General features: G+C 46.6%; 4 protein-coding genes across 4 annotated transcripts; 2 read left to right on the top strand and 2 right to left on the bottom strand.

Moving 5' to 3' along the window:
- Positions 1-27,371: 27,371 nt before the first annotated feature.
- On the bottom strand, positions 27,372-29,736 carry PtA15_11A522 (uncharacterized protein; the record flags this gene model as incomplete). Its single annotated transcript, XM_053161440.1, has 4 exons — positions 27,372-27,665; positions 27,737-28,045; positions 28,144-28,617; positions 28,720-29,736. 4 exons carry the CDS (start codon positions 29,734-29,736, stop codon positions 27,372-27,374), a joined length of 2,094 nt encoding a protein of 697 aa, XP_053025386.1.
- A 2,092-nt stretch (positions 29,737-31,828) lies between these two features.
- PtA15_11A521 (uncharacterized protein) lies at positions 31,829-34,131 on the bottom strand (the record flags this gene model as incomplete). Its single annotated transcript, XM_053161439.1, has 10 exons — positions 31,829-31,902; positions 31,984-32,051; positions 32,164-32,328; positions 32,392-32,468; positions 32,694-32,936; positions 33,025-33,185; positions 33,460-33,574; positions 33,641-33,709; positions 33,826-34,034; positions 34,116-34,131. 10 exons carry the CDS (start codon positions 34,129-34,131, stop codon positions 31,829-31,831), a joined length of 1,197 nt encoding a protein of 398 aa, XP_053025385.1.
- A 2,278-nt stretch (positions 34,132-36,409) lies between these two features.
- Positions 36,410-40,387, top strand: PtA15_11A520 (uncharacterized protein; the record flags this gene model as incomplete). The annotated part of the gene is made up of 13 exons (XM_053161438.1): positions 36,410-36,435; positions 36,519-36,631; positions 36,805-36,857; positions 36,955-37,209; positions 37,405-37,644; positions 37,746-37,860; positions 37,934-38,317; positions 38,429-38,661; positions 38,730-38,818; positions 38,976-39,293; positions 39,378-39,476; positions 40,015-40,231; positions 40,343-40,387. The coding sequence occupies 13 exons, from the start codon at positions 36,410-36,412 to the stop codon at positions 40,385-40,387; spliced, it is 2,187 nt and encodes a 728-aa protein (XP_053025384.1).
- A 4,253-nt stretch (positions 40,388-44,640) lies between these two features.
- Positions 44,641-45,693, top strand: PtA15_11A519 (uncharacterized protein; the record flags this gene model as incomplete). The annotated part of the gene is made up of 7 exons (XM_053161436.1): positions 44,641-44,777; positions 44,877-44,891; positions 44,984-45,007; positions 45,116-45,178; positions 45,251-45,322; positions 45,408-45,497; positions 45,591-45,693. The coding sequence occupies 7 exons, from the start codon at positions 44,641-44,643 to the stop codon at positions 45,691-45,693; spliced, it is 504 nt and encodes a 167-aa protein (XP_053025383.1).
- Positions 45,694-53,902: the final 8,209 nt, after the last annotated feature.

Below are 53,902 nucleotides of genomic sequence, written 5' to 3'. Positions count from 1 at the left end.
GCACCAGTCCAAGCGGGTTCACACACAGACTCAACTCTCGGCTACCATACTTGGCATAATGCATACGGCACATGAATTACCTTTCTTCCTTCCTTTTATCAGTTCTCACCTCCTATTTTCATTTGCATATGTTTGTTTTCCAGTTGCATATCTTTGATCTTGGAAAATCCCTGTATGAATATATATGATCCTGTTTGCATATCAAAGGGACGCATTGTAAATAGTCTAGCTAAATTCCCTCAGTTGTACTTTCTCACCAGCCAAATTCCCTCATAGCTGCTCCCCTGGAGCTAAATTCCCTCATCATTGTCTATATAAGGAGGGCTCTGCCTGCCAGTTGTTCCCGGCCTCATGCCATCGGGGAGTCTATATTCTCTACTCACTTATCACTCATATTATCTATCCATATCACAGTTATCAGCTCACATCACCACTCACTTTCTCATACCTTTCACACTTTATTTGAAATTCATATCGCCGCTCAGTCACACACCTTTCACCAGTAACCAGTCCCCGGTTCCACTCCTGGTTGAGCTTAGCTCCCTCTCACCCTCATCACCCCTCACTTTCTGAACTTATATACCCCCAGGCCAAGGACCTAGGTTCAAGCCCCACTCGAGACATCAAGTCACCGTCACCTACTACATACATCAGTAACCCCATCAACCTCGGACATCGACAACAATCCTCTTATACATCTCATCTTCGAACATATCCTATCACAAAATAAATTGCCAAGCTTACCTTGGTGGTCTTGTTTTCTGATATACAGAAAGGCAGAGCTTGCTCCTCATCCATACCTTTCGCCATTCAGCAAAAGGGTCTCACGACACCTTTTGAGTCTTACACCGGGAGAGATATCAGTTGGGGACCTCTCAGTAAGTACAACTCTTAGAAGGAGAACAGGGACGGGGGAAACAATCAAAAGAGAGAGGAAAATGAGGAAGGAGGAAATGGCAGGGCATAGCACATCAAATTGAATCGATTTGAGTATTCATATTCAAATTTAATTCGAGTCAAATAATGCCTGGGCAAATTTAAGCTTGAATATTTGAAAAAATTCGAATAATGGCTCAGAGGGGCGCGTAGAGGGCCAATGCAAGCTGCTCTGGGGCCCAAAGGCCCCAGATGAGCTTGCACAGGCCCTATACCAGCCCCTTTGGTGCAACACAAAAGAAATCTGCCTCTGGCACTTTGAAAAGTGCGTCCGCCACTACAAAAGGTGCGCCTGCCACTATCAAAAGTGCGTCCGCCACTATGAAGAGTGTGTCCGGCACTATCAAAAGTGCGTCCAGCACTATCAAAAGTGTGTCTGGCAGTCTGAATAGTGCGTCCGCCACTATGAAAAGTGCATCCGCCACTATGAAAAGTGCATCCGCCACTATGAAAAGTGTGTCCGCCACTATGAAAAGTGCGTCCGGCACTCTGAATAGTGCGTCCAGTACTCTGAATAGTGCGCCCGCCATTATGAGATATGCCTCTGGCAATATTATAAGCGCCTTTGGCACCATTGTATTTTTGAAGGATGACCCCCTCAAAATTATATGGCCCAGAAATGAGCCAAAATAAGTCAAAAACACAAAAAATGCAATTTTTTGGTGTTTTTAATGTATTTTGGAAGTTTTTCAGTCAAATATCTCCAATACTCAAATATTCGACGAATCAGTATTTGAGGGGCCCAAAAAACGCGTCAAATACCACCGTGCTATGCCCTGGTTGCGGGAGGAGTCTGTGTCGGAAGAAATCTTCACCAGATCTCGGGGTGCGTTGCCTGGTGCGTGTATGGATGCTGTGAGTCACCAATCAAAGCGGGGAGCTTTGGGAGATCCGGTGTAGATGGCCACTGGGGAACCGGAGGGGAGGGAGACACGGTGTCAGTGGGGTGTTGTCATTTGCGGAAACATGGGGGGGGGGGGGCGTTGGAGGAGTAGGGAGAGATTCCGGCCAGGGTATCTCGACGTAGACTGGTTTTGGAGGCGACCGAAGTTCTGCCCCATAAGGAAAGGTGAAATCCTCAAAGATCACATCACAAGACTTCACCACCAAACGTTTCTGTAGGTCCCAGAGGCAGTAGCCGTTTCCGTCCAATAGGTATGAGAGGAGTATCGAGGCCCGTCCTTTGTGGTCCAATTTCTTGCGGTCGGCCTCAGGAGTCTTGTACCACACTAAGCACCCAAAGGGGTGAATAACATTTAGATCAGTTGGGTGTTGATGTAGGATTGAAGCGGGAGATTTAAAACCCATTGGGGTGTGGCATGGGAAGGAATTGAAGGGGAAGAGAAAATGTCAAAGAGCATCCGTCCAGAACAACTTAGGAACGTTTGCCTGAAGAAGAGCAGCTCGAACCAAATTGTTGATTGTTCTGTTGGTTCGTTCCGCCACACCGTTTAGCTCCGGAGAATGAGGTGGTCCAGGTTCATGCTTTATCCCCAAGGATGCCAGGTAGGATTTAAATTCCTTTGATATATACTCTCCGCCGTTATCCGTACAGAGAGAGAGAATCTTATGGGAGCCGGTTTTCTCAAAGGAGGCTCGAAAAAGTTTGAAACACGCAAAAGAATCGCTTTTGCATTTCATAGGAAGAACATGAAGAAACTTGGAACAATCGTTGATGAAGGTTATGAAGTACTCATAACCTTGTAGGATCCAACATCCGAGTGGATCAGCTGACCTGGCGTAGATGAGCAATAGGAGGCTCGGGATTTGAAGGCGTTCTGGGGCATCTTCGACTGGATACACATCGGACAGTGTTGAAATTCGACCTCGTTCATAACTGTGGAGGTTATGTCGTTGAGTTTAAGGAGGAGTTTTAGAGGTTTCAGCCCAATATGTGAGTAGCGGAAGTGGAAACCTAGTAGAGAGTTGTTGGTTGGAACGGGGAACACAGGGGTAGAGGAAAACGAGCTCACAGGCTTGGAGGGTAGATAGTAGAGATTCCCTCTTCTGTAGCCTCGCCCTACAAGCTCCCTGGTGATTTGAGTTGATGGAGTGGCAAAGAAATTGCATGAGCTTTTTGTGAAGACAATCGTTAAGCCTTCATTGCACATGGCGGCCACCAAGAAGAGGGGTTCATGGAGTGCTGGGACCAAGAGTAATTTGACTGCCTTTCCGCCAGTTAGAGGAAGGTTTTGGATTCCTTTGTGTGAGGCCTCAACGACAGAATGATTGGCCAATTGGACAGGAGTTTGATCAGGTTTTGCAAAGCTTATTGCATCAACATCCGGTGTCATGGACATCGAACAGCCAGAGTCGATGTTGGCATCGCCTCCTCGCGGCAGATCTGAGGGAATGGAGAGCGAGACTACCGCGTTTCTGGCTACTACTTCTACTTCAGAGCCGGAGTAGTCGGAGTTGTCGTCCTCGTCGTACTTGTGCGACGATTGTCCCAGAGTAGCGGCTGAGGTCCTACCGGCCCGGGCCGCTGGCTTGGAGGACAAGGGGGATTTTTCTTGTTGAGAGGCTTCCCAACGTGCCTTCTGAGCGGCTTTGTGATCGGCGATGAGCTTCCTTGTGTTGTTACAGGAGTTTAAATCGTGCGAATCACTGTTGCAAAGGGGGCACCGGCAAGGTTTCTTGGTGGAATCGTTGCGGGCGCCTTTGCATGAGTTTGAGGAGACGGTAGACTTCGACGAGTTTGCCTTGGTGGATGAGACAGCGATTATGTCTCCTTGAGACTCGCGGCGGACGGCTTCGTTTTTCAGAGCGGAGACAATCGTTGCCGTTTTTACTCCCTCCTGGTTCATGAGTGCGGAGACACAATGCAGCCAGTCGGGTGGGATAGAACTGAGTAAGGCGGCGTTGTGTACGTCCTCCGCGGTCAGAGGTTTTTCCGGAGTGATGAGAGAATTGAGTGGTTCGTACAAATTCGCCAACAATTCAATATGTGTATGAATGTCATTGCCGTCCATCCGGGCGTTGACAAGCTTACGAATCCAGTAGACCCGCCCGCCAGTCGAAGAGTCCTGGTGAGCACGAGCTAGATCATGCCATATTTCAGCGGCGGTGTCTTCGTCGGTCAGGTGACGGAGATTGGCCTTGTCGACTATCTGAACCAAGACAGCACAGACAAGATCATTGTCCTCGGCCCAGGTCGCTGTTCGAAGATTAGCGGCAACGGAAGTCAGGACGTGATTAACCTTCGCTGACTTCAGAACTCAAAGGACGACTTTCTTCCAGTTCAGGAAGTTCAAGTCTGACCCAGGGGCTTTGAGTATGGGAAGCCTAGCCGTCGAGATCTTTGCGGTCGAGATGGATGATTGAGAGTGAAGGCTGACGCTGGTGTGAGTTGATAGATCCTCCTTCGTGTTGGTCGACATCGCTTTTGGGAAGGAGAGAGAAGGATTGATCCTTAAGTTGTTCACTGAAGAGAGCCACTGGATACGCCAATCTTTAACGTGCCTAGCAATGCTGCTGGTAGTTTTGCGCTAGATGGTGCTCATAACCTGATAGGCAAGACAGGAGCTGAAGACAGCAGACACAATGTGGGTGAGTGGATGATGGTGTGGAAGGATCAGATTGCATACATGAGAAGATGAAAAGAAAAGAAAACAACAAGAAGAGAGAGGAAAGAGAATGACTAACCTGAAGACAGCAGACACGATGCGGGTGAGTGGATGATGGTGTGGAAGGATGAGGAAAGGGAAGTCCTTCCACGTCTGCTGCCTCCAGTACACTAGATGACAATGTGAAACTGTAGTGAAATGTGAGAAGTGGATGTGACATGTATGTAGCACACAACTAGAGATGAAACAGAAATAGAAACATCTCTATAGCTCAACAGGAATCTGTCGCACTTCCTAGAGAGTGCCATACCATAATTTCATCAGACCCAGGTACTGATGTGATGCTAGAGTTTACCATAACACTTGTTTAACTTTCCACAGTATTGCAAGGATAACTGTAGCCTAATGTATGATCAACTGCTCTGTTGATCAAGTATTGAGTTAGTGATCAGTTGTTGAAGGGGACCTTGTCTTTATGCCATGAAAATGGCCATTTCTATGCAATGATGAAATCTATTCTGGGCCAACTTGTGTAAGATGTGAATCTTCTTGATTCATGATTAAACCAACAATCATGCCTTACAAACGCCTCTGGATAATATAGTAAAAAGAATTATAAGGCATATTTTTGAATGAATCCAGCTTTTGTTTACTGATGCTGTGGCCCTTCTATTGGTTCATTAGGGGTGTTCAAAGTTGACTGCATAAAATTATAACACCATAAATTCATAAAATTTTAATCTGAAAAAAATGTGTAACTCCCAATCACTCAAAAAAGAGCAACAATTCTAAAATGGTACATAAAAAATGATCACTCAAAAGTGTTATGATTTTATGATCTTATGATTTGAAAAAAATATGATTTCAACTTTGAACACCCTTATTTAAATCATCTACATTGGAGGGTACACTTAAATTTCCTTCAAGTTTTCAACTTTTCAATTTTTGGTTAAAATTTGCCAGATGCAGGTGGCCATCCTCTCATGTGTGACAAGTATTGAATCTGTTATAGAAAGATGTATGTACTCACCCATGAAAAGTCCAAAGGGAACATTATGTGCAAAAGTCATGACTTGTAATGGGGGACAATTTCTCACAATTTTGGGACTCACTACACTCCTTCCAGGGGAAACAGGCACCCTGGAAGTTGGAACACACTGTTTTGTGATCAACAACAATAAACTGGGCTTGGGATCAAGTGGGGATTACTTGGATACTTATGCAACTCAATGATTGGCAAGCAGAACATATAGAGTCTACATGCTTGGAATGTCCAGGTTTTGTAAGTGTAATCCTATCTCATGATCAAATTTTACACCTGCAAATGTGTTGCTGGCTTGGCATGCGGCTCAAGCTGCAAGAAGCAGTAATACAGTTGCTACTACTTAGCACGGGGTCAGTGGTTCCATTAATGACAATTAGTTGTATTATTTGTTTCTGTGGTTGCACACTACTTTTTCTTGAATTAGAATATGTTGTTTTGTTAGCATAAATAGAAGCTGAGATAAGTGGGGGCTGATTCTGCTATTTTTCCAGGTAATGCATGTACAGAGGGATATTGGGTTGTAAATTAAGTGTTGTGTGCAGTAACAGTATTCTCTATTTTGGGGGAAGCAGAGCGTGGCTCACTGTAAAAATGTGGTGGCGTGGCACGTGTCTCCAAGAGCACATCTAGCTGGTGGGCAGGACTAACTTCACAAAAATCTCTCTTTTTGGAGGGCCTGGTGAACCGCCACTTGCGCAAAGCACAAGCCTCCAAAGGAAGCAAGGGTTCCTGAGGAATGGTGCCCCCCCTCCACAAACAGAGGGACTTGGTTAAATTAGTGGTTTGGAGTGGAGTTGAGGATTTGTTCAACAATGTCTGATGTCTACTGTGACGTTCGCGCAAACTTTAGGGTGGACAAGCATTGGGGGAAGCCATCCCGCAGTGACCCTCCTTTGGAGGGTCCCTGCGGGAGAGCATCCCCCCTTGACAAACAGAGGGACTTGCTTTATTTTAGTGGTTAGGATGAGAGTTGAAGATTTGTTAAACACTGCCTGATGTCCACCATGACGTTCACACAAACGTGAGGGTGGACAGGCATCAGACAGCAGCACGGTGGGCTTCGGGGAAGGCTCCCCCGAGACCCCCGAGGTGCCTTTTGTTGGTTCACTAGGCGTGCTTCTTCCTGTACCCAGGCTGGACATTGCACCCAGGCAAGAGTAGGTCAAAATCTTGACGCATCCCCCCCTGCAATACACACACATGGAATCTGAGAATGCTTCTGTAAAGCAGATCTCCCTTGGCCTCTGATGCACAACTCTAAGGGAAAATTCTGGTGCAAGGGCGCAATCAGCCTGTATTTGATGACCTGTCCTCTCCCAAGCAAAATTTCAGCAAATGTCAAAGGAGAAGTTGGCAAATCACACAGGGACCAGCCAAGAAAGGCACCCACCTCCTGTCATAGATGCAAAAGAATTTTGTTTCATATGTTTCCCACACCAATAATTGCTCCCACCATTTTTAAATGGCTCATGATTCTTATTGAAAAAAGCTTAACAATCTCAAATATCTTTGATTGAGAAATTCACACCACTAGAGGTAATTGGGTGATTCCTGCTGCTCAGATGTACGGGATATCTCCATTTCCATGACCAACCTCAAAAGGATGATTATTTGAATGACCGTAAATTGGTAGGTTCAATCCCCATCTTGCTTTCAAGAAGGCTGGAGAATACACAGATCTTTACCAATGAACTACCAACGGTGGGCCAGCTACGCTAACCACTGCATTATAGTGTTGTAGCGCAGAATTAGCTTAAAATTGGGTGTAGCGCTCAGACAATTGTGGGGGATCTTAGCTAATGCTTCGCGCAAAGGGCACAAAAAATGGCAGGCTATGCTGCGCTACATTGTTTTTTAATGGCTTTTTGGTTTTTTTTTGGCACTAAACGTGCTGTAGCATGGCATAACACAGTGAAGCAGGGGTAGTGGCACACTAAAACTACAGAAAAAAGGGCCTCTGTTAGCGCTGCTACACTAACACAAGGTGGCTCTGTAGAGTAGTGTAGCATAGAAGCCCACTGTTGGAACTACCAAATGATCACTTTGACATCATTGGGGGAAAATTTTGCTTCTGTGATCTTCAAATCTTTCTTGAATTAAGCAAAAAGCGTGAGCTCTTTGTCTTCGGCTCTCATGATGATACCATAAAACACTGCTTGGATGCCCTCGTAATACCACACATAACTGACTTATATTTTCCCACTGAATGAGGAATTTGATGGTGGGTGCTGTAACTGCTTATGTCAAGGAGGAATGTGATCCTCACAAAGTTATTTGTGGCTTAAAAAAGTAGATTGAGAGTGTTCTGGAGAATGATACATTAGTTTTTGTTGTTTATATACATTGAATTTCTATTACCTTTCCTCTCCTATCTTCTAGTAGTTTTGACATTGTTGGTTCAATTGAAGTCAAATATTCCCCATACTTTCCTGGTAGCTTATTTATTTGTTAGAGCATCCTTACCGGTGACTAGTTTAGCTTGAAATTAGCTAGTTTAGCCACCAATCTCAACCACACCGGGTGTAGCTAAGCCCAAGCTAAATTAGTGGGAAGCTTGAATTTCAGCTAACCGTCACTACATTTAGTGACGGTTAGCTCGAAGCTAACTGCCATTTCCCGCGCCCACCACTCAGCTCCACCCCGCGCAAGCCGAACTGATACGGCTGAATCGCTGTTGCTAAGTTAGTTTGCAACAGCTGCGAGTCAAAACTCGCGCCAACATAGCTCGACCGGTAAGGATGCTCTTAGAGGAGACTTAATTATGAGTTCAACAGCAGATGAAAATTATTTAGGCTTGACTTACACATGCACAAGCAGTTGACTTCTGGAAAGGTTACAGAAAGAAATCACAGTATGGCACTCTGTAGAAAGTGTGACAGATTCCCCCCTGGTGAATACTCCTCCTTTCCAGGATTTGGGGTTCAAAGCCTCTCTCTGGTCCTCCTTCCTTCCTCCTCCCTTGTCCTTGTATCCACATTGTGTATTCTTCTGTCCAATCCGCTGTGGCTACCAAAGAGTGTATATATGTAAATGTTGTAACTTTTGTGTAAGATTATCTCCTCCTCTTGTAATGGGTTCCACCTGTATGTAACTGTGCTATCATAATACCTTTCCATATGTCGTTTTGGCATTGCAACAGGCACAGAACACCACATCCCCCCCCCAACTTAATGCTGTACGCAGCATTCCTGTTGAAATGCCAAAAGACCTGCGCCACCAATCAAACCCTGAGGCTGAATCCAATAATAACATCCATCTTCTTTGCGATCCAATCCTTACTGAGTCTGTATGCACATGCCAAAGGGTTAATTGCTGTTCTATATTGTAACTCCAATCCAGAATCCACTCCATAAGATACCAACCACGTCCAAGTCCAAGGTTCCGCAATGCCCTCTGCATATCCACGCCGTATTCCGCTTCCTCTATATCCGCATTCGTCCAAAGAAAAAGCTAGTTGATATACTTCCGCCAGGATTGTTAAAAATCTCTATTGTAAATAAAGTTCTGGAAATCCTTTTATCCTTTACTCATCAACAAATTACCCTTAATATTCTTCAAAAAGAAAAACCAATCCATTCACTTCTTGTTTATGGGTCCTGCCGGTCCTGGGAGATTCATCCTTCTTGCTGGTTGAATATAGTCCATTGATTACTGTTCCGTTGTAGGGACTACAAAGGGATGGATGAGTGGTAATCAAAGTTACTTTGAGGGGGAGATAAGTTGTGAATAAGTTGAAAGCCTATTACAATTTACGGGTGGTTTGAAAGACCTACCCCTCTGATGGTACTATGCAAACAACCAAGAGTCTTGTAATCAATATTTAAATGGTGTGGCTGATTCCAAAGATAGCTCTTACTTTTGTATAGTAATCTCTATCTGACCTAGATCACTTGCATCAATAGTTGTGGTGAATCTTTTGTAACTTGGTTTAACGTGGTGGTTGCGATAAAGTTGGATATATGTTGTAAAATTTGTGATGTTAAATTGCTGACACTATGTTGTTATAATAATCTGTTACAAAGTAAATATATATATATATGGGTTGGATGTTGGATGTTGGTTGGTTGGTTGGTTGTTGGTTCTACTACTGTTTTTAACACACACTAAAGTTCTCTACACTACTCCACTACTAATGACCACAATAAAAAGACCTTCCTAGGCTGCTACAAACTAAAAACTAACCACAGTGACCAAACCTCTATAGGCTGATGGTGAAAAAGGAAAATTATAGTAGGGAGAGGCCCTCCTTTTATGTTGGAGGACAAGGGGAAGCCCCCAAATTTGGGGTTCCAGGGGGTGTTAAAGTCATAGGGGTTTGTAAATCACAGCAAGGGCCTAGCCCCCAATTTTGGGGTTACAGGGGGTGTGAAAGTCACAGGATGTGAAAGGACCAAAAGGGAATGGGACAGAGCAAAGGAAATGACATAAAATTTTCAAACCTTTGATGATGCAATTTCAGGGTGACTATGCATTCAGTCAAAGGAGAAACCAAATTTCAACTGAAAAATAGGTCAAAAAACAACATTTCAAGTGAAAACTGGGTGAAATAAGGGCATATTATTTTGGGAAAAGACACAAAATTTGTTACTGAAAAAGTGAATATTTGGAAAAATGGTGATGAGAGATACTCAAAAACTCTGAAAATGTGAGAGAAATTACTTTTAAACAATTTTTGAAGTTTATTATGAAGGCTGGCCACTTTCAGGCTGTGGAATCACTACCTTAGTAGTTTGGCTTGACTTGCTTCTTGACAATGCAAAACACAGGTTCATGAAGTACAATACCAAAATTACCAATTTTTTGACCTTGAGATTTATTGATTGTGAGGGAGGATGCCAGATTGACCGGAAATTTCTTGTGTATGAGCTTGAAAGGCGGTCCAGACAGCTCCAGACTTATCTGGGTCAGATTGAAAGGAATATGACTCTGAGGGATGGGCACAGAATCATTAACTCTGTTACCTGATACAACTCTTATGTAAATCACATTTGGGCCTAACCTGGTTCCATTACAAAGTCCCATTTTCCAATCAAGGTTCCTGAGCATTATTATTAAGCAATTTGGTCACCTGTTGGGAGTTTGTAAACTCTTTGATCCACATTTGTAGCATTATCAGTAAGCCTTATTGAGTGATTTGGGTTTATTTCAGATGGAACAAATTCAAACTGTTGCATGAGAGGATATTAATGGTGAAGGATTGTTTAGATTCTTTGCATAAGTCCTGGAAGTAGATCTTGACCATGAACTCTGTGGTTTTCAAACTCATTTTCTGTGTCATATATGTCCAGCTGTAAGAATTTGGGGAATTCCTGTGAAAGTGGAAGCAAACTTCCAATGTTATGGTGAATTGTACCCTTCACCTTGAATGTATGGATACCTTCACCTTGATTGTTGAGGGCATCTCTGGTTGAGACATTGACTCCAAGAGATGTAAATGTGAAGTTGCTATTTATCAAGCGGATGGATAGAATGAGTTGATTTCCCTCAGGTATATTGGTTTGATATGTAATTTTGAAGATCTGAAGCAATTCAGGTGGTGGGGGTGGTTTTTATAAAGTGATCCTGCCTTGGCGGCAGCAAAGTTAGGTTGTTTATCCTGTGAAGATTATGGCTTGACACTTCACGCAACATCTCACTGCCCTAAGTTTCTGGCCTGAACCCAGGAGGCTCAGTCCAACACCATGCATTTGGTCTGTTTACATGATTCTTGGAATATTTCCGAAGGAAGGTTACCTTCGCCGCAAGCTTTGGGAAAGGGAAAGAAATGGGAATTGGTCCTGAGTGGAAGGTACAATGCAATCTTTGGGAGAGTGCATAGGGTTGAGAATATTATGTATAAAGTGAAGAATGATGATTATAAGAGACAATGTGTAAGGACCTCTGTTAGGTCCTTCACTACAGTTCAGTGGAGTATGATCCCCGAGGATCCAGTGATGGTTTTGGGACTAGACAAGACCTTGTGTCTTGGAGAGAATTTCTAGAACCCAGCAGTATGAATTGCACAATCTAGCTCAGTAGAAGGAATCAGCTTTTTCTCTGTATGTACAATAAATAATGAAGGGAAGAAGAGGAACAAGATTGAGAGGGGGAAGTGTGAGACATACCTAGCTCAGTAGAAGGAATCAGCTTTTTCTCTACTGAGCTAGGCAGGTGCGGAGGCGTTGAGTTTAAAAGGTCGCGGTGGTGGTTGCTGAGTAAGCGTCCGGGACTGTTCCGTGAACTCCGAGTCAGTTTGGTGGCGAGGGGCTTCACAGTCTACCCCCCTATAAAAGAGGAGGAGTCAATTCGTCGGGAGGGCGAGGTTCAGGTGGATCTTCGTCGTCCGGGAAGATGTATCGTTTGAGTTTGGATATATGAAATACCGGGTGCCGTTTGTCTGAGTCCGGCAGTTTGAGCTCCGCATTGAGGCCGTGATTGAATACCTTCTTGACCCGGTATGGGCCTTCAATTTATCCGTGCCGCTTTGATGTTTACCTCTCCAGTCGGCGGAGTTGAGTAGCGCCCAATCGTCCGGGAGTAATAGTGGTTGCTTACTTCGATGTTTGTTGTGTTGTCGGGCCTGTTTCACCCGAATGGACCACAAGGCATCTCTGGCATCGGCCCAAGCGCCCTCTCGCAGTTTTAACCAAGTAGACAATGCGGCTGGGGAATCAGTTGTGCCTTCAGTTGATGGGAAGAGGCCTGGAGGTCTGCCAAACAGTAGCTCGAATGGGCTATACCCGGTTGACACATTAACAGCTGAGTTGATCGCCAGTTCTACGGAGGGAAGGGCATCCAGCCACTTTGATTGTTTTTTCGCCGTGAACAAACGCAGTATTTGGCCCACGGTTTTGTTGGTTCTTTCGCTGCGCCCGTCCGCTTGTGGGTGGAACGAGGTTGTCATGTGGAACCCGACGTTGAGTCGCGACATGAGTGCTTTCCAGAATCGGGATGTCCAGGCTTTGTCCCTGTCGCTGATGATAGATTTGGGTGCTCCAAATGTAGCCATCCAACCAGTGAACAATCTTGATGCTGTTTTCTCCGCTGTGTCTTTCTGCAGGACCGGTATGATCCGCGTGTAGCCCGATAGGCGACACGTACACGTAAGGATCATGTCATGGTGAGCCGCGGATTTCAGCGGTCCAACGAAGTCGATGGCTAGATCTGTAAGAGGCATTCGTGGGAAGCTGGGGGTCGCCATGTTTCCGGCAGGAGCAGTGGTCTGGGCTTTGGTGTGTTGGCAGGTAGGGCATGCTTGGACAAATTTTAGTACATCGTAGGTCATGCGTGGCCAAAAAAAGTCTCGGCGCAGTTCTGTCAAGGTTTTCAGATGGCCCATGTGGCCCATTCGCTGGTGTTCTTCCTTCAGGAGCGAAAGCCAAAGCGCTCTGTCCGCAGGGATGACCAGACGCCCCCGTACAAAAAGAAATCCGTCTATTTCTGCATAGTCGTCGTGTAAGGGTAGCACTGATTGCATAGATTTGCAGAATTCATCGTTCTCGTGACCCAATAAAACCGCTTCCTTGATGCTGTCCGACAGTTCACTCGAGAATTCGGTGAGTGATGCTACACAGGTGACATCTGCGGGAGTGACTTCTTCGTCATCAGCTGGTGTGTCTTTCCGGGAAAGTGCGTCCGCTACCGTGTTATCTTCACCCTTGATGTAATTGAAGTGTAGGTCAAAGTCTGCTAACAACTCTGTCCAGCGCGCCTGCCGTTTACTGAGATTACGCTGTTTTTGGAGATGGATCAATGAGTGGTGATCCGTCATGACATTTATCTTCATTCCCAACAATAACATCTTCCATTTTTGCAGGGCGTGTATCACGGCGAGCAATTCTTGCTCGTGGACAGGGTAGTTTCGCTCCGCGGCGGTCATGAGATGTGACTCATAAGCTATGGGAGAGGCTTCTTTCCAGTCGGCCCCTTGAAAAAGCGCTGCCCCTAGCCCCGATCCACTCGCGTCCGTGAATAGCCAAAGGGGGTCGTCGGACTCGTAGTCGACATTCTTCAGGCATGGTAGCGAGGTCATCAGTTTCTTGATGTTGGCGAATGCTTGTTCTTCTTTCTCGCCCGACCGAAAGTCTTTTGGCTTCAGTTTTGTGCTCATTAGTGGGGTGAGTGTCCCGACGTACTTTTGGAGCCCCCAGATGAACTTTTTCATCCATTGGACCGTGCCCAAAAACTTTTTGACCCCTTTTGGTGATTTGGGTGAGGTCCAGCTTTGTACCGCCTCGACCTTTTCGCCATCGGGTTGTATACCGTTGGGGGAGATCTAGTGTCCAAGAAATTTCACCTCATTACGGAAGAGGAAAGTTTTCTTCGGAGAACAATAAAGGTTGGCCGCTCTAATCCGACCAAGGACCGCTCGTACATCTGATTCGTGTTGCTCCGAGTTCTGGGAGTAGACCACTATGTCGTCCAGGTAAACCACACAAATTTTGTTGATCAGGTCGCCGAGAGCCTCTTCTAGTCGGGCTTGATGAGTGGCTGGAGCATTTGTCAGCCCCATTGGCATCACGCACCACTCCATAAGCCCCCAAGGTGTCTTAACTGCTGTCAGGGGAATGTCGGCCTCTCTCATTCTCGTCTGGAAAAAAGCATTGGTCTGGTCAATGATCAAGAAAATTTTTCCAGACGCGACGATCCGAATAAGTTCGTCCACATTCGGCAACGGTGCCCTATCTTTCACCGTCAGGCTGTTGAGTCGGCGGTAGTCACACACCCAGCGCGGCAGGGCGTCTGGGTCCTTTTTCGGTATGATCAGACTGGGCGACGCATATTGGCTGTTTGATCTTCTGATCCGGCCCGCTTCAAGGTGCTGATCAATGAGTCTTCGCCACGCCGTTAAGTATTTATGCGGATATGGGTACTGGCGCTCGTTGATAACAGCTGTTGGATCCGTCAGAATTATGCGGTGTCGAACCCGCGAGCTAGCGTTCTGAATTTTCTTTGGAAAGGTCCCATCGGTAAATAGGCCGGCTTCCTCAGCTTCGTCGGAGATCGCGGGGATGTCAGCCGGGAAGAGGTCTGCGAATTCTTCCAGGATCTTCTTCTCAGGCAATAATGTCGTATGCGGGGCCAATGTGGCTATGGAGTTTGAGTTGTCCAGCCAAAAGTCGTGTAGAAGGATTCCCGTACAAAGGCATTCCACGGCATTTTTCCGGCTGAGGACTGCGAGGTCAAACCGATGGAGGAATGGCATCCCCAGGATCATGTCATAGTCGCCGTCAATATGGCCTACGCGCAAGGGGACGTCTTCAAAGGAGAGGCCCGAGTGTGCGTCGCAGAGGGTGGCATTCACAAATCGTCGGATGACTACGCGATCCGCTGAGTTGCCACGTAGTGCCATTCGGACCGCTATTGGTCTTGTCAGATTTTGTTCCTCAAGGTTGGCTGCCAGTGCTGTTTGGCCCTTGATGAGGTCCAGTTCGGAACCGGTGTCTATCATTGCTCGGACCGGAAGTTCGCCCAATAGGAGTTCAAGAATAATGCGGGCCGGTCGGCCCTGAGTGGAGGTTTCTGCCATCGCGCGAGTCGAAGGCAGCGGGAAGGGTTCGAGAAGAAAAAAAGTGTAAGGACCTCTGTTAGGTCCTTCACTACAGTTCAGTGGAGTATGATCCCCGAGGATCCAGTGATGGTTTTGGGACTAGACAAGACCTTGTGTCTTGGAGAGAATTTCTAGAACCCAGCAGTATGAATTGCACAATCTAGCTCAGTAGAAGGAATCAGCTTTTTCTCTGTATGTACAATAAATAATGAAGGGAAGAAGAGGAACAAGATTGAGAGGGGGAAGTGTGAGACATACCTAGCTCAGTAGAAGGAATCAGCTTTTTCTCTACTGAGCTAGGCAGGTGCGGAGGCGTCAAGTTTAAAAGGTCGCGGTGGTGGTTGCTGAGTAAGCGTCCGGGACTGTTCCGTGAACTCCGAGTCAGTGTGGTGGCGAGGGGCTTCACACAATGGGGAAGTTTGGTCATGGGATAGGGACATGAGATTCACCGTGTGTGCCTACCTTTGGTTGGCTAGTAAGGTTGCGTCGCCTGCCCGTCTGAGGACGTCGAGATTGATGACGTTAGTTGCAGATGGGGCATCCATAGGCCGTCAATGAAGTACACAATGTGTTGTCCTTCCAAGTGCAATGTCAACCGCTCAATCGGGGGGAATCTCTCACTCATTGGATACTGGAACAGGCGGTATGCGGCTGAGGGGAAAGGCGTCAGCAAATGAAATTGAGAGGGTACAATATAAATATAGTGGCTTCTCTTTGGACGGCCCTATGTAGCGTCCATTGATGAATTTCTTTACCTTGTCCCGCTTGTCCAATGCCATGCTTGCGCGATCGACACCCTTGGTGATGTACTTGAAAAGATGTTTTACCGCCGCAATACCATAGGGAATCTCAATATTAATGTGACAGTTGTACCGAAGTGAAAGCCACTTGTGATAAGGTACAACATGTCCATTGTGAAAGACATTGTGCCCTTTATTTATTGTCCAGCCATTTTTGCGCCAACGGTAGGTTGGGTAAGAGTCGTCCCCAACAATTGTGGTTGGCGCAAAAGGCTTGGGGAACTTCTTGCTGCAAGCCCCGTTTTTCCAGCACATTGAATTGGGTGTGCAGGGGCCATGGAGCATACACGACTTGATTATGTTGTAGAGCCTCGGCTCTTGAGTCGGGTCGGGTATTTCTGCCGTGACTAAGCAGTCTTATTGGCGGGAGTTCGAGGAACGCTTCCCGGTTCCATGATAACGATGACATGGGCATGGGGCAGCCCCCTTTCTTGGAACTCAACAGTATAAAACCACGCGGCAACGGTCCCAAGCCGCTTGTTCTTGGTTATGTACTCCATCATGTCTTCAACTTTCAGTCGGAACAGCTGGGTGACCAAATCCGCGCGATCAGGTGCAGTTTGATGTGGTTGAAGTACAGCTGTCATCTCCAGCCATTTTGGGTTGGTGTTCATGGTTATAAACAGAGACGGTTTCCCGAATTCACGTACTGTAGCCATTGCATCCTGATAGTGCTGCTTCATCGCCTGCGGCGATCCGGAGAATGACGATGGGAGAATGACCCGTCGGCCCGTTTGTTCCGCGCCTTCATAGAAAGCTTTGAGCACTCCTTGATAGCTGTCAGCCTTGATTGGAGCCTGATTGAACCTGTAGTAATCAAGCTGATTTCCCTCGACACAAATGTAGAGATCAGCCAAGAGTTCCTGCAAGAGAGTCTTGCTGGCACCAGGAGTCCGTTCAAGCGGAGTCAATTCAGAGGGAACGGACGTGGTTAATACAAAAAAGTATTGACGCCGGCGTTACTTGCATACCGACGCCGGCGTTACTCGCATGTCAGGTATTTGTACTGGTTTGTTTGGCCGCCAGAGGCCATTTCTTTAGTTACATGTCGATGAGGGATTTCTGCTGCAGAGGTTCTCACCTACACAGCCTTTCTACACAGCCACAAATACAAACAACACAGATTTGCTGTGCTAGATACACTTTAAATCCACAGCCAAACATCTATGATATACAAACTAACAAACAAATACACAGCCTTCAGATAGATACCTTCTAACTCCACCTCCAAACAATGCAGCCTCTGATAGATACCTTCTAACTCCACCTCAAAACAACACAGCCTCCTGATAGATACCTTCTAACTCCACCTCCAAACAACACAGCCTCCTGATAGAATCTTCCCTGAACAAACAAATACAAAGACTCCAGCCAAAGATGCTGTGCAGCCTGTGTTAGATACCTTCTAACTCCACCTCCCAAACAACACAGCCTCCTGATAGAATCTTCCTTGAGCAAGCAGGTGTATAGAATGCAACTATCCTTGACCATTCTTAATTCTGGGGGTCTGGGCCTCTCCTCCTCTTCCTCCTGTTCCTTCTTCCCTTCCTTCTTCCTTTGCTCTCCTTCCTTCCGTTCCCCATAGCCGGTCAAAAAACAGTTTTTCCCCCAGAAATTAATTTTTTTGCAAAAAAACTGTTTTCATCAAAAAACACGTACCACAGCGCCTGTTTTTTGACATATCCAGAAAATAGTTTTCCTCAAAAATGGGTGCTTTTCAAAAACAGGTCTGACCCTGTTTTTGACCGCTATTTTTCCACTGGAGTGCCATCTACAGATGCCAAAGTCCATCACTCTTGATCTCATTATTCCAGTTGTCCTTAAGGACACCATCCCACCACTCTCATGATCTCATCAGAACCAAGATCTCCGAACTCGCCACCAACACCGGCTTCAATGTCTGAATCCACAGTCCAGCCCAAACTACAGTTGTCTCTCTCAATCAATCAATACGGCTGTCTCTCTCTCTTGATCAATACGGCTGTCTCTCTTGATCGATTGATACGGTTGTCTTTCTCGATCATGATTTATTGCTCTTATTATTTGGATCTTGTCTTTCTTGGCCGTGATCTATTTCTTTTATCACTTGGTCTTACAATCGTCTGGTCTTCTTTCTTAGTTGCACTCTGGTCTTCTTTCTCGATCACACTTTGCCATGATGTATTGCTCAATTTGATCACATGGTCTTTTTATTGGTCACAATCTTATATAGCTCTTATAAACAAGGGAGGAAAAAATCTGATAGGTATGTTTGAGGTTACATGGTTGATTGGCCCACTCATCGACAACTCTTCAACAAGATTGTTGAAAGTGGCTCGTTCCATTCAAGTTATTTCACGGAAAAGCTCTGGTCTGACTTCATTGAGTAGGAAGCGAGTGTACCTGGCTTCTCCGCCGTCGCCATAGTATGCTTCATATGTATTCCAGATGCTTCCGAGGTACTTTCAAGCGATCCCGGCGGTAGCGACTGAAATCAAGATGTTATTCATCTCCATGAGTGAGATGTGGCAGCGGCAGCAAGTGTTTCGAACAGGTTGTTGTCCATGGTGGTATAGGGTGGTGGATGTGTTGGATGTGTTGGGTGTGCTGGATCTTGATGATGTGGATGCAATGGTGGTTTATTGTGGATATCCTGGAACCTTGGTGGGATGTTTGTGGTACACGTTTATCACATTCTGTTTTTTCAGATGTGTTTTTCAAAATAACGGAAAAGCGCAAAAGAAAAAACTATTTTCCCTGAACCAGAAAAACAGATTTCGTATGGTACAGGCCCTTACAGTACGCTCGCTCTGATCTTGGAATATGTACACTTCTGTCAGCCTCCAAGTGCGGTGCAAGTTAAGTCCAATCATGCGGACTCTTCGCCACTCAATTCCCAACAACTTGATCGTCCGACCAATCAATTGTTCCTATCAATCCACCGTCCCTGCCGATCCTGCTGAAACCTCCTAGTTGATTAGCTGCACTTCTTTTTGCATACAATAATCCACCAGGAAAAGAAAGTAGTCACTTGATGGCAAGTGACATGACACAGCTTTGTTTTCAGCTCCAACACTGCTCCAATGCTGCTCCTCTGCGCCAGCACATCTGGGGCTCACATGATAGGTGTCAGGATCAAAGCACTCAATCTGAAAAAACCAGATGATGCTCAGCTTTGGCCTTGGCCCAGCTGATGCTCAGCTTTTACCCTGGCTCAGCTGATGCTCAGTTTTTCCCCTGGCCCAGCTGATACTCAGCTTTGGAACTGGCCACCTGATGATCATCTTTGGCCCTGGCACAGCTGATGCTCAGCCTTGTCCATGGCTCAGCTGATGCTCAGCTTTGGCCCTAGCCTAGCTGATTTTCAGCTCTGGTCCTGTACAAGCTGATTCCCATCTTTTTCTCTGGCCTGGCTCAGCTGATGCTCAGCAAGCTGAGCATCAGCTGGCCAGCTGGCCCAGGACTGGGCCAAAGCTGAGCATCAACTGGGACAGGACTAGGAGAAGGCTAAGCAAAGACTGGTACAAAGCTGAGCATCAGCTGTGCCAGGACTAGTACAAAGCTGAGCATCAGCTGTCCCAGGACTAGTACAAAGCTGAGCATCACCTGGGCAAGGAATGGTCAAAAGGCTTTTTTCCAATTCTGAGAGTGAGCTGCGTGAAAAAGCTGAGTATGAGCTGGGCAGAAAAGCTGAGTATGAGCTGGGTACCAAAGCTGAGTATCAGCTGGAAAGAACTGAGGATCAGTTGGGCTCATCAAAAACTGAACAGGACCTCCTTGGTAAATTTTGGAAGTTGAGGAGATGGTTGGGAGATTGGGGTAGATAGTGGATAGATATTGGATAGATGGTGGGTAGCTGGCTGGAGCTGGTGTAATGTCACTTGTCATCAACTGACTATTTTATTTTCCTGGTGATCCCTTCTTCACTCAAGTAAGTTTTTTTTTTTCCTCCTCCGCATTAAAACTTGCACCTATCTGATGGAAAAAACTTCTTGAACCCTCCTAGTCTTTCTTGTTGCATCCACTACCAATTGTTATGACAAGACGTTATAGTATTTGTTATAATCCTTCTGTTGGTTTGTATCGCTCCTGCTTGCCCCAATACTCGTCTTGCTTTGTCTGCTGTACCTCCCTTGACTACCGGTACCTTTCATGAGCCAAGAACTACTCTGTGTCCGCGCTCTGCTACTGGATCTGAGCTGACAAATGCAACTCTACGCCTTCAAATACTACTCCCGCGAAAACTGGTCCAAAACAAAAGATCTGTCCCTATCTGCTGTTCTTCCCTGCTTCCTTCTACAACTCCTTGGTGTTCTTCAATTGTGTGATTTTGTCGATTGCCCCGGTTGTCCTCAGTCGGAACAGCTACATAGTGATGCTTCTGCTGAATTTTTGAGTCTCCTCTGAGAATGGTTTCACTACCCTTCGGAAAACCCTGTAGGTGATTTCTTCTACGATGATTGGTCTGTCTTTCTCTGTTCTAATCCAGTTCTTCTATTTGTGTATCCGTTGTTCCAAGGAGGGTAGCTAAACTTGCAGACATGTAATTCCTGATTCGCCTGGTCAATGGATTCCTCCAATTAGCGGCCGTGTAGGTTGCCATCAATACTCTGAGCTAATATCTCAAAACCTAGAAAGTTCGTCCCGAATGATTTATTCCTAGCCTTCCTTTGATCTCCTTGCACTATTTTCCATCGCCTAGGCCGCGAAAGAACCAAAGCAACGAACTGAATGACTTGGCCCAGCTCAAAAAAAACATTTGACAGCTTCTGTTATTGACTGATTCTACTGCCCATAACCGTAACACTTGCCAAAGAAGAAAAAAAACCAAAGTCTCTGCCATCATCTTCCCAAGCCGAGTTGCTATAACCTCCTCCCACCTTTACAGTCTCCGTTCCAATCCTCGCGCAACTGTCACCATATCTTTTCCGGCGCCCAATCCTCCTACTTTTTTTGCTGTTGTCTGTTGCTGTTACTACTAGCCAAACTCCACCTAAAATCTTTTTTTAACCTTTTTATTTATTTATTTTATTTTGATTTATGACTCTTTCTCCCCACCTCTTTTATCCTTGTTTCTTGACCTTCCTTAATAACTGCCTATTGTTTGAAATATCACTTGGAAATTGCTTTCCAAAAGAAAAGTTGGTGACATATCATGAGTGAGCAGAGAGAAAAACAGAAAAACTGTTAGTACAACAAGGGTTTTTTTTTCTTTCTTTTTTTTATCAATACCTACATAGCACACACACATAGTGTGCTTCCTTTCTCAAAGAAATGCTGAATACTCCCAGTCTTTACAGAATGTCCAATATTCCCAGCCTAATCAATTTTGCTTGTCTTTTAGTGGCCTTTTTTTTGATCCTTCCATATCCACCAATTGTCCGGCCAGATTGTATCATTATTCATGTATCCTAGTGTACCGCCCCAGTCCAAGAGCTTCATGAATCCTATCCGAACTGCCGTGTACCCTGGAAGTTCCGCCCATATTCCTTCAGCCAGCAAGCCATAATTCTCAGGGTATTTAATCAGAAATTCCGCAACTGGCCACCCTTGGTCAACATAATCCGCGTTCACGGCCACACTCATACACCAGCGGTACCCAATTTCTGCCTGTCCTGAATTGTCCAGCTTGGTCCATTTGTTATTCCAGCCATCTATTGGCATCTGTCTTGCAGGTGTGTTCCAGCCATCTTTGTCCAACCAAGGTGTGATTTTATCCTGAAAAGAAATGTCCGTATAAATTTTACAGTTATGTGTGTTCTGAATTTCCTTGTCAGAGGTAACTGATCTCCATGCTAAATCTTGATTTCTTCTATCTTTAGCTAGATTTTGGTTTGCCAAATAGACCTCTGCATCTGATTTGCTATTACTGTCCAAGGTCGTGCCATTGTTGTCCATCAACTCGCCACTGTCAGTTCCATCCTGGTTTATAACCTCCTTCTTTTCTGCTGGAGCGCCCAAGATATCCCTGTAGTTTTCTGTATCCAAGTTTATTAAAACCACAGTTTCACAGAAACTGACTTCATGGGTTCAAGCTGCATTATATTGAAATTGCAGGCAGAGGAAATTAAAAGTTTGAAATTTGTGTTCCTTAAGTTTCAAAAGTTTAAGTTTTTTTTTTCAGTATGGAGTTTATGGTTTGTTTGAGTTTAAATTATTGTTTTTGTGTGTTTTGATTGTGTTCAAATGTTTTTGTTTTGTGTGAGTTCCAAGTTTAAATGTTTTTGTGTTGTGTGAGTTCAAAGTTTAAATTTTCTTGTTTTTTGTGAGTTTAAAGTTTAAATTGTTAAGGTTTTGTTTGGGTTTGGAATTTTTGTTTTTTGAAATCAAGAAGGGGCCTACTCAAATGAAATAGGGGGCCTTCAGGGAGGGGGTGGACAAAACCAGATCCCCTGGGGGGACAAACAGCTTCCCCCCCAGCCCTTTAAGTATCCGACCAAACTCACACACACTGGGCCCTGACATCCTTCAAAGCAAAACTTGACAACTTGGTTGTCAGGGCCCTGCGGCCAGGACCCAGGAAACCCCCTGTAAATGACCGTAACAAAAATGTATGAATTTTTTGGCAAAAACCCAAAATGGTAGGCACAAAAATGGTATGAATGGGCTTTTTTGGCCTCAATGGTAAGCACTTCAAGTGTATGAAATTTTTCCTGGGTACAAGAGGGTAGTAACTAAGATGTATGAAATTCTTGAGAGTGCACCAGAAAAACCCGTAGCCCTCCCCCCCTCAGCAGCACAGCTTGGCTTATTTTTGGTACCCCAGTGCCCCACCTTGGCAGCGCACCCCAGGTTTTTTTTTTTTGCACCCCCCCCCCCTCGGCAGGAATGGTAGGCATGGAAAATGTATGAAAATTTGGGAAATCCTCAAAGCATACACACAAAACGTGTATGAATGAGGTCAAAAAATGTATGAATTTTGTCGAAATTCTGGATTTTAGGTTACGGTCATTTATAAGGGGTTTCCTGGGTCCTCTGCGGCCGGTACAGGCCTGTACACACTCATCCGAGTGTTTACAGGTCAGCTTGAGAGCTTTAATCCTCAAGATGACCAGTCAGGTGGCTGTGAGTATTTGTGTCCCCACTTGCCGGGGAGGCATCCTCCCCGGAGTCTCCTTCTTGTCTCGATGCCAGTCTGTAGTGGTATTGGGCTCACACCTCTCGACAACCGGTACAGACCGGCATTGAGCAGATTCACTCCTCTGCAATGACTGGTCTGTGCCGGTCATCGAGGGGAGTCATAGCTCTTGATGACCAGTATGTGCGGTCATCAAGGGAGGTAACACCTCTTGATGACCGGAACAGCCCGGCATCGAGGAGATTTGTACCTCTTGATGGCCGGTCTGTACCGGTCATCGAGGGGACTCCGCAGTATATTACCCGTCAATGGCCGGTCCGACTTGAACTTAGTCAGTCCCTCTTCAGCCTCGCGCGAAGCGCGAGCCTCCGAAGGAGGGACTTGGGACTAAGCGGCAAATTTTGGTGTGAGTCCTGAGGACCCCATTTTTGATTTTGGCTGGTGTCAAACTTTGACCCCATGTTACTCAATCATCCTGTGGACCAAATTGGCCGCCCAGGAGCCAAATTGAAGGCCTACATCTTGCCTTCAAGACTACATAGGCCACAATTTTTTTTCTCTAATGGCCTTGAACCAAGAAGGCATGTAACTTCATGACTTCAGGATTCAAGGATTGATCATACACAGGTACATGTGTGGTAAATCCATGAAAGCTGTATACACCACACCAAATTACATAAGTATCAAACTGCAGGACAATGTTGTACCAGAGCTGTATCTAGCACACTGCTGTTTTCAATTCTCCTGGAAGAGTACAGGGATGTTCATGGAAATAGTTCCTGTACACAAGTAAAAAAAAGAAAACCCACATCCGTTGAAGAGAGCTCATCGGTGTTTTTGCAAGGGTCTCCAGGAGCCCCATGGGGGATTTGTTGAAGTAAGAGTGGATGAATGCCTGCGGAAGAAGCTAGGCTCCAAGGCCATGTCACTCATGACCCAATCCGAGCAGCTGGGGTTGTGTAATAAAGGATCTAGTAAAAAATGTGGGTTTGCCGAGTCTTAGGCGCGTCAGGACTCACGCCAAAGCTTGACGCTTGGGGGCAAGCCTCTCTGTGAGACAGAGACCCTGCGGGGCTCTCCTCCAGAGAGGCTTTGTTAAGCTCGGGTCCGACTGGTCATTGAGGGGTCTCTCACCTCCCAAAGACCGGTTGGACCGGCCATTGAGGGGTCACGCACCTCTTGATGACTGGTCGGACCGGCCATCAAGGGGTCTCATACCTCCCAATGGCCGGTCGGTACCGGTCATCAAGGCCCCGAGGGGACTCCGCAGTACATTACTACACCTTGATGACCGATTGGTGCCGGCCGTCAAGGGGTCCCTCACCTCCCAATGAGCGGTCGGACCAGCCATCGAGGGGTCTCATACCTCTCGATGGCCGGTTGGTACCGGTCATCGAGGCCCCAAGGGGACTCCGCAGTACAGTACTACCCCTCAATGACCGATTGGTGCCGGCCGTCGAGGGGTCCCTCACCTCCCGATGAGCGGTCGGACCAGCCATCAAGGGGTCTCACACCTCTTGATGGCCGGTCGGTACCGGTCATCAAGGGATCTCACACCTCTCGATGGCTGGTCGGTACCGGTCATCAAGGGGCCTCACACCTCTCAATGACCGGTTGGACCGGCCATCAAGGGGTCTCATAGCTCTTGATGGCCCGTTGGTGCCGGCCTGTGCCGGCCATTGATCTCTCACCTTGCAATGACCGGTCGGACCGGCCATTAAGGGGTCTCACACCTCCCAAAGACTGATCTGTACCAGCCATTGACGGGTTGCACACCGCTCAATGACTGGTCTGTACTGCTCATTGAGAGAGTTGCACATTAGCTGGTCATCAAGTGGGGTGTGCCCTGCTTGATGACTACTCCAGTTCATATTTGCACACTGGAGTGCAAAGCCAAAATCAGGGTGGGGTGCATCCCATTTTGGTTTATTTTGGAGTGCCTAGGCATGTGCTCCAACAAACATGGAGTTAAGAGTAAAATAGGCCCTCCAGATTTTTTGGAGGACCACCTTCCTAACCCACCCCCCCAAATCCAAAAATTAGTACAAGTTTGGAGTACATTTAGGCTCATTCTATTGTTAATTCAGAGAATAATTTGACATCAATTCAAAGGTACATCTACAGTTGCGCCCGGCATTCTACTGTACAGAGCTACCCACAAAACTTGAAACCCCAACTGGGTTGGGGGTCCAGCACTCTAACAGAGTATATTTTTGGAGTCTACAGAGTGTGTAGATTCCAAATCTAAAGTGGCAACCAATTTGGTCCAGCCAATTTTGTTTTTTTTGTTTGTTCAAGGCCCATATTTTGGGACCCACCTCCCAAATACGGGCATAAGTACATATGTATGGGCTCCTAAACCCATACTTATGCCTTCTAGTTGGGCACTCAACCCACACATAGAGGCAGAAACTGTCATGCAGTGCTTTCAGGAGTGTCTGGTGGGTCTAAAACCATAGCTAGGACACCATACCATGTCCCAGCCGCCCAAAAAAACGTGAAAAAACTGTATTTTTCAGGTTTTGGGCCCCAAAATTTGGGACCAGCCAAAAACCTTGTACAGTGGAATTCTGTGCGCAACTGTACAGCCTAAAGACCAGTCTGAGAGAACTTGGGGATCTCAATCATAGAAATATATTCCACCTCCTTGTGGATTATATAAAACTTTGAAAACAGTACTCTGGTCAGATCAATGTCTACAATCAATTAATCTCTTTCCAAAGTATGTGTGTATATCCTGAGGAAGAGGATTTCAATTTTCAGACTTAGGCTAGGAGTATAATTGCGGCATCATAATAAATAGACAGTCCAGGACTCCATGAGTACCACAAATATTCCATAAAGCTTAGATGGACCTGGGAGTGCAGCGGCAAAGCCGCCTTGGCCTCTAGTGTATGCTAAAACATTGATCTGCAATTCTCCGTGGTGGCGCCATTTCCCATCCTGGAACCTTTGGAGAGCAAATTGGTATACATAATTGTTTGCCGTCCCCAAGCTCGTAACTCAGAATTTCTCCTTGTGCTTTTGATAACTCCAAACAAACTTTATGACCGGCCAAAAATGGTCTTCCCAAGACGGTGTAGACCTTCCCTTGAGCTATGAAGAAATTGGCTGCTTTCTTGTCCTCTTTGTCAATGCAAAAATGAATAACTTCCGCTAATCCTACAATTGGAGTTGAATGTCCGCCTATTCCCGTGATGTTCATGCTGATTTGCCGGGTAGTTAACTTCAATTTGATTGACAAGGTTTCCAGCGTAATGTTCATCTCAGCTCCCGTGTTGACTAATGCTTTAACCTTTTGTCCTCCAATCCAGATATCAACAAATCCTAATGGACACGCGTAGGTTAACAAGGGCCTGACTGTATCCTTGAAATTGAACTGTTGGTGTTTGTTCATCAAGAAATCTTTGTGATCACACCTTCCCGATTTCTGACTCTGAACCGCCGGTTTACTCTCTTTGTCCGCTAGGTTCTGTAATTCCTGTAAAAACTTAGGCGCAATGAGGAGAAGCTCTTCCAAGGTGAGTGTGAAGCTTTGTTTCAGTATCTTCCTTTTCAATCCCCCCCAACTTTGGTTTTGTAGACCCGCAACTAATACTCAAGAATGAATATCTATTTTGCCTTATGCGCAGGGCTCTGCACCACAATTAGTATGTAAAGTTTCACAACACTGGTATAATAGTTAGCCGGGCTCTAACTTATTACAGTAGCCCAGCTGACAACAATAATGAAAGAGAGAAGAAAGGAGACAGACCTAAACGGACGGTGAGTCAAGCAGATTTGTGAGTTGATGAACCATATGAGTGTTGAGAAAAGGTGGATGAGCAGTAGGTACAACTTAAATAACAACACTACTTAAATTGCACTGGTTGATCAGCATCACCTGCTGCTGTGCATTTTCTCAAAAATTTAAAATTTTGTTCATAAAGGCCTTAAATTTGGCTCCAAAGTTTATTAAACTTAATTGTGAACCCCCCTATTGAAGCCTACATCCACATACAACTAAGCCCCAAGTCCACCTTGAACACATACCCCAATAAGAACAACAACTAAAATACAAGACATCTGCAAGTAAGCAACTAAAAAAAAAAAAAAAAAAAAAAAATGGAGGCAAAAGATGGTGCGAGTTGGGATGTCGAAGAAGGGGAGCATGATTAGAGAGAATACAGTCTTGCCACAAACAAACAAACAAAAAAGGAATGGATGCTGAGGAAAAACAAACAAAACATCAGCAAAAGATAAATGGTTACGTGATGGCAACAAAAACAACAGGGATAGGGATTAGAGGGGAGGTCTTGGTGTGGAAAGGGATGTAAGGCAGTCGAGAGATGCAGATGATTCGTGTTCCACTCATAGGTGAGTGTCTGCGCCACCCCTGATCCACGACCCGCCCTGCCATGCTACACAAAAAGAAAGAAACGAGGAGGTGGGAAGCAGGCTAGGCGTCCTCGACCTGATTAACGACGAGTCTATCGGCGCAGTCCTCGAAGATCTGGAAGCGGATCTCGTCCCAATAGTCGAGCTCGGAGGTAGGGACGACGATGGAATGGGAGACGAAGAAGACGGCGAGGAGGGCGAGGATGCCGGTGAGTCTGAAGAGCCACAGCGTCTTGCTCGGCCACCCCACGCCTCCTCCGTCTGAGTCCCCCCCGGGGTGGACGAGAGCGCGCAGGTCTGTGGAGGATTCGATGAGTTGGACGATCGTTAACATCGTCGATGTGATGATCGTGATCTATACCCTCCCCCAGGGTCGGGAAGAGAGCGTTAGTGAGAGGGAGGAACGCAGGGAGGGGATGGGCTTACGAGGAAGTGAGGGACGATGGAGGCCAGGTTGAAGATAGCCAGATAAGTCCCGCCCCGGACGGTCGCGTATTGGCGCGAGGCATGGAGCGAGGCCAGGTCCGAGGGCTCGTTCGGGGCCGGAGACGCGAGCAGAGGAGACTGCTCAGACAGCCGCGGCTCGGGCTTCGCTAACGGCATCCGCAGCCGCGGGCTCGACGGCACCGGCGAACTCCTCCCCCCATCGTCCGCTACCTCTACTCGGACCATCGTCGTCTCCTCGATCGAGCGGATGTATTCCATGACTAACGAGAGTGGAACCCATTGTGTTAGCTGTTTCACACGCACACAAAAAAAAAAAAAACTATGTCAATTTTTTTTCTGGAGTTTGGCAGGAATGTGGGTAGAGATGTTGTGTGGGGCGTACATACCGTCCATGAGAGGCCGAGGAAAGAGATCAACAGGTTTGCGCCCGCGCCAGTCTCGATGGAGAAGGTGGAGCACATGAGGATCGCGTAGACGAACAAGCCGAAAGTCCGGAGGTTTCTAGGAGTGACATGAGCAAGGACTCTGCGGATCCTATTCCAAGTTTTCCCGCGACGGGTGATAAGATATTCGGTGGTAGCGATCGTAGCGAGGGCGGGCAAGAGGAGGGCGGCGATGAGGGAGACGATGCTGAAGTTGAGCATGGCTTTGGTGCCCTGTCGCTCGGCGTATCTGACCAGAGATTCGGTGAGCTTGGCGCCGTTGGAGGTGAGTTCGACAAGCGTGAAGCGCGAGACGAGCGGCTTGGCATGGTAGAAGATCGTCAGCCAGCAGGTCGAGTTGAGTACTTCGACGTAGCAGACCCGCCGGATGGGGATGGGTAGTTCGACGATTGTCTGTTTGAAGAGATTGAGTTGGGCCTTCAGCAGGGTTAAGACGGATGATGATGATGATGAGGTGGTGGTGGTGGTGTTGGTGGTGTTGGTGGTAGTGGTGGTGGAGAGGGGATGGTTGTTGTCGACGAAGGCGGGTCGGTCGGTCTCGTGGACATAGGTGATCAGCGAGCACAGGAGCAGGACGGGGATCGAGAGCCCGACGAGTTTGCGGAGCAGGTTGGGCTGGTTTGGGCCGTGGAGATCGGCTGCGGGGGAGCCGGCGACGATGAGGAAGACGAGGAAGTCGGCGAGTCTGGAGAGGCGGGTGATGGAGATGTTGATGAGCGGCTGGTTTTCGGCGGAGATCTGGTCGAGGATGAGGGAGCGGGTGGATTGGATGAGTGCGCTGAGGGAGAAGGTGAGTGGGTAGAGGGAGCCGATTCCGATGACGATCGCGGCGGCCTGGATGTTGAGCCTGCGGTTCGGGTCCCAGTCGCCGGGGTCGAGGCCGAGGATGTAGATGGCTAGGGCTCCGATGGGCTGGCAGAAGGATAGGGAGAGGAGCGAGCAGCTGAGGATGGGGGATGCATAGGTGATCGGGGAGGTGCGCCGGTGGCTGGGTTGGGTGCGCAGGTCGGAGTGGGTGCCGAGGTAGATGGGGACGAGCAGGCCGGCGAGGGGGAAGGCGATCCAGAGGATGAATCGGGCGGGGTTGGAGGGGTCGAGCTTGATGAGGAATGGGATGGCGTAGAAGGTGGTGATGATGGAGATGAGCTGGGCTGCGAAGAGGAGCAGGGTGAGTGGGATGAGTGTTCGCGGGGGGTTTGAGAGGCTGGGCTTGTGCTGGATGAAGAGGTTTCTGAGGAGGTGGTTGAATGAGGTCGGCTCGGCTGGCAGTGGAGGCTGGGTTGCTGGTTCGGCTGCGGCTGACTGGATGGTTGAGGATGAGAAGTTCTGGGAGTAGGATGATGGCAGGGGTTGCTGGTGGTGTTGGTGCTGGCTTGGCGAGTGGAATGGGCTGCTGAAGTGGTTCCTCGCGGGGGAGTATGGGGAGGTGGCGGCCATGTCTTCGTAGGCGGGGAACTGTGTGATTTCGTTCGTTGCTCTGCTGACCAGGAATGGTCGCTGGTGGTGTGCTGAGCTTGAGCCTGTTGGGGATTTCATCGTCGTCGGATCGTTCTTCTGCTGCTGAGTCGAAGCTTTGGCTGTTGACCGCTGTTGACCGTCGATGGCCACTCCGATGATGGCGAAACCCTGATGACCTCATATCTGGCCCTCGGGTGGCTGGTCGGGTTCGGGGGGTACATAGCCAACAGGGGAGGAAGCTTAAGTTGCCACGGTCATGGCGAGCGTGGCTCTTGACGTGGCCGATAAGGGTCCAACATAAATACAAGTTCACCTCAGGACATCCCACACCACTGAAGCTACCAGAGACGCAGGAGGAGCGATGCCAATTAATGGTATCTATAAATAAGAAGACTTCCCAACAGGCTTGCTCCCCCAGCTCCACATTCCCAACCAACCAATCATCAACAACCCATCCCCAACAAAAATTATGAACGTTTTAGCCGCCGTTATCCTGTTGGCCGTGGTTTGCAACCTCACAGCTGCTTTCGAGTGCTGTGATGGGGAGCAGGGCCTTTGCCGGGTCAAAGACCGTCCCTTTGGAAACGAACCCAGTCAGTCCCGTTCTCGCTCTCATTAACCGAGCTGCACGCGCACGCCACGGCGTTTATATAAACCCTTGAAATCCACCCAAAACACTCACGACGAATCTGATCCTATCTCCCAAAACCCAGAAAAACCACCAGAGTGTGAGTGATGTTCCTCCCCGTTTGATCAATCGAGCAGCGCATCAGATCAGTTAACCAGACTGGCATTCTTCTTCTTCTCTCTCCGAATTCAAACGGGACCCCTGGAAGTTCGAGTCGCTAAGGTCGAGCATAACGGGTTTTCTTGTGTGGCAGGTATGGGCACACCCAAGTGTTGTCCTCCAGACACGTACCCCGCAGGAACACCACCCGTCAGTAGTGCTAGTAGTCCTGCCCTCTGATCATCCCGGGGATTGATATCGATTTCCTATAAATTACCTTGTGTAGGACACCCTAGTACCCAGTGCCAAAACAACCAAGTGTTATGACACTGAATTCTAGTTAGGACTTCCTCACCTGCTGTAGAGCCTAACATAGTGAGCTGTTGATATATCATTCTTGCATGTGCTCTTGCACTCTGCCTCACAAGAGTCTGACAAACCTCATTTTTTCTCCCGTCAGTGGTCTATAGCAAGCGTATTGGCCGATCAGCTTTCTGTGCTGTTGTCCTGCTCTTCTTGCTTTTATCTATGTATCTCCATAACTTCAACTCCCCGTTAAACAAAATGTGAATGCTTTAATTGGTGGATGTGGATTAGGCCGAGTTTTAGAATCATTGTAAATAAGTTGAAGCAAAGAAAAGGAGAAATGTCCATGTGCTTTTCTCCTGATAAGTGAAGAACCGTTCGTTAGCATGGCCTCATAAAATAAAACGTGTCTCTTCGAGAGTTATTCGCCCGAGTCATAAGAAAGAGAAAGACTGTGGCATACCACTCGATGCCTTTCGACAAGGATGGCGTACGATGCAATCAGGCCTACTCGCCTACCCAGACCTGAGTTGAGTATTTGTATGTTGACCCATAAGCCCCAAACTTAATTAGTCCCTCTTCTGACGGCCCTCACGCGAAGCGCTGTGAGATACGTAGAGACCCTGCGGTGCCCTCCTCCAAAGAGGCTTTGTGAAGCTTGCATAAACCCCACGTGTAAGATAAAGGGAGAACTCCGGTGATCTCCCCCCTTCGGCTTCGCGGTTCCCGGAGGTTGGATGGATCTGTTGGCTCCGCTACCTCCGCTCCGCCTGAGGTGTCGTCAAATAAAGCATGAGAATGTTCATATCGATAGACAGCAATCAACCATAACAAAAAACCACATGTCCCATAGTAGCGCAAAAAGTGAAATTCCCTGCACTTGAGCACAGTTATAAGATCTTTTTACATCGAAATTCAGATTATGATCTTATCTAAAGAAATCTTATGCAATTTTGAAAATCATGAGCGAAGCATACCTGGGCATTATTTGTGAGATGAGAGAATTGCATATTGCTACAGTAGATAAATATATTCTCAGATGAGAAGTCACACTTTGCACTCCTGCCTCCCACCAAGTTTGGTTCAGTTTTTTCCTGTGCGATCCGCGCCCGCTGTAGTGTTATTGTCCAAAGAAACTTAGATTTTGGGTAGCTGTCCAATTTCCCGACACGCTTTAAGCACTCCCTTTCTCTTTGCCGCCTTTTGTATATCTTGTGTGCAATTGAAGAAAGCACCGGTGAGCTTCGACGCTGATGATGAGATTGGCAACAAGAGAATTGGAAATCTACTACCTTTTCGAGTCATGTCACAAACTGCTAGGCTAACAACACATTCAGCGTCCGGGTTAGCTGGAAGTATTCTGAATGAGAAAATTCACCATAAAGATTCGAATTTAACAAAGCGGGATATGAACATCAGTCTTTCTGATAGATATTATATCCTTTCAATGAAGCTAATGATAATTGACTTACTTGTTCTTGTAAGGATCGTAATTGTAACTTCCATACTTCTGTTGACAATCCCAGGAGTGCTCAACGAAGTACCGCGTGGTGAGGTTATACTTGGTGGAAAGTAGAGGGGCTGATGGAAACCTTTCTAGCAATTTTCCTCCGTGGGACTGCACAATATTCATCATCCTAAATAAATATCAGGAATCAGCAGATGCAATATTGTTTGTCAATTTTTATTTTTAAATTTACATTCCATCTGGGCTGCAATAAGACAAGACGTCCTCGTCGGGAAAAGCACCATCTGGTCCATCCTGAGTGCATGGTTTCTAAAGTTTTGACCAAAACGTAAAATTATGGATTAATTTGAGCCTCAGTTGATGGTGGAAAAATAACTCAGTTGATGGTGGAAAAATAACTCAGTTGATGGTGGAAAAATGACTGACATGTCCTCGTATTATGAAATGGTTCTGATTTTCGAGTAGAATAATGTCAGCAAGAACTTCAGTGACACCGAAACGAGCTTCTAAACAAATAATTGAATAACTAATCACGGTTGCTTTCCAAACGGCTGCAATAAGTCGTGCCCGGCCAACAGCTGAAATTGCATTTTTTATTTCATCTTCTGAATACTCGGCAGTGAAGAATTTGTCGTTGAGAAATGTACCCCCTTGCAGGGCCCCATACAGTCCCTCTTCCGTGCTGATACCGCCGTCAATGATTTTTTTCATTTCGTTTGAGAATTGCGCTTGAGCTTTCATTTGGGCATTTGACAATAGAAATTGCACATCCTTGGTCTGTTATTGATTTTCCATCGCACAAGTGGTGATCAGTCAATTTCAACACTCACGTCTACATTTCTGATAGATATTAATGGGCACCAACCTTTGAGAATTCGTCATTCGGAAGCGTAGCAATTAGGTTGTGGTACGTGTTAATAAGGCCGGCGATAAACCCGGTACCACCCTGAATAAAGGGCCACAAAGTACTCCCAAGAAAGGCGAATCCAGTTTCAATCACGAAGCCGGGTATAGCTCCACATAAACCTGCGAAGTCATTCCAAAATGCTAGGCCTATCATGATAATATCGGGTTCATGTGGTGCATAATCATTAACCTGATGCACATAAGAAAAAACGGGTTAGAACAGCAGTGCTTGAAATTCTTTGATTGGACATGGTTAGGTGAAATCCTATTTTACAATGGATGAAGCTAAGCCTGAGAGGTTTTCAATTTCGATAATTCACGAAGGAAAGATCTAATGGTTAGCATCAGAGTCGCTTTTAGAGATAATTAACAAGTCTAGACACTGATTGCTGACCTCCAACAACACTCAAGGCAAAACCTGTTGCCTGGTACATTTGGTTACTGAATGAATTCCAGTTTTGAGCTGCGACAAGTATGTACCAATCCCGTCCACGAACCGGGAGGCATATCTGGTAATGCCAGAGATCAAATCAGAATCTTGATGGCTACCTCATTCTACTTATTCAAATCCAGACCTGGTTGGCGTCACACATCTTTCCAATTCCACACTCGAAGTTGGTGGCTCCAACCTTTTCTGCAAAAAGCTGTAAATAGCGAAGGCATATTGTATGGGATGAGTTGATGGTCCCAAAAAATGGATGAGCAACCAATACCCGTAGAAGTCAAAATGATTAGACATGAAAGTAAGACTGTTTTGCACCTCTAGTGATAAATTTTTCCCGCCAGGGAAATTCCTTAAATAATTGTCCAAGTCCAAAGACTGCCACGAGTCGGGCATGAGAGGTAGTCGAGCACAAGGATATCGAAAGTCTGCCAATGTGGAGGAATTGTTGGTTGCGGGAGTTGTGAAGCTTGGAGTGATATTACCTGAGCCACTTGGACTTGAGGGCGATGAACTTGTTTGACATTCTAGGAGGGAAAAAACTATTAGCAGTCCAACAATCGCAAGGGGAAAATCGAGAAAACTCATTGAGTTTGCTCAGGATTTACCGCCTTCGGCGAGCATAAGAAATAGACTGAAGGAATGGACAAGAAAGGAAACTTGGGGTACAACACAAGCAGCAGGTTCGAGATAAAAGAACGACAGATGTATCAGCGGTGGAGAAGACATGAGTTAGAGCGATAGAACTGTTCCAGCTAAGTGTATGACATTGAACGTCTGACCAATGTGACCGTAGTGTCAACAATGTAATTTTTTTATCAACGATATGATCAGTCCGAGAAAACGGTAGGCTATCCATCCGTGCAACCTCGAGACAAGGGGTTACGAGAGAAGCAAATACATGAATACACATCACAAGATCAACGAAAGCAAAAGCGACTGGGGTGTATTTTCAACTCCAATTCACGCAGCCACTGCGTCGTAGTTGGTGTGTTTGTGGGGCAGCCTTTCAGCTGACTTGAACTGAGAACCTGCGACTGCGAGACAGGCTTTTCACGACGGGGAAGCCGAAGGGGGGGTGGGGTCAGGCCCCCGAACTTCGAAGTGTCCACGGTTTCAACAACTTGCAAATTATAAAGTGACACCTCCACCCCTCTAACTGCTGTGTCTGCATTTCTCAGGACAAATTGACCTCTCAAAAAGAGGTGGATACTCTAGATGAAAAATTCTCTCACCCCCCATGGTCTGATTCCTTCCCACTGATACCACAAGAAATTCAAAATTGCAAGAGACAAAATGAGAACGCTTGATCTTATTTATATTCCAATTTTTCTTTGAAGGGGGGCACAATATAATTTTAAGAAAAATCCATACCCCATTTTGAGGGCTTTATGAACAACTTTTTTCAAAAAAATAAAACTTGTTCTAATTGCCAAGGAACAACCAACTGTGGACAGCTTAACAAATTTTCAAAAGTTGTTCATAAATGCCTTAAAATGGGCTCCAAAGTTTTTTTAAATTCTATTTTGAGTCCCCCTATTATACCTGTCATCTCACTATATAAGTGGTATGTGAAATCAATAGCAAAAAAACCAAAGTTATTACATGAAATTTGGGGAGCTCAAAGATGAACAAGTGGATGATTTGTCATCAAGTCTGGGAGCCTCCCAGATCTCAGTTTACACACCCAAAAGCTTCATTTTCAGTAAAATAGGGAAATGTTTTCCTAAGCCTGTGGTTATTTGCTTTCATGTGTGCTGTTTGTAGTTTTGATAGGTGTCTTAATTTATAATACAGAGGCGTCTGGAGCTCTCTCAGTGCCACGGGGAATCCACCCAGTTTCAGGCTGAATTTTTCAGGGGATAATTTTCCTGAAAAGTTGCCCTGCAAAATGGTCCAATGGGCCTGCATGTCAGAATCTTGAGGTTTGAAACCCCCTGTTGATCACCACACCTCTGTAGGAGATTTGTGCATTGCAAAATCTCTGAAATTGACCAGATGTCTGGTTTTGAAGACAACAATTAACAGGAACGTGAGATGTATCAACACTGAGATAAGCCAAGGCGGCTTACTGGCATACCACAACAGATACAGTGTGAAGAATACTTTACGCCTGGTTCCGGCCGTGGAATGTCAATCAAAAAAACTGGGAAGGTTGTAAGGGACTACATACATTGGAAGAAATCATACAAACCCCCAGTAGATAATGGTTGGGTGGGAGACACCTGGTCTTCTTTGGAATAGGGGTATTCAAAGGAAAACACTGAGCTCAATTCAATTTACAGTGCGGGCCTTCACTTCTGTGTAGCCTCTGGGGCTGTTCCAAATGCTGAGCTTCAAAGAATTGCTAAATTTCCCTCAAACCCCTGGTGAATCGGGGTTACAACCGCCAAAAAATCCAGGACAATGTCAGATTTTCAGAGCAGATGTCTGTGCACACGATCCTTCAGGCATCCCGTGGGGTGTGGTTCTTCGTCGGATCATGAATATGGATTTGTAGGGGTTAGAATTAGAAAGAGTGTTTAAATCGAAGCACCACTCTGTGGCACCGCCAAGTCCGCCGATCGATCCGAGAGCTCTGCAGGCAATGCGCATTCGCTGATGGATGGATGGGAAAAAGGGCAGAAAGGGAGATGGGGAGTGATGTGAGTGGTGTGATGTGATGTGTTATGACAGCATAGAACGGCTTGACGTCAAAGAGCCCGAGTCGAATGGCCACGCTTTTGTGTTTTCCCTTCGCTGCTCGCCTCACCTCCTTCTTCGGCGCCTTGCTTCATCCTCCGTCCTCTTGACACTTTCCCATCCTGCGTTCTTTTTCCGTCGACAGTAGTCCGAACCACATCTCATCTCGCTCGAAAATCATCTCATCAGATCTCCTCCACAAGCTCACCACCATCTCGGAATGGGTTCCAGATCTGCTGCTGTCCAGTAAGTACCACCCGCTCTCTCAACATCTACAGACCGTATTCTTCAGAAACAACTAACCATTGGTCCTTGATCCATCCTCGCAGGATACGGCCCCCTAGCTCAAGCGCCTCCGTCAACTCTTCACCCCGGCCGGCCCCTGGCTCAATCTCCCACTCGGCCGTCCAACCTTCGAATCTTCAGCAAAAGGTCTCTAATGGTACATCATCCTTCTCCAACCATTTGTCCCTCTTGCAAACAGTCATCACAACACTACATTAGATGTATCTCCACTAATCCTTTTGCTTCTCCCTCATCTTCTGTAGGTAACTGGGCATTTCTCTGGCTCAAATTGATTGACCTCTGCCTTGCCTAATTCGCTTGCTCTTTCAGCTGATTACCAGTCCCACACCGAGTCGAATGGCTGTGATCACTTCAATCATCAAGTCAGTAAAACAAACCCATCTTGACATTTTTCTTCAAAAAAAACATTGCCGAAATTGGTAAAAAAAATGGACTGAATTTGTGATCGCTGCTCCTTAGACATCGCCAACAATGTCAACCGGTCGGAAATCTAGCCCTTCGTCTCCTCGGAAATTTTCCCTGCCTCATCCGGCCCGGCCTGCAACGGCCACGCCGATCACATCCAGTGGAGCTAGCCTGACCACCAACGCACCTGTCTTCGTACCCAGTGGAAATCTCAATCCTTATAACCCTCCCGGAAGGACCGGTCAACAAGTCAAATTGAATAAGTCCGCGGCTGAGTTTGCACCCTCCGGTTTGGTACCCACCAGCGATGTTAGTCAGTATCTCTTTAACACCGCGATTCAACGATCAGTTCAAATCGATCAGATCATCACATCCAAAATCTACCATCTCAAATCGCATAATCACACATTCCCATTTTACTTGACTTGAGATTCAATTGATTAAAACTTCACTGATTCACTTTCCTTTGTATGTGTTACTCCCACGAAACTAACATTCAAACAGTCATCGGCGCTTTACATTCATTCAAATACCTCAGAATCAGGTCCTTCGTATTCATCATCATCATCCACGTCGTATCCGGGCGATCCACCATTTCACCCCCATAATCCTTACGCCTATGATGCCGAGCGTCTGATGCATTCTCAAACCACTCATCCTATCACCGAGGCATACATGCCCCATGATGGTTTCATGCCACACAATCGTGTCACAGCTCCCTCATTATCAAATTTCCAACGGCCTGTCAGTCATAAACATATATCCCCCCAAAAAAACTAACACACATCTTTCCAGTCGTCTGCTCTTCTTTTGTCGTGCTTTGCTAAAATCGGGATCTCTTCTAGCTCAACTACCATCTCTACGCTCCCCCCTTGCCCCATTCATCTAATCAACATCCTCATCAACTAGCCCTCAACAAATTCTTCATGCCCGCTTCCATTCGGGAAACCCTGCAAAAGAGTACGTGAAAATACCACCCGCATCCTTTTCTTTGAATCATCCGATCAGTGGCTAATAAATACACCCCTTCCAGAATCTGCTGCTGTCTTACAAGGACCCACCCACGAGGTTGCAAGAACGCCAGAGGATCTAGGGGTCTACCACTCCCTAGTTGTCCTTGACTCGCCGCATGCTTCAAATAATAACACGAACTCACTTCATCCCACGGGAGTCAGCAATGGCGGATCCGCGACTAGCCCGTATTCGAGTCGAGTATTGAAGAACCCTTGCTGGATTTACAAAGCCTTTTGTTCATTGGATGGCAAAGCTTATTGCTTGTATCGGGTCGAAGGCGTTCGCTTGAAACAGGGGCAGGGAGAAGCTGCAATCGGTCAAGTCGAACGGTGGAGAAAAATCAGACATCCCGCAATTGTAAATGTCCGCGAAGCGTTCACCACCAGGGCATTCGGGGATCATTGTGATTTTTTTCCCTTTCTCCTTCCCTTTTCTTGTTCTCTTGATTTTAGAGCAACCCTCGAACTGATGATCCGATGAATCTTGTCATCATCTTTTGCTTTGATTGTTACAGCTATTTTGTTTGCCTATGATTATCATCCACTCAGTCAAACTCTCTATGACGAGCATATCTCAGCCAAGAAAAGCACTATCCGGTCATTTGCAGCGGATGAAGTAGATCATTCCTCGAATCTGCCCAATCCGAGTCACTCCGGATCTCGATACAACCGACATCGACCTACGAACGGAAACCCATCTCGCATTGGGTTATCAGAAGAAAGGACAATCTGGTCTTACGTGGTGCAGGTAGATAGATTGCTCAGACTAACTTGATGACTTTGTAGTTGAGGTTTTCATGTCTTCTATTTTTTCAGATTGCCAATGCTGTCAAAGCAGTCCATTCGGCAAACCTCTCCGTAAGAACAATCGACCCAACCAAGATCATCTTGACAGGCACTAACCGGTGAGGCTTCTCTTTCTGACCTTGTGTGGGATCTTTGGGGAGGAAAAAGGATACTTGACTGGCCAGCATATTAAGAAGTTTTTTCGAAATCGCGTTTCCATTACTTTGCGTCATCACTCCATGTCACAACACAAAATAAACTATTATGAATCATCAGGGTGAGGATTAATGCATGCGGGATTCTGGATGTTACAGAATACTCGCCCAATCAATTACCAGAGGATTTACAACTAGAAGATCTTCGAGATCTCGGATGCTTGATTTGTTCACTTGCTAGCTCGTCACTCTGTACGAAGACAGACAACAACTCGCTCACCAAGGGAATTGAATACGTCAAGCAGTTTTACTCCGCCGAGCTTAGTGAGATTGTCGCTTATCTACTAGCACCTGCTCATGATGGGCACACAATCTCGATCAATGGGCTCCTGCACATCCTCTACAGTCGTGGCCTGGATGAAATGACCAAAGTTTTCAAGTACGTTGCCGCTCTCTTCCATATCCATTTGCAACCTTCTTTGTTTTTTACTAGAAAACTTATGGGTTTATACGTAATTTCCAGTCATAACGATTTGCTCGAGGAATGTCTATCGCGAGAGTTGGAGAACGGTAGATTGGTGCGATTGATGGTCAAACTTGGCTTTATAAACGAGAGGCCTGAGTACGTCCAACTATATATCTTTCTGACTTTGGTGTATTTTCACTACTGCTGGATCCCATTTCTTGAAGCATCTGTACCGGTGACTAGTTCCGCGTGGGCTAAAGCGTTTATTCAGCCAAAGGAAGAAGAAAAACACTGGAGGAAACTACCTCCAGAGCTATATATGATCATAGCTCCGTTTTTTTTTTTTTTTTTTGGTTAGGCCCTCAGACCGAATATGGCAACTGCTAGCCCCGAAACGCTAGCCATTTAATTCGGCCTTCACCCGCACACTCTACATCTACACAGCTCAGCTCCAAACTGCATCGCACAATTCCCATCGATTGGGCTATCTCAAATTGCATCGCGCAAGCCATATCAATAAGGCGCTTGGGGGCTGCTATCCTAGCTTCGCGATAGACACTGAAGAGGTGTCCGAGCACAGCTGTCCGACAAAGATGATCTTCCAATTAAAAAAAACAAATACATGAATTATATGACTGACTAAAACAATTAAAATTTGTTCCTCCTTTTCCTCGGGGTTCAAATCAATGATTAGGTTTGATCATGATCCCAATTGGTCTGAGACATCTGAACGATATCTCTTGAAATTATTCCGGGATTATGTCTTTCATCAAGTAGATTCCCAAGGCAAACCGGTCACTGATCTGAGTCACGTGTTGATGTGTTTGAATAAGTTGGACACGAGTTCGGAGGAGAAGCTTACATTGATTAGTAGGGATGATCAGACCTGTGCCATCGTCACTTATGGCGAAGTAAGCTTCCTTTCCCTTACTCTTTGCTTTCTCATCTCGTCCATCAAGGAGCCCCCGATTCAACCGTTCGTCTATCTTACTATCACTCTCTCTTCCTTTCTTGTTTGTTAGATTCGGAGAATCATGGACTCGGCTTTCCGTGACTTGTCTCGATAACACTAAACTAGCTCTTGATCGCAATTGTTTCCCATTCTTATTCTCTTTCTTTGAATTCTTTTCCAAAGAGAAGAATTGCCAAAGAGGAAAACAAAGAAACATCACTTTTGTGTAGAATCTTGTGCGTATAGTAGTGGACAACGTTTGATTGGAATTTGTTGCTCCTTCCTCACCTTAATTTTTCATTATTTTTGTTGTCCTTTTTGTTTTTTTGGACTACACTTTTCTCTGGATCTACGCATCTTCTCTTCCTTCCTCTCCCTCCTTTTTTTCTGCAACTATCAACCAGATCATCTTATTTTCTTCATGCACTTCTTTTGATCTCTGCAGTTTGAGGAATGATTCATAACTTGACTATCATGCATACATGTACATACATATATAGATAGATATATCTATGATCAGAAGGCATTATTGTACATCTCTTTTAGTCCTCTTCTGTTTGGCTTGTATGTATACTTTCATTTTTTCAAGTATCAAGTTAATCAAAGGCACAGTTTTTACACAATTAAAAGATTAATCAAGAGTTCCCCCTGTAAAATCACCAAATCAACAACAAACAAAATCAATGGTTTCCCCAAGTTACAAATGTGAAAAAAAAGCAAAAAATGTCTCATCAACAACAAAAAAATGCAAACAGACTACAATGATACCAACAAAAGAACTTTATCCAAACTGCAACCTAGCCTTCCAACATCAGCAGTGCTGTGCCCCCAGGCTCACCCTCCAGCCCGCGTCAAGCGCACAGGTCAAAAAGGTTGGACATGAAGGCCCCCAGCCCGCAGCAAAGGCTGCAGACCAGTGGGGGGCCCACTCTTTGCCCCTCAGACTGCGCACGTGCAACAGCGGAGGGGTTGAGGATGACAGGTAGCTGGAAGTGCAGCATCCCCAATTGCCCTGGGTTAAATGCAACTATTGACCTCTCCTATTTAAGCTCTTGTGACTCCCTACCCAAATCCTTGGTTACTACTCCCGTTGCCTCAACCCTGCCATTTGACCTCAAACCAACCCACAGTGATCTGTTTCATGGCACCCCTCCTCCCTAACCAATTGACACACTTGTATCTTGCTCCTCATGGAACATTTTCAGGAAACCCCTCTGCTTTTGCAAACTTATGGTCCAGGGGCAACCCAACTGGTCCTGTATTCATCACATTGTTCTCTTTGTTACCAAAATCATGTTATGAGCCGTAGCACGGGCTCCGCAGTGCAGACTCACTTGTACATAGATTAAATGTACATGTCCCGGACCATGCTCAAGGTTTGAGAGCCTGGAGATCCAAGCCTCTTCCTCATCCTGCAATCTACCAACTTTGTAACCGCTGCGCTGCGCTAGAAAAAGCAGTCATTTAGCGCAGCGCAGCACTTACACCGCTAGGTCCCATGGGCATTTAGCGGAAGCGGTTGAAAAAGCGCTTCTGCTAGCGCTAAATTTAGCGGGGTACTGCTTCATCCTGAGGGGTGGCAGCATTAGCGCAGCGGAAGCGCGTATCTGCTACGCTATCCGCTAATTTAGCGGATAGCGGAATTTTATTGTTTTTTGAATGTCTTTTAACATGATTTAAAACTGTTTTTGAAAACCGCTGCAATACTGCTGAAGCGCAGCGGTTCAGTGCTACGTGGGCGCTTTTTTTAGCGCGCTACAAATCACCATTTTTTCCTGGGAAAACAAAAAGCGGTTAGCGCAGCGGCACAAAAAACGCTGCGCTAACTGCTTCACTACGCTAAACGCAGCGCAGCAGTTACAACTTTGAATCTACCATCTTGGATCCAGAACCCTTAGAACACCAGACCCCAGAATCCATCTACCTCTTCACAGAACAGACCATAACACTTCAAGCCATGGTCTCTACGTTGGTTTTTTTTTTTAACTCATATCCTCCCAGCCCCCAATTGCTGTAGTATCTAAACTCCTCCTCATGTGTCAGATGTCGAATGTCCCAAAGGAAAGCATTGAAATTTTTTCTCTATGCAAGAGAACCGGGAAATTTTAAGGACTAGATGCTTCATCTTGAAATCAAAATGTTGCACTGATTTTATGAGTGATTCTATTGTTGGCTTCAAGAAATATTCTTGGGGTTCCTAAATGGAGGAAATTGCAAGACGGGTGAGAGTATCATTCATGTAAGCTGATACTTTAAGCCTACAACTAAAACATGGGCTAAGCCCAAAAACTACATCTCATGTGTGAACATACACTATTGCAGCTAGACCAAACCCAGACCAAAACAACTTGCTCAAGACAAAAGCAGACACTGGGACTGTACTGGGAAGCCAGATCCCTGGCCAGATTTGGAGATCTCCCATGTGCGCTGACCTATCATGCACTAGATTGACTTCCCAAGCAACGGTGTTGTATCAAGTCCTGGCCGGCTGAGCCTCAAAAACAGTCTCTTGTTGGTCCATGAAATGAAGGCCTTTATCTGGAACAACAGTTGGCCCAAGGGGAAGGAGACTCTGAATTGGACCCAGGAAATGAAGGCGGAGAGAGTCTAGACTATAGTGCAGCATAAGTGATTCTGAGTCTCACCCAGTTTGCAATTCACTCCACGTCCTCCTTGACTATATCTTTCATCTAGGGCCTTAGCCATAACCTCTTGGGTAATCACAAGGATAAAGCTGAACCAGACCAACATGCATCTCAGTCTCATCCACTCCGTCATCATACTCATAAATGAGGCCCACTGCTTGACTGTCCTTGCCGGATCTGCAGCCCTTTTGGCGCTGTTTTGATGCCACACCACAAGCTGCCGGACACTGGAGCTGTTACAACCAGGACTGAGCGGGTACCGCTCAGCAAAGAGTTTTAAGGAAGCTCTGCGTTGGTAGAGTGTCAGGAGCTCAAAACTCTCTTCTCCATGTCGGAATTTCTTACAGTGGGCGCCAATGATTCTGATCCTCTCATATGCAAGCTTGCAGGTCTTGCTTGGCGCCTCCTCCATGCAGCCCACTATGCCCGCAGACCCAGCGCCAATCAAGCCGGCACCTGCCCCACCCCCTTCCCCCCAAAAATAGACCCCCAAAACTGTTGCCCTGCTTTCCCCCATGGTTCAACGTCTGTGTCACATTTGCCCTCCAAAAGTTGGCAAAATATGAACACAAGTTGTTCTCCCCCTGACCACTTCCCCCCCCCCCCCCCCCCCCCTCCCCCCCCCTCCCCTGTATTCAATTTCCAAACACCCGGATTTGGCTTTTTGTAATCTTCTTCCTCTCTGTGTACTTGAAACCCATCAATTTATGTATTTATCCATGTAATTTTAGTGTTTATATTTTGTCTTGTTCAGTTCTTTTCCTCACTATCCATATTTTATCTTCTAGCTCAATGAATTTTTGATGGAACAATGTGATGATTAGTGTGTTGATTGTCTCCTGAGTGTGTGGCAAGGGAACTGGGAATATGCAGATGGATGGATCCCTTCTAATTCCTAACAATTGTTGTTCAAACTTAACCAAGCAACCTTGCCTGCAGCTTTGCTGGGGGCACTTATCAGGATTCCTTTTGTCAAAACAGCAAAATCTCACATGAGCAGCAAAAGGCAGGGATGAGAGCTGTCACTGTGTATTCACTCAGCTGTGATTTATTTCCCAAAGAATATGTTGCATAGCCCAAAGATTTATATTCTGATCAATTGATACTATATAGAGCTGGTCAATTTGAACCCGGGTACCCGCTTGTGTCCGGGTACCTGCAGCGTATTTTGCCTAATATGAGACACCCGCACCCGGAACCGCTCGCGGGTACCCGCCAACGGATACCGGGTACCCGCAACGGGTTCGTTTCGACCAGCTCTAACTATACTACAAAAAAAATCTCTCAACTACAGCAGTTGACAAGCGGGTTCACTGTGGAACTACAGTTCTTTTCTTGCAGTGCTACACTTTGGTTTCGTCTTTGCATGAGCGGTTCTCCTAACAGCTGTTTGACGAACTCTGCCCGACCAGCCCTACAAATCTATTTGGTACATCGTTCTGAAGATAAGTATGTCGTATCAACCCACTGGAACTGCTCCGACAGAACCTGTATGAAGATCCATTGTTTTTCCTGTTGGTGCGGCTTGTCCGAGCGACTTGTCCCAACAGTGTGCATCGTTGAGACCCGCTGAAATTCAGTGTTTTTAGGTTTTGGTTCACACTAGCCCGATGCAAAGACAACTCTATTCTTATATTTCTCTCCAAAGCACTTCAGCAAAATCCTTCTCAGTCACATTTGTTCATACCCCCTCCGCAGGAAACTTCAGAAAAACAAGCCTACAATGTTACTCCATCCCGGTACACTGGCCATCTATGGTGCACTTCTGCTACTCATCACGAGAACGCCGGCCCAATGTTACGGAGCAAGCCTGTCGAAACGCATGAGTACAGAGATTCATGCAGGGGAATCAGCATATTTGTGAGTTCTTCAATGAATTTTCAAAGCTTACGCGCGTCATATACTGCTACACAAAGAGTTGACATTCTAAGAATCTTAATTTGTAATAAATTTATCCAGATTACGCACAGCAGGGTCAGTACTACCCCCCCCCCCCCCCCAGGAAATATCAAAATTGATTAAAGAGCTATTTTACCAATATGAAATCTTTGTTGGTGCACCACAAGTTCATCTGGGACCCCGCATGAGAGGTATGTCCATTTCAAAAAGGGACCTGCCTCAAAAGCAAGCAATTCTGACTGTGGTTTTAGAAATACCTATCTCTAATGGGATGCTTTTGTCTGAATATTTTTCTACAGGGAATCACACTTAGGAAAAGAAAGGAATTCAGGATCATTCCTTGATCAAAAGGTTTTGGATGTGTGAGTGGAATAGATTCAAAACAATGACCAGTCATAATAAAAGAACTGAACCTTAAATGATATTTCCCCTAGTACTTCACCTAATCCTAGACAGCAATTTGATCAAGATCACAAAATTGAGCTAGTGCCAGAAGAAAAAGAAAAGTAAGCCTATTCATTTATTTTTTCTCCAGAAATAATTTTCAAAGCAGCATCTTGATAACTGACCTTTATAACTATTTGATTGCAGTTTAATGAAACTGAAAGCATTTAAAATTGTGGCTTCAAAGAAATTTGGAATAAAACCTGATCAAATAGATGAAGCAGTGGAGTGGTTTCAGTAAGTAAAATATGAATACTTACATGTCCAGAATCAAGAAGCTAGTTGAAATTATTTGTCTGAATTATTTTATTTTCTTTAATCATCTTCAAGAGATCTTATGAAATCCTTGAATGGGGAGGATTTGAAGCATGGAAGAAAAGCAAATTTCTCTCTAGGGAAATTGGAATTCTTCAAATTTTGGAAGATATTGTGAGCTATTCTGTTTATTGATTTTAATATAAAATCATCACAGTTGATATGATTTGTGGCTTTTGTATGTTCAAGTTCTTCAATAAGGAAATCACTGAACCAAGGGTCTTTGGGACTTCAAAAAGAGATACAAACAGAGTTCAAACTCATGTGAGTATCTTTCCATTTCTTCATCTATCCCCAAAGATAATGTAAACTTGCAATTAGTCACTCATGATATAAATTACAATTATTAAACTTTGACCCATTTACAACAGTACATTGGAAGACATACTTCATTCTCTGCAACCAAGTCTCTCAAAGACAGAAATTAAGCACTTCAAGATTTTTGCATTAGATAAAGGTTTCAATATTAACCATGAAGAAAATACAGTAAAGGTGGTTAAAGATATTTATAGTGAATGGAGGGGGAGCAGCAAGCCACTCACATTCCACATATCAAACTTTTGGGAGAAAATTATGAATGGATTAAAATCTCGAGGCAAAAAAACACTCAAACTGGAAACAATAAAGTCTCAATAATACCTTTAGTTTAATTTAATTTCCTCTACATATTTTAATATTTTATAACACAATCTGGTTCAATTTTTTAGATGTGACAAAAAGAATATTCATAGTAATCTAAAGTTTGGTTATGAAATTAAGCATTCAGTAGCTTCCCTGGTAAGCCTCTAGATATTGGAATCACATCTATCCCCATGATCAGTGATGGGTACTTACTTCTTCAATTGAATATATCTGAGTGATTTATGCCAATCAATGACCTGCTTTTATTTTTAGCAGTAAAATGCAACCTGTGGCATCACAGGTAACTTAACAAGCTGTTATTAGCCCTAATCACTGCAAGAAAAAGTCAATCAACTGTGCAAGAGCTCCAAGCAAGCTTGTGATATTACACAAGCCTTTGTCAAGGCTTACTGTTGACCAAGCTCCAATTCACAGTGACTGTGCATGATTCACAATGACTGTACAGGAAAATCTTATGTGTCACCAGGGATGTTTCCAGGGCACTTGCATGCAAGTGCTTTCATGTAAGTTTTTTGAGTGACCCTTCCATAACTTCTAGGAAGTAGGTATGGAGTTGGTTGTAAGTCATTTGGTTCTCAGTATGATTTTATGTGTAACTTGGGTTGATGTATAAATACTTCATCATCCTCATGTGTTGCAAAGGTCAACAGGATGTGATATCCACATTATCATGGAAAATTTGGATTGCAAGAACAGCGGGGAAAAATGTTATATGTACATTTTGCAGTTTCCTAATGTTTGTTGCAACACTATTTTTAGCCCCAAACCTGCAGTGTGTGCAGAATAGAGAGCCTACCACCATTGAGAAAATATGACTTTTTTTTTGAACTAGTCCCCAGAGCCACACCGCAAGCAAGCTGGATCATTCCACTTTCACCGGCGGAGAACCAAGCACTTGACACACTGATTGCGGAAGGAATGGCAAGCGGAAAAATCCAGAGAACCACATCAACATCAGGGGCCACATTTCTATTCACTGGGAAGAAGGACGGAAACCTCTGCCCTTGTTTTGACTACCAAAAATCCAACGCGCTAACAGTGAAGAACCGTTATCCCCTTCCGCTGACCATGGACCTGGTTGACAGCCTGCTAAACGCCTACACCTTCACAAAACTAGACCTCCGCAACGCCTACGGAAAACTCTGCATGGCGGAGGCTGATGAGGATAAACTAGCTTTCATCTGCAAGGCGGGGGTATTTGCTCCGCTCACTATGCCATTTGGACCCACAGGAGCTCCGGGATACTTTCAATACTTCATGCAAGACATCCTCCTTGGACAAATTGGAAAGGACACCGCCGCGTACTTGCATGACATTATGGTGTACACACAGAAAGCCTTCAATCACACAGCGGCGGTCAACGGAATGCTGGAGACCCTGAGCAAACATCAGTTATGGCTGAAACCGGAGAAATGTGAATTTTTGAAACCGGAGGTGGAATATCTCGGACTCTTAATTGTGTGTAACCGGATTAGAATGGACCCCACAAAAGTGAAGGCGGTGACGGAGTGGCCCGCGCCGCGGAATGTTACAGAACTCCAGAGGTTCATTGGATTCTCCAACTTTTACCGCCGGTTCATTGACCACTTCTTGGGGAAGACTAGACCTCTACATGACCTGAACAAAGTTAAAACCCCCTTTGTTTGGGATGACAAATGTAACTCCGCGTTTGAATGCCTAAAGACCGCCTTCACCTCTGCTCCAATACTCAAGATTGCGGACCCGTACAAGCCTTTTATTCTGGAATGTGACTTCTCCGACTTCGCGCTCGGAGAAGTTCTGTCTCAAGTCTGCAAAAAAGAAAAAGAACTCCAGCCCGTTGCTCTTATCCCAATCATCGGTGCAGGCGGAGAAAAACTAAGAGATTTTTGACAAGGAACTGTTGGCCATTGTTGCCGCTTTCAAAGAGTGGTGGCAGTACCTTGAAAGGAACCCGCACCGCCTGACTGCCATTTTTTACACAGATCACCGGAACCTGGAAAGCTTCATGACCACCAAGGAGCTCACTTGAAGACAGGTGCGGTGGGCCAAGACCATGGGTTGCTTTGATTTCAAAATCATCTTTTGCCCGGGCCGCCAAGCCACCAAACCCAATGCTCTCCCAATGCTCTTTCCAGAAGACCGGACATTGCCCCTGCCCCTGGCAAGAAACTTACCTTTGGGCAGCTGTTGAAGCCCAACAACATCATGCAGCGGACCTTTGCGGAGATATTGGACGACCAAGGAAGCATTTTTGTGTCCCAAATCACCCACGAATTAAACAACTGTAGAGATGGCCCCGATGAACCCGTCGCGGTGTGGAACTCCGTCCGTGCGTGGGCCGGCGGCAGTTAGTTGGAGGGGAATGGGGGAAAAGAAATTTTATGTGCCCTCCGGGTGATGGTCGGGGTGAGCGATGAGGATCGGTTAAGCGTTGAGGTTTGGGGGGTGGGAAGATTTTACGACGGCGTTGAGCGCGCGTCGGCGGTTTGTTGTTTTGAGGGAAGAAGAAAGCTCGGGTTAAGGAAGCGATTCTTGAGGATCAATAAGATTCAGTATGGCGCTTTGGAGGGCGCCGGATAATGAGAGATAAACTTCTGATGGATTCCTAATGGGATCAGCTAGGTTCCATGCCGCCCCTTGTCTGAGTTCGGGGCTGAACTCAGACTCGGGGAGGCGCAGCGCGCTGCGGACCAGTCATCACACCCCGCGCGCGCACAAAGACAAAAACAAGCCACAAAACAAAACAAAAGAGAACAAAACCTAACCCTCCCCACTGAACCCTTCCAAAGCGCGCAGCAGAGAAAGGGAAATGAAACAAGGCGCCACACGAAACAGAAAACCAACAACATAAGATAAACCAACAAAACAAAACAAAACAAAACAAAACAAAGAAAATGTGATCCTCAGAACGCCTTGAAGGCGCGACGCGCGCCGCGTCGCGAAGATCTTGAAAGACCCCAGGTCTTGAATCTTGAAGGTTGAATCTTTGAGCACCTCGACCGGCCGCGCGCCCGCGCGCGATGATCTGAGTGGAATCTATGTCTGTACCATGCGGCACACCACATCTCCACCACGCTTGCAGTCTGTCCCTAGACTGCTTGCGCCTCGCCATTGAAGTTAAAAAAAAAAGAAAAAAGAAGAGGGGCCTAAAAAGAATCCAGAGAAAAAAAAAAAACCAAACGCCTCCGCAGTGCTCACGTATGTGGCATAAAGTAGGGTTTACAAAAACGCAGTAGAAGTACCCTGGAGGTGCACACATTGGGAGGACTTACTTTGACCCTCCTGTGCCTCCACGGGAAAAATACCGTTTCACCTGATCTGCTGAAAAACGCCTCGCCAAGGGGGTCCCGTCGAGTTCCGCCAAGACATAGGAACCGCCGTGAACCTGGCGCACCACGCGAAAAGGCCCATTCCAACGGCTGGCAAAAAGCTTGCCCCACTGTGTCTCAAGGGCCCGATTGTAGGCCAAGACCATGTCGCCAGGCTGGAGAGGGGTCCGGAGTCGATTCGCGTTCTTCTCTTCCCAATACCTGACAGATTCTTCGCGCGCCTTCATCAGCTTTTGATGCGCTAACTCGCGGACTTCTTCACTGCGCTCCAGCTGTCGAGAGCGTGCAACCAGAAGATCAGGTGTGTCCTGGACTTCGTCCCAGTCAATCCCAAGGTAAGATTCCATCTCCAGATCGATGGGAAGCACGGCCCGCTGGCCAAAGACAAGCTCGTAGGGCGAGTAGCCCGTCGTGCGCTTTGTTGAGATCCGATCCGCGAATAAGACAAGCGGGAGGTATTTTCGGCAGTTCTTAGCACTTTCCCCTGCGAGCTTGACAAGTGCAGCCTTCAGAGGACCGTGGCCGCGCTCAACCATCCCTTGACCTTCTGGGTAATATGGCGTAGAGACGCGATGCTGGCCGGGAAGTTCGCGCAACATCTCCGCAAGCTTGCCGCCAAATTCAGATCCGCCGTCTGTCGAATAAGAGCGCGCCAAACCGTAGCGCATCGTCCAGTTCTCATGAAGAAACGTGGCCACTGCCTCCGAGCTGAGATTATTCAGGAATTTAGCCTCGACCCAGCCGGAAAAGTCGTCACGTGCCACAATAAGGTATTGCGCGCCGGGGGCTTTGATGTGAACAACATCCATGGCCACGCGCCCGAAAACGGATGACTCGCCAGTGGGGCCTCTAATCTCTAAAGGCCGTCGCAGGTCGCGCTTCTGGCATGCCTCACAGCTCTTGCACCAGCGCGCGACACTCTTCTTCAAAGAGGGCCACCAAAACCGCTCCGCTACGCGTCGATAAGTCTCTGTCTCCCCACGGTGACCCAATCCCTTGTGAAGCTGCTCAAGCACCGCGTCCTGCTTTTCTGGGATTGTAATGACTATTCGTGGACAAGGAGAACCTCTCTTCATGAGGCGCCCTGCATGGACAAAAAACTCAGAAGATTTGCGCTTGAGGGCTCTGAAATCTTCCGTCGCCATCCCATACGGCGCCCGAAGGTCAATAAGGTAGCGCTCCAACTGTCGCCAGAATCCCTGCTGGTATCCTGAATATTCACCATTAGCGGCCGTCAAGCAAAAACCTAGAGGCTTGATCGCGGGCTCTTCTTCATCAAAAACAGACTCAGGAGGTGACTCATCTTCATCCTTAGGACGCCGGGACAGACCATCAGGCATCAGGAATGTCTTTCCCGGCCGGTGAACAATATCAAACGAGAAAAGTTGAATGAAAGCCACCCAGCGCGTCATCGGGGCGTTGGGAAGACTCGGCGCATTGATCATTTCAATGAGGGAGTGGGTGTCAACCTGAAGCTCAAAGTGTTGGCCCCAAAGGATTGTCTGGAGTTTCTTGAGTATCCGCGCCACGCCGCACATCTCCAATTTGGGCTGTGAGTACCGAGATTTGACATCAGAGAAGAGGAGGGATTCATACAAGGCTGGCCGATCCAGACCGTTTGAGTCTTCCTGCGTGAGAACCGCGCCCGTCGCGTGAAAACTAGAATCTACTGCTAGCTTAATTTTCCCAGCGTCAGGCCCGTAGTTGATCTTGACGAGCACGATGTCCTTGCCCACGATAGACTTGAGTTTTTCAAAAGCCGCTTCACACTCCTCCGTCCAGATCCAGTCGGCGTCCTTGCGCGTCAGGCGGCGAAGAGGAAGACAAAGCTGAGAGAGAGCGGGGATGAAGATACAAACATAGACAACAACTCCAAGGAAACCACGGATTTCTGTCGCATTGATGGGGGTCGGCCACGTTAAGATCTTGTTGACTTTTCCTTGAGCCATCCTTTGCCCTTCCTTGCAGACGACGTGCCCTACTATCTCGAGCGCTGGCACGCAAGCAGCAAGCTTGGAGGCGGAGACGGTGAGTCCTGACTCCTCAATCCTAAACAAAACGCGCTCCAATGTGGTGGCGTATTCCCAAATGAAGCGGCGAATACCGGGGTGCCAAGAGAGAACTGCATTGTCATAATCAGATTCGGGGCCCTTGATGCCGCCGTCGTCTATGAAGATGCCGGCGTGATCTGGAATCTCCTCTTGAAGGATCCACATCATCTGGGCCTGGTAAACAGCCACAGAGTTAGTGGCTCCCTGAGGTAGGCGCGTGAGCTGAAAACGTCCAAGTGGGGTCTCGAAGGTCGTGAGAGGGCGAGAGATGGGATCCAGGGCGCGCTCGTCGTAACCACCCATTATATCGCCAAGGCCGTAACATGCCCGCCCCGCCCGCGTCCTTGATCGTGACTTTGTTCAGAGGTTGAAGGTCGTGGACGACACACAGCTTGCCATTGCTCTTGAGAACGCAGAAGACCGGAGAGGTGTAGCTAGAAGTGGACTGTTTGTACAGCCCCGTCTCAATTCGCTCCCGGATGACCTTGATATATTCGTCTAGCTTGGCCGCAGGAATCGGGATCTTTTTCTTCTGCCAGGGAGTGTGCTCAACGACGGGGATGATGTATGGCAGTCCATAGGAGTCTTTTAAAAGCCGGCGTGAAAGCTATCGCCAAATTACAATCTGCCAAGACATTCTTGATCAGATTGAGCTCGTCTGGCCACAGCCAGCCATCAGGACCGAAATTGACCACGACCAAGAGTTCTTTGGTGACGCGTCCTTGAGGAACAAAAGGGCCCGCGAGAGAGCGCGCGAGTCCGCGATACGGGTCTCGAGACAGAGGAGGCCGATGTAAGGGAGGATTGAGGCCCTGTGGCACAGCTTGATTCACCGGTTTGATCTTCTTGGCGACCGGCTTGTATTTCGTCGCAAACGTGAGGTATTCGCCGCGTGACCACGCCTCCAGAAGAGCCTTCTGCTCCGTGAAACGGAGGCCGTGCTCCAAGAGAGACCAGGTGCGGTGCTCGCTGTCATCCGAGAACGCCGCTTTGTCTGCGAAAGAAAGACCATGCGGACGTCCATTGCTCACGAGTGTGGCACGCGGTAGGGTACAACGACGTTGTGTAGCATCACACTCCGGAGGTGCACTTTGGTTGGAACTTACTTTCAGTCCAAAGTTCCTCCACGGTGCGCCAAACATCACACTCCCACCCTCACAGTCCATACTCCAAGAAAATAGTTTATCCTCTTTGCGGAGTAGATCCTCAAACATCGCGTCGAATGCTAACAAGAATGCGGAAACCAAATCCAAATTTTTGCTCACGGGTGTGGCACGCGGTAGAGTTTTTGAAAGGTTGAGAGCATCTTGCCCGGAGGTGCACAACTGGGAGGAACTTACTTTCAGTTCTCCCTGCCTCCACAAAGGCCCTTTTTCCTCCTCATTCGCCCAGTCCATTGAATTCTGAGGAGCTAGTTTATCCTCGTTGCGGAGACCGCCGCCAAGCGCCGATGAATCTTGATCTGAAGAAGAGATGGCGGGAGGGCGTCCAAGGCTCACATACGTGGCATGTAATGTTTTCGACGGGGAGGGAGCATCTTGCCCGGAGGTGCACAACTGGGAGGAACTTACTTCTGGTTCTCCAGTCCTCCACAAATGCCCAAAATCCTTCACAATACCCCGCGCCTTGAGATCCCGGCCTGAAAACACCACGCGCGCGGCCGGAGAAGCGCCAGAAGTCGAAGAGGAGGAGGGAAAAACCGGGGAAAGAGATAAATTGAAAGCAGGATTTTTTTTTTTACGGATTTGACGGTTTTCAATCTGTTTTTTGGGTTTGATGTTTTGATGATCTTGAGGAAGAGAGAGAGAAGAAAGACAGAAAAATGGATCCTCTTGAGACTGAGTTGAACCAGCGGCGCGAGTGCGAGGTCCTGTATTAAAACGGCCGCTTCCCGGCTCAACGCCCTTCATAAAAAATGACGACCCTCCGTAGGGTCGTCGCGGACCTTTCCCATCCGGGTTAGCACCGCCTTCCTTCCCTTTGCGGGAAAATCCCGCTCCCATCGCCCTTGATCCGTTGCGCAGAGCGAAATCTCAATCTGGCGTCCCTCCGAGTCGGGCAGCAGAATCTTCTCGCCTCCACTTCCTGAAAAAATGAGAGTTGCCTCGAAGTCTATGAGGAAGGGGCGGCCCAAGATTAGAGGCCCTGCCGCCTTCGTGATCCAGAAGTGACAAGAACCCAGAATTTTCCGCCCAATCTTGATCTGGACGTCTTCCGCAACGCCCACGAGCTCGCACGACTGATTACCAATGCCGTAAACGGCGGAGCTAAAGTTAACGCGCGGGCTTATACAAAACTTGTTAGCCATTGCGTCGGAGATCAG

The sequence above is a fragment of the Puccinia triticina genome, chromosome 11A, assembly GCF_026914185.1.
Source record: "Puccinia triticina chromosome 11A, complete sequence".
Lineage (NCBI taxonomy): Eukaryota > Fungi > Basidiomycota > Pucciniomycetes > Pucciniales > Pucciniaceae > Puccinia > Puccinia triticina.
This window is presented reverse-complemented; position numbering and strand designations above follow the sequence as displayed.